Source organism: Prunus avium, chromosome 2, assembly GCF_965620075.1.
Source record: "Prunus avium chromosome 2, drPruAviu1.hap1.1, whole genome shotgun sequence".
Taxonomy (NCBI): Eukaryota; Viridiplantae; Streptophyta; class Magnoliopsida; order Rosales; family Rosaceae; genus Prunus; species Prunus avium.
The window spans coordinates 6,906,713-6,967,660 of record NC_142285.1 but is presented as its reverse complement, the minus strand read 5'-3'; the positions used below and the strand labels follow the sequence as shown (position 1 = coordinate 6,967,660).

Sequence of the window (60,948 nt, the reverse complement as noted above, 5' to 3'; positions counted from 1 at the left end):
TCAAAATATGATAGGTGTCTCGTATCAAGTTAGGTTATTTATTTATTTTTTATTTTTATATGTATCAGTTAGGTCAATGGATTCACCCTTACGTAAATAGGAATAAAGTATTTTTTCGGAGCTCGATATGGAGCACTCTAGGTTACCATATTCTCGGCTGATGGACTTGCTGCCTTCCAATAGATTCAAGCTTGATTGAATCAGTGGCTGTAATTTCTTGCTTTGACTGACATGAGTTTGCCTCATCATTTCGTACAACCTCAGCATTCTATATTTCAATTCTCATCCTGAGCATATATACATCACCTTTTGAGTCCTTAGGATTTCCAGAACAATAGAGAAATCTTGGTGGTGAGGCTTATCTTCAATGCGATGAGTGAAGTGGAGGATAAGGAGGAGGAGAAGTGGGTTGTCTAGATTGGAGGCTAAGGATGAATACTGATTTGTCAGAACTTTCTCTGAACGACTTGCTAGGTCCCACCATGTGACTAAATTTAATAGAAAATAAATCTTCACCTAAACAACTTGTCAGGTCCCCACCATGTGACCAATTTTGACAGAAAAGTAAATTTCGTCTAAACAACTTACGTCCACACCATGTGATCAATTTTGATAGAAAAGAAAACATATTTGACGTCTGAGACCATTGCTACACATTTTTAAAAGTTTGTACACTATAAAATTTAGCAATGTAATTCAAGTGCAATTCGAAGACTATTTCTACAATTTGCTCTTTCATTTTTTCCTTAGCAACTTAAGGGCTTGTTTGGCATCGGACTGTACTGACTAATTTCTGTCAGATAGTATTAATCTGTTTCGGAGAGTGCTTGATGCTTCATTGTGTAGGAGTTTAGTTGGAAGCTTGCTATACTTGATGGCTACAAGACCAGACATCATGTATGCTACTAGCTTTTTGTCAAGATATATGTATAAGCCAAGTCAAATTCATTATGAGATGGCTAAGAGAGTCCTAAGATATGTTCAAGGAACAATTGGCCATGGCATTATGGCAACGTGTATTTTTTGTTTTTGTTTCCTGTTTTTCGCAAATACACGTTCGGTGCATCGTTTTTCGTTTTCCCTCACAAAACATTTTCTGAAAACAAACCTAACTTTGTGAACAAAAGTTGAAAACGAAAAAAAATTGTTTTCAATGTTTTCTGAAGACACAAGAATGCATCCCATAACAACTCTAGCTCTCTCTCTTGACAACCGATAAACCCACCAACAGGAACAACACCCATCTTCTCCGACCCAAAATAACACAAATCTGTAAACTAAGAAAAAAAAAATACAGAGGAAGAAGAAAAGAAAAGAAAAATAGAGACAGGAAGAAGAACCACCACATACCCAGCTCAACCACAATCATCACCCAATCGAACGACCACATAACCAGCTCAACCACCATCACCACCCAATCAAACCACCATAACCATTAATTAGTGGAGAGAGAGAGAGAGAGAGAGAGAGAGAGAGAGAGAGAGAGAGAGAGAGAGAGAGAGAGAGAGAGATGGGTGGGTTTATGGGATTCATGCCATGGAAGGAAGGAGGAGTGGGTGCGGCCTGGGAAGGAAAGGAAAAAGAAAAGAGGAAGAAAAAGAGAAAAAAGAAACAGCCATGCGAAGGTAAAGAAGAAGAAAAGAGGAGGAAAGAGAGAAAAGGAGAAAAAGAAGTAAAAAAATAAAGGAGATAAGATAGTTTTTGGGCTTTAATTTTTTTTCATTGTTTATAATAATTTTAGCCTCTAAAAATATCAGAATTTAAAAAAAATAGAACTAAAATTAGCAAAAATACACCTGAAAAACAACTCACATATTATTATTCTCAAATTGTACTACCAGACACGTTTTCACTGTTTTTATTTTCTGAATTTGTTTTCCAATTAATCTACTAGACGCATTTTTGAATCTTGAAAATGCAAATTCGTTTTTTCGTTTTCATTCTCATAAAATATTCTTAGAAAACGTTACCGAACGGACCTTAAGATTTCACCCAAAAAAGCAAATTTTTGAAAAACGTTGAATACAAGCGGGGGCGGTGCTGTGCACAAGGAAAAATTAAAAGCAAACCTTACACATATGTTACCCATTCAGGTGGTCCCATATCTTCTCTCTTCTTCTCTTTTGGCTATTAGACACAGCATCAAGTTTCTCCCTCCTTTTTTTTTGGGTCAAATTCTCCATCTATTGGCTACATCTTCTATTATCTTGGGTGGGCAACTTGGCAACAACATCTTCTCCTCTTTTTTGTCAACAAGAAGTATTATATATCTTTAATAATAGTTTTAATTAGGGATGAATTATAATTTTGGGTTTTTGTTGAAATTAATTAGTGATTTGATTAGGGATGAATTATTCTAGGGCTTCGATTTGAGATTTTGTTAAAATTGAGTATTCTAGGGTTTAATTGTGGATGAATTATAATTTTTAGTTTGGTATTGTTGAGATGCTAGTATGAGAATTATTAAGAATCAACTTCGAAGCAACATATCTGAAGAATTTCTTGCTGATTGTATGATCCTCCACATTGAAAGAGAGTTTGCTAATAATATCGATAATGCATTAATAATTGAGGAATTTAAGAGTTTCAAGCCTCGTAGGGTTAAATTTTAGATCTAAATATTGTTGTTTTGTATTGCATTGCATTTACTTTTGGTTTTAGTTTTAGCTTTTGTATTTGTTGAACTTTTATTTATGGATAGAGATGCATTGAGGGTAAGGTTCATTATGTCCCCCCGACTAAGTGTATCTTTTTATATTTATTAATGAAATTCGCTCGTACCGTCGAACTTAGTATGTAAGTTTTGTCCAACCGGCTTTTGAATCCAAAAACCACCACTGAATGTAAGTGGGAGAGCTTACACTATATAAGGGGTATCTACGCCCCGATTTTCAAGCCAATTAATTCTGTGCTCACCATTTCAATGGCACCTACCCTTGAAGAACAACAAAAACTCACTGATGAGTGCACTGAACTGCCTCTTTCTCTCCCAAAAGAGAAAGGCTGGAGAACCCTTCACCTCTATCAGTTCCAAGGCTTTTGGTGCCAGTCAGCTGAGATCCAATCCATTATGTCTTTCCAAAAGCACTTCCAAGCTAATGACACTGACATAGTGGTGGCCAGCATTCCAAAATCAGGCACCACATGGCTGAAAGCCTTGGCTTTTGCTGTTTTGAACCGGCACCGTTTCGTTCCAAACTCAAAGAGCCATCCATTGCTCAACTCAAACCCTCATGATCTTGTGCCTTTCCTTGAGTACAAGCTCTATGCCAACAACCAGCTCCCTGATCTCACCAACATTTCTGAGCCAAGACTCTTTGGAACACACGTACCCTTTGCTTCATTGGGAAATTCCATAAAAAATTCTGACTCAAAGATTGTTTATATCTGCAGAAATCCACTTGACACATTTGTCTCCTCTTGGCATTTCCTTAACAAAGTGAAACCAGAATCTGGATCCCCAATCTCCATGGAGGAGGCCTTTGACATGTACTGCAAAGGCATTGTTGGGTTTGGTCCATTTTGGGATCACATGCTTGGGTATTGGGAGGAGAGCTTGCTGAGGCCTAACAAGGTGTTGTTCTTGAAGTATGAAGACATGAAGGAAGATGGTGCCTTTCAGTTGAAAAAACTGGCAAAGTTTTTGGGTTTCCCTTTTACTTTGGAGGAGGAGAGAGGTGGTGTGGTTGAAAAAATTGCAAAGCTTTGCTGTTTTGAGAACATGAAGAAACTGGAGGTTAATAAAATTGGGTCTTCTATTAAGAATTTTGAGAATAAAAACCTGTTTAGAAAAGCTGAGGTGGGAGACTGGGTGAACTATTTGTCACCAAAGATGGTGGAGAGGTTGTCCAAAGTCATTGAAGAAAGGTTGGGTGGTTCAGGTTTGGGATTCAAAGTGTTTCCATAGGGGCCTGCATGCAGTGGTTTTTGGATATTTGTCTGCTTCATTTTTCAGTGAAACCAAAAGGTGGATGCCAAATCTCTGTCTCAAAAAGAAGGGGATTGTGACCTCAAATCTTTTCATTTTTCAGTGAAATGTATGCAGTGCAAATCTTTTCATTTTAGTCCAAGACATGTTGTGTGCTTACCTTTCATATGCAATCATTATCATGCCATTATTGTGGCAAATAATCTAAACTTGAAAGAGATATAAAATTGTATTTAGTTGAGTTGATTTGGATTTGGATTTGGGTGATTATTATGTTCCTACTTACAACAAATAGATACGTAAATGCGGTGCTAACCATCGGTTTGGGCTGACAACAATGCCATCTCATGATCAAAAGCTTTCCCTTCTAGGCAGGGGCGGTCCTACGCCTAGGGCAAGGTAGGCTGCTGCCTACCCCAAAATTTTCAAAAATAAAAAATACCCATATAGAATAGGCCAACACATGTGAAACATACAAACCTATGCCCACCCAAAAAGCAACCCACATGTATGCATAACCTAAAATTGATCTCCTCTTTAATTACCTACCCCAAAATGTTAAGATTTTGTATATGACAACATTGAATCTAATATATTTTAAATAGGTTAGAAGTTATGTGTTTTAATCTATTCTAGAGTTTACTTAAGAATGAATTATAATTTGCTGACTTTGTTGAAATTAATTAGGTCTTTGATTTTTGGAATTTTGTTGAGATGTTTGATTTGATATTGGTATTGTTGAAATGTTTTGATTTGTTGTTGGTATGTTAATGTTTGATTAAAGGCATTGATGTTATTATGAGAATTTATTTGGATTTTTGTTGGGATGTTGGATTAAATAGGTTATCTTTTGTTATGCCGGATCACAATCCGAACCCTAAGAAAACAAAGAATTTGTTGTAAATTTTTTTAAAGAAAAAGAATAGTTTTTTCTTGCTAAACTTTAATTTATATATAGAGATGCATTTGAGGATAAGGCTCATTATATCCCCACTACTAGGTGTATATTTTTATGTTTATTAATGAGATTCACTCATAACCTTGAGTTTTTAATGTAAGTTTCGCCCAGTCGGATTTCAAATCCTGGATCCGCCACTGCTTCTAGGTCATCATTACAGGAACATTTTTGAAAAGGAACTATGGCAAAATATATTCTCACTGCACGCGGCAAAACTTGAAAAGAACACAATTAATAAAGCAGACAAAAAGTCATAGCACAAAATATGATCAGAGCATTTCAATGAAAGGGAGTAACCACTGACGCCATCACCCACCACACAGAACTCCATATGTATTCTTTCTGATTCGATACTTGAAAAATGAAAGAAAAAAAAAAAACAAGGTTGATGCAGCAAATCCCAAAGATTATGCCCCCAATCAGTAATTAATTAATTTCCCCAAGCAATATAATGTTTTTTTAAAATGAAAAACTGATCCACCACACCTAATCAACTCCGTACACAAAGTTACTCAGCCACCGACGCATAATAGACAGAAGAAAAAAAACTGTAGCCCAGTCGTGTGCAAATTTCCGCATCCAGCCTTACAATGGCAGGCTGTCTTTGTTGTGGAACTGAAGGGACCACGACCTGTGTGTGTTTCTCGGTACGTTTGTGGACCCAGATAATATCCACCGCAAATAACAAATGGTGCCAAGAAAGAAACCAGAAAGAGACCCACGGGTACCTCATACTATGTGCTGCATTCACCCAATGCATTAATATCCTTCCCTTGAACAAGATAAAGTTGGTGCACAATATCCTCCATCACTTGATCAATGCTTTTATTAGTATATACACTGCTAGAAAAAGGGGCAAAAGCCACAGTTGGCCTAGCCGCAGCAAATCAACAGTGGTCATTGGTGATACGGTTAATGTGCATTAGTTGCTTCTAATATATAACATATCTATATATATGTTTTTTATGTATTTATTTTGTTTACTTGTTGTAGCAAAAAAACAAAGAGAACAAATGTTTATTGTTATATGGATTTTATTTTTACTATTAAATTTCTTTTAAAAATAAGTTGGCACTTTGGTCACGGTTGTGGAATCTGTGTCTATATAGAATTTTTTTTTTAAAATTATTTTGATATAAAGAAAGAGTTGCAGCATGGATAAAAATAAAGTGAGATCCACTACTTATAGGCCACGGACACCCGTTGTCATGGCGGAAACTTAATGGTAACGCTAGCAACTGCCACAATTAGGTGTTCCGTGGCCAATCCGTAGCCAACACCCTTTGGCGGAAACTTAATGGTAACGCTAGCAACTAGGTGTTCTGTGGCCAATCCGTAGCCAACACCCTTTTAGCGGAAACTTAATGGTAACGCTAGCAACTACCACAATTAGGTGTTCTGTGGCCAATCCGTAGCCAACACCCTTTGATCACAAGTTGGTAGTGGCCAACATGAATACAAGTCATGGGCTTTCTGTGGCTTATAATAAATTTTTTTAGTAGTGATAAAAGGATTATATAGTAACACATGTTTTTATTGTTGGAGTAGCAACTCCACTTAATTACCCAAGCATGATGTTAATGATGTTGTGGTTTGGTGACGAACCTCGTGGTTGTGGAACCACTCCCCTTCTTCAATTCCTCAAAACTAGCTACCAATTGATTTATATCTTAACAACTAATATCTTTCTGTATGCTATAGTTTTATAAATTCCTTTTTAATTTTAAAAAAAATTGAACTTTTTTAAAACGGGTTTTCAAAAAATCAGACTCAAAATCTCCCTTTTTTTTTTTTTTTTTTTTTAATATTCAAATTTACATCCATCAAAATTTTCAATCAAAGAAAATCTTAACAACCCATATAAAAAACGTTGGCTCACGAAGAAGATGACCAATGACAGGCATAGGGTGGGGGAGATTAGGAGGTATAGGCCCATTGTCTAGATTTTTTGTTTGTTTGTTTGTTTTTTTCAAAAAGAGAGAGAAAAAAAAAAAACCATAATGATTGCTTTAACAATTGAGGGACAGAGAAAGATGTGGACGAGCTGGTGATGAGGGAGGAGAGGTTGAGAGAATAATGGCAACAAAGGCGTAGCAAAATTGAGTTGGGATGGGATAAGGAATTGGCAATGTGAAAATAATTTTAAAAGAGTTATAAAGTTGATGGAGTTTAATTGAATTTTATTGAGTTTGACTAAATTTTACAAACTCCACATAGATTTTGACTGAATTCGTGTATAGATTTTAACTAAGTTCGTTAGAATTTTATTATTGATTTTAATGGAGTTTATACGATGGCGGTGGTGGTAATGGCGATGACGGTGGCAATGGTGGTTTGTGGGGGAGGTAGTGGTGGAGGAGGTGGGGGTGGTAGTTGTGGTGGCGGTGGGAGTGAGGTGGTGGAGGAGGTGGGGGTGATAGTGATGGTGGTGGTTGTGGGAGTGAGGTGATGGAGGTGGCGGTGGTGGTGAAGGTGGTGGTGGTGGTGGTGGTGGTGGTGGTGGCGGTGATAGTGGCAGTGATGATGGTGATGCTGCCAGTGGATGTGGTAGTGGTGACAATAGGGCTGATAGTGGGGGTGGCGGTGGGGGTAAGGGTGGTGGCGGTGGTAGTGATGATGGTGATGGTGGTGGCGGTGGTGGTGGTGGTGGTGACGGTGGGGTGATGGTAGGGCTGGTAGTGGCGGCAGCGATGATGATTACTGTTGTGGTGGTGGTGGTGGCGGCGGCTATGGTGATAGTCATGATAAGATGGTGGTAGTAGAAGTGGTGAAATTATATCTTGAGAATAAAAATAATATATTTATCAAAATCTCTGGGGGGAATCAAAGATTTGTCATGGCCTAAAATTAGTCTATTATCAAATGAAATCCACCACTTTTTGTATTTCCTTTAAAATCAATGAGTTTTTTAATACACCCAAACTTTTATGAAGTATTTTAAAGTCGTGATTGAATACATCCAAATTTGAATGGAGTTTAAAAAGTCTGAATTGAATAGACTTCCATAAAATTGTGATTGAATACACCCAAACTTTTAAACTTCTTTAAAATCTTTTAAAATCTAAATTGAATACACCCCCTTAAGTTACATTTAGTTTTTAGGGTTTAGATAGGGATCACCATTTGGTCTGCGGCTCGCGGACCGAAGTGGGTAGTTTATGGCCCAATGGATTAAAGCCCAATCTAATTCAATGTTTAAGTCTGGTTTGCCTGATGAGCTAAAGTCTGGTTTGCCTGATGAGCTAAAGTCTGGTCCATTTTGACATTTAGGTCCAATCGACCCAATACTTAAGCTCAGTCAAACTGGCCCACTCTAAAAATAAGTAGTACTTGGGCCAAGGGTTCGAACCCTCAGCTCGGCCCCCAACTCGGCCCATCTAGGCCCCAGCCAGAAAAGAGTGAGTTATTTTGAAACAAAATGTTGATGCCTTTTAGTTATTTGTTGATGTCATGCTTAGCTAAATTGAGACAAATATTGATATGTGTACTTTAATTCGTCTTTGGCTTTGGATGAGGGAAAATAACTCGAAATTCAGCTCAAAGTTGGGAATTTAAGAGGAGAAATTGACAATTCCCTTGTTTGGCAACTTAAGCGCGTAATTTATTAAAAGACGCGCGAAAAAAAGCATGGAAATTAGAGCATCAAATCCCCAAGTTTAATTTCTACCAAAATAGGCATCATTTCACAATTTCCATAGTACCATTTACAAAATTCTGTCATTTACAAAATTCGACATACATAAATCCAAACACTGAAATCTTTAATTGTCAGAAATTAAAATAATATAGATCTAAATTCTCTCATTTTAGAATTCTATATAATTTTCAATTCCTTTATCCAAATGGAGGGTCAAGAAAATTTTTTGTTACACCAAGTGGATGGAATATTTGGATAAAGGACAATATTTTCAAGGGTTAACTTAGAGGTTAAGATAACATCTCAAGGATGTGCTAATATTGACTTAGGTCAAGACTCCTATAAATATTTGATCTTAAGTCATCAACTACTAGCTCTCTACAAATAACTCATCACAACAAATATCAAAATAATAACAATTTGTATCCTTATATAAATTCCACACACAGATTTCATAGGTTTACACTATTGAAGATTGCTTTACAAGTCCTACATACTGGTACCATCTCAGTTGTGATCCTGCTTGATTCGAACTACAATAGTTCAGTCTGAGTTGACAGCTCCTCAGCTTGAATAAAGGTTTTTCGATTTCAAATTACTTAGATGGCTTTGCTTTCATGTTACTTGTTTCTCCATAACAAGAACTGTTGTAGTAGTGATTTGGGCTAGTTTGTATGTATGCAACTAGTTTCATCTTGTTATTTTCCATTGTAATCACTTTTAGTTTTAATTCAACTCTTATTCTTATTGCACTAGATAAACATTGAAGTCTTTTATTCACTTAGTACATAAAAGAAACCAATTTGAGTCCGTTCTCCACGCATAGCACAGTGGCTTGGTTGGAAGTTGTTAACAGGTGAATTTGTACCTAACGGATTAAGACATAATCACACACATAACACAAGTGTTTGAGTGGTTCATCCATAATGGGGCTACATCCACTATACTTTATAGCTTTGTATTTGCATTTGAATATGGAGATTACATTGTACATGAGAGAGATATGGGGAGAGAGAGGCTTGAGAGCTCTAGTATAAGAGAAATAGAAAGCTTGGGAGAGCTTTGGACAACTCTTGGAGAAGTGAAGAAGTAGTAACCGATCGTCCTCTTGCTTGAAGGTGGCAAGCTCCTTTTTATAGTCCAAGTTGGAGTAGACAAGGTTGATTGATGGCTAGGACATTTGCATGGCTCCCCTTAATTTAGGGTCTTGGGCATTGAGAAGGCATAGGAGGGGGCATGGCTAGCTACTCCTTGTTTGGTGGGATGTGACGTATGACAAGCAAGGGTTATCCTTTAATTAATGGGATGTGATGTATGACAAGCAAGTGTTATCCCTTAATTAGTGGGATTTGAAAGGTGAGGTCAACAGTGTCAACATAAGTTAGATTTCTTAAGGTGCAAAGTTGTCAATCATTCATCTTGTAGTACTAATGGTGGCACACTCATAATTTATTCTTAGCCAATTTTTGAACATGGTGACATTTTTGGTAGGTAGTACATGTGTGGTTTTGGAAAAAAAAAAATTGGTGACCAGAGTCGTGAACTGCATGGCTTTCTGATAACAAAAAGAATGCTATATACTGCATAATTAAGTCGAATCCTTGAACTACCACTCGATCTTGTGCTTTAGAAAGATAGCCACCACTACAATTGTTGACAGCAATTCATTCTAACCTCAGGAACATGCCATATTCATTGCGAGTGTGCCACTATTAATGCTTTTGGAAGCCTCTTCGAATGTGTGATTGTGTAACTTGTGCACCATGTAATTAATCTAACCTCTAAGTCAACTTAGTGATGATGAGGTGATCACATGGCAACCAACAAGGGGCAAAATCAGCGCCTTATTGGAGGATTAATACACCTAACTCATTCAAGGCCCGACATTGCATATGATGTAAGTATTGTTAATTAGCCAATTCATGCATGCGCCTAGCATGAATAATAAGAGTGTTGTAGATCATATGTTAAAGTTTTTGAAATCAAAATCTAGTAAGGGGTTGATGTTTTCAACATGGACATCTATATGTTGTTGGGTATGAAGATGTAGATTTGGCCTAGGTCCATTATTGATGGACAGTCTAAATCAAGGTGTTTTACATTTTTTTTGGAGGTAATAACCTAATTACTTGGCATAGAAATATGTTGACAAAAGCACAAAATCGATGTATGCAGTGGCGGACCCACAGAGGCGCAAGGAGGTGCAAGGTGCAAGGTGCACCTCCTCTCGCCGGAAAATGCGTTGGAGATGGAGGAATTTGCCCCTTTGCTTGTGCCCACCAAGTGTTCGATTAAAAGCCTCAAAGAGGCTGTTTTGTTGCTGCTGTGTGAGACCCTGAATATTTACCTTAGATTGTTGAGCTCAATCTCACGATCACGTAGGAGAAAACGGTTCGTCAATTGGACCTCCACAACCAAAGTTATAGATTTTAGAAGATTTTGAAAAATGTTCACTTAAGTTGCAGACACAACCAGTCGAAGAAGAAGATGACTCGTGTTTGTAGTTAGAATCCTGTGCTTCTCAACTTGCATTCCTTTTTAATGTGGTCCACTATCAGGGCGCCATGTGTCAAATTTTAATTAGACCAAATTTAGAAATTCATTAAAAATTCATACGTGCTCCAAAAAATTCACCGAAAAATACCCCAAACTCATAATCACATCTACTTTTATCTTGTGACCTCCAAATCACATGTACTTTGGGTTAGATTAATTGGTATTGATTTTGATTAGATTAATGGATGATTTCATATGAATTTTGATAGACTAATTGTGTAATTGACATGCATTTTGTTCGTTTTTGATATTAATTTTGGTAAATAATTGTGTAACATGAATTTTGTGCATTTAATTTATATAGAAAATAGACTATAGCCGATTAGGCTTAGATGTAAAACTCTTATTTATTTTAATTATGAATAATATTAGTATTGTTTAAATTGTAAGGCTATTTGGTTATTATTATTATTTTTTCTGATGTTTTAGCCTTTTAACATTGCCCCTTTCCTGAAAAATTCATAGATCCGCCACTGGATGTATGGCACATGATATTTTTAAGTTATTGTGGATTAGAATTGTGTTAATAGAGTTGGGCTTTGAACCCAAAAAACTCATGCACTTACATTGTGATAACAAAGCGGCTATTGATATTGCTTATAATCCAGTTCAATATGATCAAACTAAACATGGTCAAGGGGAAAGACAGAAGTTGGAGGACAATATTATTCACTTGCCATATTTTAAGTCAGAAGATCATTAGTTAGAAAATTTCTTGAATATAAAGTTATCTCAAACCGAGTTTTTCATAGCTCACTTAGTACGCTGGGCATTTATGATACTTATGCACTAATTAACTTAAGGGACATGAGCTGTAATTAGGGGATTACTCCTAATTTGCTACTTAGTGTAGTTGACCAATTATTGTACAATTTGAACTTTATTTTCTTTCTTATTAAACCCTATATACCTCCTTCTATATATCTACATTTGTATGGATAGGCATGCATATTTTTTGACAACCTTCGATGAAAAAATGAAAAAAAAAACAAACAAACAAACAAAAAAATTATCAGCAGCTTTTAGAGTAGTGCGGTGGCACTCCCTTAATTTGTTTAGGAATGGTTTTCGGGTTGACTTCCCTGGACTGACTTGTTAAACCCCCCCAAAATCCACGGGCTCCTATGTTACTTGGTACTCTAATGGATTATTCAAAGTAAGATATTAAAAACGTGGTAGACACAATTAACAAAATCACACGCCAATTAATGATGAATTTTGGATATTGGATTGGAGCTGCAGAATAAACCGGGTTTTCTTACAATTGCGATCATTGATCATCCAAGATTGGTAAGTCTCTTTGTATATAAGATATCTTACAACACATGGTCTAGTTTATATATTTTTATACAGGCAATAATGAAAGAAGGGATTCGAATATAGGGCATCGGGTGCAAGTGTAATGGCTCTTAATTAACCACTTGAGCTACAAATCCCTTGCACACGTGATATAATTAAGTTACGAATTGAAAATTGCATCATACTTAATCAACAGCTCTGGTTCTAGATAGTTTGGCAAAAAAAAAAAATTAAGAAAATTATTATATGTTACAAAGATCGATAAGGAAAAAAAAAATGTTGTATGTCTTCTTTTTTTTTTTTTTTTTTTTTTCTGATGAAAACAAAAACAGAAGACATTGCATCTAAGAGCCAGAACGTTTTTCTGATTTCAGGGTTTCTTTACAAATGTAGGCCATTTCCATGCACAATTTTCTTTTCTTGGTACATTAATATTCAATTCAGCCCAATATAATTTTCTTTCCCCGCCACAATAATTAATTAACCCTTGCCTAGCTAAGACCTTAATTAGATCCTGACGAAGAACACACTGATCTCAAAAGAAAAAAAAAGTTTTTCTTTTGTTTGAAAGTTCCTCCCGTCGAGTGATCTCACCCAATTACACTTGGACAAGAGTGGGCTCTAGTTCAGTGCTAACTTCGTTTGTAGGCTTAGTGGTATAAATCAAATTTAGGTAAAGTAAATAGTAGTCTAGCCCTCTATTTAAGTCCAGCTCTCTGTGTAGAGAAGGCATAGGTGGGGGCATGGCTAGCTACTCATTGTTTGGTGGGATGTGACGTATGACAAGCAAGGGTTATCCTTTAATTGATGGGATGTGATGTATGACAAGCAAGTGTTATCCCTTAATTAGTGGGATTTGCTTAAGGGGAAAGGTGAGGTCAACAGTGTCAACATAAGTTAGATTTCTTAAGGTGCAAAGTCGTCAATCATTCATCTTGTAGTACTAATGGTGGCACACTGATAATTTATTCATAGCCAATTTTTGAACATATGGTGACATTTTTGGTATGTAGTACATGTGTGGTTTTGGAAAAAAAAAAATTGGTGACCAGAGTCTTGAACTGCATGGCTTTCTGATAACAAAAAGAACGCTATATACTGCATAATTAAGTCGAATCCTTGAACTACCACTCAATCTTGTGCTTTAGAAAGATAGCCACCACTACAATTGTTGACAGCACTTCATTCTAACTTCAGGAACTTGCCATACTCATTGCGAGTGTGCCACTATTAATGCTTTTGGAAGCCTCATCGAATGTGACTGTGTAACTTGTGCACCATGTAATTAATCTAACCTCTAAGTCAACTTAGTGATGAGGTGATCACATAGCAACCAACAGGGGGCAAAATCAGCGCCTTATTGGAGGATTAATCCACCTAACTCATTCAAGGCCCGACATTGCGTATGATGTAAGTGTTGTTCATTAGCCAATTCATGCACGCGCCTAGTGTGAATAATAAGAGTGTTGTAGATCATATGTTAAAAGTTTTTGAAGTCAAAACCTAGTAAGGGGTTGATGTTTTCAACATGGACATCTATATGTTGTTGGGTATGAATATGTAGATTTGACCTAGATCCATTATTGACGGACGGTCTAAATCAAGGTGTTTTACACTTTTTTGGAGCTAATAACTCAAATTCGATAGCACATGATATTTTTAAGTTATTGTGGATTAGAATTGTGTTAATAGAGTTGGGCTTTGAACCCAAGAAACTCATGCACTTACATTGTGATAACAAAGCGGCTATTGATATTGCTTATAATCCAGTTCAATATGATCAAACTAAACAAATGTTCAAGTGGAAAGATAGAAGTTGGAGGACAATATTATTCACTTGCCATATTTTAAGTAAGAAGATCATCAGTTAGAAAATTTCTTGAATATAAAGTTATCTCAAACCGAGTTTTCATAGCTCACTTAGCAAAAGTTGGGCATTTAGGATACTTATGCACTAATTAACTTAAGGGACATGAGCTGTAATTAGGGGATTACTCCTAATTTGCTACTTAGTGTAGTTGACCAATTATTGTACAATTTGAACTTTATTTTCTTTCTTATTAAACCCTATATACCTCCTTCTATATATCTACATTTTTATGGATAGGCATGCATATATTTCTCCTCCCCCCCGCCCCCCAAAAAAAAATCCACGGGCTCCTATGTTAACTTGGTGTTCTAATGGATTATTCAAAGTAAGATATTAAAAACGTGGTAGACACAATTAACAAAATCACACGCCAATTAATGATGTGGAATTTTGGATATTGGATTGGAGCTGCAGAATAAACCAGGTTTTCTTACAATTGCGATCATTGATAATCCAAGTTGGTAAATCTCTTATATATAAGATATCTTACAACACGTGGTGTAGTTTTTGTTTTTTTACCCAAGCGATAATGAAAAAGGGAATTCGAACATAGAGCATCAGTGCAAAAAGGGCTCTTAATTAACCAGTTGAGCTACAAACCCCTTGCACACGTGATATAATTAAGTTACGAATCGAAAGTTGCATTGTACTTAATCAACAGCTCTGGTTCTAGATAGTATTGGAAAAAAAAATTATGAAAATGATTACATGTTACAAAAATCGATAAGGAAAAAAAATGTTGTATGTCTTTTTTTTTCTCTGATGAAAACAAAAACAGAAGACATTGCAACTAAGAGCCAAAACGTTTTTCTGATTTCAGGGTTTCTTTACAAATGTAGACCATTTCCATGTACAATTTTCTTTTCTTGGTACATTAATATTCAATTCAGCCCAATATAATTTTCTTTCCCAGCCACAATAATTAATTAACCCTTGCCTAGCTAAGAACTTAATTAGATCCTGACGAAGAACACACTGAGCTCAGGCCCATTGTTCCCATCAGGATTCATCATGTAGTATGTCTCTGAGTCCCTTGACCCTACCACACGTTCGAACTGTGCTCGCATGTACATTAAATCACCATCTGGCAACTCTGTTTCATTTGGTAAAACCCCAGCTCCCATGGACACTGCATGTAAAACTTGCATCACACTCAGGTCATCCTCCGTCGCCTCTCTCCTCACTCCATACCCTGATTTCTTCCCATTGCAGTACAACGCCCATATCGGCTCGTCCACGATCTTCGTCTTATCCCCGGGCCTCTTTTCGCATTCTAGTGCTATCCGGACAAGCCCCATTCCCATATCTTGAAGGAGCTTTCCTGTTTGTATCCCGAGCTCAAGGACAAGGATGGGAAGGCATCTAGGGCTTTCCTGGATGACCAGGTTAATCCTAGCTTTTCGATACCCAAATAGGGTTCCTGTCATCCGCGTCCCCCCGTGGATGTGTGTGTGTCCTTCCCCCATGCGGCTCCCGTGGAGCGAAACGGGGATCTTGCATGAGGGCGATATGATTGGAAATGACCGGAAAACTGCACGAAAACGCCGGAAGAGTTTTGAAGGTTTTGATGGGCTTTTTTTGGATGATGGTTGGAGGGAGACAGGCGACGGTGTATGCACCGTCGGCGGCGTAGTTGGTTTGAGGTTTTGAGACGCGGTCGGTAGCGGTGGTGGCCGTGGCTGCGTTTGTGGTGCCGCCATATGAAAATTTGGTGGCAAAAGGAGGGTGGCTTAATTGCTGAGGCCGGCAACGCTTGTCAGGACTTCTTGGTGAGAGCTTGGTTGTGGGGATGAGGGTGTATATGAAGAGCAATCTAAGTTTGTGGTGCGCACGTTGGAACTGTTGACTAATTTAATGGGAATAAGGATATGAGAATGTTTTTTTCTCCCCTTGTTTATAGTGGCTTATGGTTAGGCTTTTAGTTTGGTGGTTTAGCTAAAGATAGATAATTATCTAGCTGTGGTCAGCTTTAGTTTTTTTTTTTTTTTTCCTTCTTCTCTTGAGTTAGCTTTAGCAACGAGCTTCTACATTATTCTAGAATATTTTCAAAGCTACTTAGCCTCACTTGAGGCTTTATTGTTGCCTTGCTTACCGGATGAGATGGCTAGAGGGACTTGAGATTGAGAGTTGTTATTTAACGACAGGTGGAAACTTTTGCCACTAGAAATGAAGTAGTAGGGCTAGAAATAAGCGAAGTATCAGTAACAGAATTAAACTGGTTGCAAAATTTCGGGATGAAAATAAATTAAGTACAGTTTAATTATAGGAAAATACTAGGCTTACCACATTTTTCATACCACATTCGTACCACCTCTCTAATAGAGGTGGAGCCCACTGTTGTGTAGATACAGCTGCACCAAAATGGATTCAGCTGCATCCTCAACTTGTGATACTCGCAAGTGCACGAACCGTTGGTAGTTTAGCGTATGTAAGTGCGAGGTCGATTCCACAGGGATTGGTGATTGAATGATCCAATTTAGTTTCCCTACACAAAACAGAAATGAAAAAGAAAGGAAATAAATACAATAAGGAAGAAAGAAAATAACTAACTCAAGCAGATAAGTTCCCAAGTTCAATTAGATTAACGGATTGATTCTAGCTAATGTATGATTAAGCCATGGTGTGTGGTCATAACCTTGTGTTCCTAATTCCCTAATTTGATCATTTGTTGTCTAACCTAAAATTAAGCATTAGGAACCCATTAAGCATAGAAGAACAATTTAAACAACCAAGCATGTATCTAATCCCTGTTGTCGAATGTCCATACATACTCTTCCTATTCATAGTTCAATTCGAATTAAAGCATGGTGTATACTCTTAATTCAAACCAAGATAGCTAACATGCAAGCCTTAATGGTGATCACTCATTCAAACTAGCATATTAACTTATAAGCATAATGAATAAGAACATGAACCATAATTGAAACTTGGAAACTAATCAAACTTGAGACTAAAGAAAAGAATTTACATAATGAAAAGTAAAGTGGAACTAAGAAAAACTTAAGGAAAATTTCAACACAAAAGATTTCATTACAACAATTGAAAACTAGAAAGAGAAACTAAGAGAATTTGAGGGAGAGAAGGGAAGGGAGCTCTAGAGAAGTGTTTGAGAGCTCCCCCCCTTGGGGTGTGTTTACAAGCTTAGAGAACCTCCCTATTTATAGGCCTAAGGAAGTGAAAAATCTGAATTCAATATGGCTAATGCATACAACACTTGTTTTATAAAATTTGAAATGGTTGATGCACTTGTATTAGAAAATTTGAATTGGTTGATGCACTTCACCAATAAATCCCACCAGCAGCCCTAGCTCATCTTCATGTCACCATGACCAAGCTTCCAACCAGCTCAATAGCTCATGCCTAGCTCACCATGACCAAGCTTCCAACCAGAAACAATAGCTCATCCTGAGGTCAGCATGACCAGCAACTTCAAGGGCTTACGAATTGGGCTTACCTTAAGCAAATTAAGACTTTAAGCACTCAAACGTGAAGTTCAGAATGTCTTCTTTCCAGCCATATATCATTTGGGCCAATCCAAGGTCGGAGGAGGAAGTTAAGGCCAAAACAAATTGCTAACTCATTTTGCGCGCTGATAAAATCCATCCTGAGCATGGCTCTGTGTTTGCTAGGTAACAGACTCCATGTTTATCCAATGGGGCTGAATTTTGGATATGTTATAGTACACACCCATTGGAACAACATTCATGAAGAATGTTGCCTCATCCGAGCTATGTAGGTTGCTGAAACAAAGCTTACAATATGACCTATGGAACTGGACTGGCAGGGGGCTGTAGCCAAAATGCGTTTGTCTTTAAGCTCTTCTTCCCTTCATCCAAATTAGGCCTTAACATGCTTGAATTGCATGAATTATGCTCTCTTGCTCTTTTGGCCTACAAAACACACAAAGGGAGGCAAATAACTCAAAATTATAAGAAACTAAGCAAAAGAAGTAAGTAAATTTGGGCATATATATGTATGAAATTATGAGCTTAACACACCCCCAAACTTAGATTTTGCTAGTCCTCGAGCAAAATAAAAGAAAAACAAAGATAAAAACAAAACAAGAAGTTAACTAAACCACTTTCGTAGGTAACTCGATTGCATTGAGCGTATGCAACAAGCCTTTAAACCTCTAGGCATCCCTAGTAGGAGGAGTTGTGTCTCCTGAGGGTTTAACAGATACGATACCCACAAACGTTTTTCTAACTCTACAAAACAAAATGGTTAGAAAACTTAATAGATTTGTTAGTCCTTAAGAAAAAAAACAAAAAAACAAAAAACAAAAAACAAAAAAAAACGTTAACCTTCCAACCAGACAGAAATTTTAAACTTCGTAGACATGGCTCAATAAGGAACAAAACAAACACTAAGGAAGTTCTAAACATTATTCAAGTGCTACCACAATCTCACTCAAATCATGCTCAAGGTGTGTGTGTGAAATAGCCATGAAGATACAACTCATGCTTCTCAAACAACGATATGAATTCCTGCAAGAATGAACACAAGTTTGCCAAGCTAAACCAAGATCAATAGGACTTTACTCATGGCTGTAATGTAATGGTTAGAAAAGGAATGGATATTGAAATACAAAGTCTAAGGAACAAAGTAGAGCATGTCACATAAACAAGATCATTGACATTTGAAATGTAAGGCACGTAAATTGAAAAGCTCACAACACCAGATTTTGCAATTGAATTACTTCACAATTTGATTTTGACATTTACACTCTTTGTATAATATTTGGCCCAATTTTGCGGCTCTTTACCCTAGATCACCTTGATTTCTCCTTATATCACCCTAGGGTCGTGACTACATTGGCCACACTTCTTTTCTCTTTTTCTTTTGATTTTTATAGCTCATTTATTGCCTTGAATACATTACAATCTCAAATACAATCATACTCTACATGTCCCCTAGATGGTAGGATATTTAATAGATGATAAGGTGATAGAAAGAAATGGTTAAGTGTTTGGGCACAAAAGGGTTTACAATGGAATATGTATTGTATGGGTTGATGGAGGAAAAAGAAAGAGGCTTAACAAAGATGGCCTAAATCATATCTTAGTTATAAACTTGACATTCCAGTGAATCACACAAGCAAAAATGCATACAATTGGGTAAGACATGCAAGAATTGTATAATCATGGCTAAAGTGCATAGAAAGCTCAAGCATAATTATGTGAGACTTAGCTAGCAAAAGAATAAGATTCAGACCTAACACAATGCTTATCAAATTCCTAAGAGCCATATTAGAAGTTAGACTCAAGATTTATCATTGGTGTGGGAAGGAAAACTGAAAATGACTCAAAGAAAAGAAACAGAAAAGAAAAACGAGATGTTTCAAATTGCTGTTTTGCTTAATTTCAACATATAATCTGTTTTGACATGTAACTTTCAAACCACTTGGTCAAATTTAACGTTCTTTATGTCGTTGGATTCAGCATGAAACAATGAAGAACACAACGCGGACCAAACTTTCAAAACAGTAGCAGAAAAAAAAAATATTGTAGCAATGAAGAAGCCTACGTTTTCAAACACAAACACAAAAACTAAAAACTTTCCAGCACCCCCAAACTTAAATGAAGCATTGTCCTCAATGTTAAAGCAAAGTAAAGATGATTGAGAACATGTAAATGATAAGGGGAAAAGTTAAGAAGAAGGTTTAGAAAGAAAAAAAAAAAGAATATATAAGCAACTCATGGATGACCAGTTAAGGGCCTCAGAAAACACAGCCAGGGGATCCGGGAAGGTTGGAGGGGTCGCAATGGTCCCGCTTAAAACCCAAACTTCTTAGACACCGAAGGTGTCGCCTAAAGAACTCCTAGACACTGTATTGACGGAAGTGCTCACTGGAGTTACCATAAGTCAGCTCATATGAAAAATCTTTTTAAATTTTTAAATTTTTTATTTTTTTAAATTTTTATAAAAAAAGAAACAGAAATTTAAAATAATAACAAGTAAAGAGAAAGGATTGAAATGCTCCCCCTTGAAGCGATTAGGTCGAGCGTGATGCACTTGGAGGTCGCGACTTCTCCCACTACTCCACACTTCCTATCTTTGAAGTTGCCATCTCTCTCCATTTTTATTGAGCTATTTACATTGCTAAAACAAACACACACAAAAACTTGAAACGGAATTAAAGGATTACGAAATATAAAAAAAAAAACTAAAAATGAAAAGGAAAAATCAACACACGTCCAATTCCATGCTTCAAAGCAACAAGCACCAATGGGTTGTGTAAGCTGGGACTTAAACCCAGTTCTCTTGCTTGTTGGGCAATTGTCCTTTTCTGTTGGACTACAAACACAACTTGTCCATTAACGTCATTAACTTTAAAACTTGAAATTGTCCAGTTAAGAAAAATAATAAAGTAGGAAAGCCAAATAGAATCAAACAATGTTACCGATCCCCGGCAACGGCGCCAAAAACTTGTTGTGTAGATACAGCTGCACCAAAATGGATTCAGCTGCATCCTCAACTTGTGATACTCGCAAGTGCACGAACCGTTGGTAGTTTAGCGTATGTAAGTGCGAGGTCGATTCCACAGGGATTGGTGATTGAATGATCCAATTTAGTTTCCCTACACAAAACAGAAATGAAAAAGAAAGGAAATAAATACAATAAGGAAGAAAGAAAATAACTAACTCAAGCAGATAAGTTCCCAAGTTCAATTAGATTAACGGATTGATTCTAGCTAATGTATGATTAAGCCATGGTGTGTGGTCATAACCTTGTGTTCCTAATTCCCTAATTTGATCATTTGTTGTCTAACCTAAAATTAAGCATTAGGAACCCATTAAGCATAGAAGAACAATTTAAACAACCAAGCATGTATCTAATCCCTGTTGTCGAATGTCCATACATACTCTTCCTATTCATAGTTCAATTCGAATTAAAGCATGGTGTATACTCTTAATTCAAACCAAGATAGCTAACATGCAAGCCTTAATGGTGATCACTCATTCAAACTAGCATATTAACTTATAAGCATAATGAATAAGAACATGAACCATAATTGAAACTTGGAAACTAATCAAACTTGAGACTAAAGAAAAGAATTTACATAATGAAAAGTAAAGTGGAACTAAGAAAAACTTAAGGAAAATTTCAACACAAAAGATTTCATTACAACAATTGAAAACTAGAAAGAGAAACTAAGAGAATTTGAGGGAGAGAAGGGAAGGGAGCTCTAGAGAAGTGTTTGAGAGCTCCCCCCCTTGGGGTGTGTTTACAAGCTTAGAGAACCTCCCTATTTATAGGCCTAAGGAAGTGAAAAATCTGAATTCAATATGGCTAATGCATACAACACTTGTTTTATAAAATTTGAAATGGTTGATGCACTTGTATTAGAAAATTTGAATTGGTTGATGCACTTCACCAATAAATCCCACCAGCAGCCCTAGCTCATCTTCATGTCACCATGACCAAGCTTCCAACCAGCTCAATAGCTCATGCCTAGCTCACCATGACCAAGCTTCCAACCAGAAACAATAGCTCATCCTGAGGTCAGCATGACCAGCAACTTCAAGGGCTTACGAATTGGGCTTACCTTAAGCAAATTAAGACTTTAAGCACTCAAACGTGAAGTTCAGAATGTCTTCTTTCCAGCCATATATCATTTGGGCCAATCCAAGGTCGGAGGAGGAAGTTAAGGCCAAAACAAATTGCTAACTCATTTTGCGCGCTGATAAAATCCATCCTGAGCATGGCTCTGTGTTTGCTAGGTAACAGACTCCATGTTTATCCAATGGGGCTGAATTTTGGATATGTTATAGTACACACCCATTGGAACAACATTCATGAAGAATGTTGCCTCATCCGAGCTATGTAGGTTGCTGAAACAAAGCTTACAATATGACCTATGGAACTGGACTGGCAGGGGGCTGTAGCCAAAATGCGTTTGTCTTTAAGCTCTTCTTCCCTTCATCCAAATTAGGCCTTAACATGCTTGAATTGCATGAATTATGCTCTCTTGCTCTTTTGGCCTACAAAACACACAAAGGGAGGCAAATAACTCAAAATTATAAGAAACTAAGCAAAAGAAGTAAGTAAATTTGGGCATATATATGTATGAAATTATGAGCTTAACACCCACCAATACAATGGGGCCCACCTCTATTAGAGAGGTGGTACGAATGTGGTATGAAAAATGTGGTAAGCCTAGCATTACCCTTAATTATAATGTAATCTGACTATAAAAATGTCTAAAAATTGTGTATGAGCTTGAAAAATACCTTATAATTTGGCGATTTATGTCGTTAATCCCGACCAATGATTTACCAATAACTCACATGTAAATAACTTACACTAGCATTTAAATATATAAATCTAATTCGAACGATTGTAAATCAAGTGGGAACTGGTTTGAGTAATGCAACATTGCACAATAAATTAATGCAAATTGTAAAACAAATGGTCAATACCATTGTTTTTTTCTCTTTAAATAAATTAAATGTAAGAGAAGAAGAAAAAACTTTGATTTTGACAAAACATGTACAATATTTCCCTTTATTTCTCCTTTAATTTTAAATTGTCACACAATTTATAAAAGTGACTTGAAAAATATTTCCAGCTAACCAGCCGTCCATGCCAGTTGACTTTTGATCTTGCAAATTGACTCTGAACATATTTTACTTAATTTTCTTTTTCATACGTTTAAATTATAAAATTATTTGGAATTTAAAAGATACATAGTGTGCTGAGATTGGAAGGAGTTCGTTTGTCTTTTTAGGTTTTTTCTTTTAATTCTTTCCTTTGAACTTGAAAATTGATTAATAATAATAATAAAATAGTACACAAAGATACCACATGAATCATGAAAATAACGGTACAATTCCAAACACTAACTAAACAAAGATACACAAAGTTAGGGTTGAAGCAAGTGTGTTTTCGTTTTTTCATGCAGTATAACTCGTTGATATGTTATAATAAGTAAATATTTATTGATATTATGCTTTAAAAGTGAGAAATACCAACTCTTGTCCTCCACCCAACTGTATTCTAGTATAATACAATAGTTTCTCGGAGGCTTACATCATACACATACACAAGGTTCCAAAGGGGAAAAATATGGGGGGTGAGATCAATGGCGGACTCATGAATTTTTATAGGGATAGGCTAAATTTTTTTATTTATTTATAGAAGATATATTATAAGCTTTTTTTTTCTTTTGAAATGCAAATAAAATTTTATAAATCAAACAAGGCCACATTACGAGCAAATATAAGACAAAGTACAAAATATAAATAAATATCAAATCAAACAGATTGTTCAACTACTTGAGAACCAAGTTGAGTAAGTTCCTCAAGAATTGAAGTATCAACATCAGATGTAGAAGGTGTATCCCTGTTATCGTTACCACTTTTTTTTTATAAATGAATAAATAGTTTTTCCTCTCTTTGCCAGTCTATTATCATCATGTGACATGATATCCTAACAAGAAATACTAGACATCAAAAATCATATATGCTAATTAATAATTCAAGTTGCAAAAATAAAACATATATGCTATTTCTTCTAGGCTCTGAAGGTTCAAATATGGTGTTTTGGGTGGCTAGAAGAAAAATTCTGATGTTTGCTTCTAATCAAATTTATATAGATTATGGATTGCATGTTTACTATTTCCTATATGCTTCAAGAGTGGGTTTATCTCTACACAGAGAGCTGGACTTATTTTAAATAGAGGGCTGGACTACTATTTACTTTACCTAAATTTGGTTTATACCACTAAACCTACGAACGAAGTCAGCACTGAGCTGGAGCCCACTCCTGTCCGAGTGTAATTGGGTGAGATCACTCGAGGGTAGGCAGGTAGTCTTAGTACTAACACAAAACGAACGAGGAACTTCAAACAAAAGAAAAACCTTTTTTTTTTCTTTTGAAATCAGGAAAGTCAATGTTTGAATTGAAGTAAGCAAATTCCATTATATAGAAACGAAAAGATAAAGGTGAAGAAAACGTCCTCTAATTGATTTTAGAATCATTTGTGCCCATGTCGACATGGGGGCCTGAAGTCAATGTCGACAAAATTCGAAGATGTCCTGCTTCCTATTTTGACTACAATTGTTAACTTATACGGCTATTTTAATAAAAGATATTTTTAACTGCAATGGTTCTTTAACATTAAATTTTGATGGGGGAAACTTGAGATCTCATGAGGAAAATTCTGATGCAGGGAACTTTACGAAACTATGCTAGATTTTAAAACCAAAATGGTACTTATTAAAAAAAAAAAAATCTTTCAAATATCAAGTTGTAAATGTGTATCTACCTCTCTCGTCAAGTGACACGTCTTCACACATCGAGTTTTATACAACTATGTATCTATCTCTCATGTAATTACAGATAGAGACACGCATGTAATTTACGATTAAAATAAATAATCCAAACAGATCACCGTACACTGGAGGAGGCATGTCAAGTCTTGAAACTATAAAATTATAACGTAGAAGCGCTAGCTTTCACTAAGGAAAGTGTAAGACAAGCTACATAATTAAATTCACTCATTCACATGTCGATCAAAACTGAGCTCAACGGATGCAGCAATCTTTCAACATTGCACACTAACTAGATGGGATTATATGTACAAGCAAAATAATTGAAGGCTCTAAAAGCAATATCTCCAAAAGTTCTTTGGCCACTGAAAATTTGCCATCAAGCCATTCTTTGAAGGGCCGTTTAGTACCCAGTTGTAGACTCGAACTCGGTCATCGGAGCCTTCCTCTTCCCACCGGCATTACATGCAGAGAAACCTTTGTGTATTTGATGATCTGTTTCGGCATGCATGCTTCTTTCACCAAGTATTGGAACTTCAGCATCATGTGGTACAAATGAGAGGAGATGTGAACGGAAGATTTGTGGCCGATAGGCGTTGTCAGTTTGCTGCCCAGTCACTCCACTGGCTTCTTGTTTGGGGTCTAACGGTGCTCCTCCAGAAAGAGGTTGCGCATTAAAGTCCATCTCATTGAACATGAGGTTTGCAATGGCTCTGTCAATGGTGTTTGTCTCTGATTCTGTTCCTTTATTGCTCCCTGGCCTGAATATGAAATTTATTTTTCTGATCAAGAGATCCTGAGTGCCAACAACAAGGACAAGTACGCAGCAGAAACATTAACAAACTAAACCGCAAGCCAGAGTAAGAAAACACATTGCCATTCATTGCCCAAACCAGTGCCTAACGCCCAGTTTGGTGTGGTCAATATTGGAACTACAAGCTAATGTAGGAATGCCCCAGGAGTACTTCAAAGCAATACAAGGGCAAAGATGAGAACTTCAAATTTGGAGAACAAGATACTCTTATAAGTATGTAAAGCATAAAAGAATCGTCTCCTGCCAAAAGTAACATCATAGCTACTCTTGCAATCAAAAAGTTCAGGGCTATCAGTTTTAGCTAACTTTACCACTGCCAGCAATGAAGGTTTCACCCAAAAAATCTACCACAAATTACCCTATCACCAATGTGAAACCAGTGGCTTTTAAATTGACAATCACAACTCAGCAATGCCATTTTTCATACATGATAACATGATGAGATTGTTAACATCAAATGGATTAAACTCCAAAGAGACCGAAGGTAAATGTAGCAAGTATCACAAATATACCTGATAGTCTCATCCTGAGCTGTCCATGAAGAGGGTTCTTCAATTTCACTCGCTTGGTCTCCATCTTGGCTCTGTGTAGCGAGATTTCCTTTTGAGTTGTTGGCAAGGCGGTATAAGGCATCGCGAAAGCAAATTCGTGTCTTTTCATTCAACTGATAATTCAACAACAGAGTAAGATTCCATAACCAATAATGAATGTGAAGGATATGTTTCACAACATGCGCTTTATTCTACTTTCAAGATCTAAGTTTACCTGTGTCATCACCATTTCCAGTTCATGCAATACTGATTCTTCAATTGATGTTTCCTCACCCAGAAGTCCATTCATGCTGCCTTGCTCAGGTGGGGCAAAGACGCTTTCTGCCTGTATCATAAAAAAGAAATACATAGATAAGATATAAGCTTGAAAGTCAAGAAGCTATAAGACATAAGAAGTCAAGGAAACTATTACTACAGCAATGCTACAGATGTTGGTAAATGAAAGTCAAGAAACTAGCACTACAAATCAACTTCAATAACAGACGCCAGCAACTTTCAGCAAGGGTCTCTGTTTGTTAAAAAAAAATTAGTAGGAGGAGAAAAACAAAGCCACTTTTCCTTTTCTTGCCTTGCAAAAGAGTCCAGACATAGAGAGCAGTGATAAGTAATTTAAGTATATGACGACCATACACATCCCTCTGCAAATGGAAAAGTATTTTTCATTTAAATCAAGTAAAAGTTTTTCTTCAAAATAAAAGAAGGAAACGATACTGAGGGCCCGGTTTTTAACATTCTGTTTTTCTTTTCACTTGAACACAGAGTAGAGAGAAAGTTAAAAGAGTGACTAGAGAAGAGAAGAAGAGGGGAAGTACATAAAAGAGCTTTAAGAAGTTTAAAATTAATGAAGATAAAAGTTTAAAATTTTAATTGACAAAATCTTGATATTTGCAGAATGCTAATGGATACGGTGACATGATAACTTAGAAAAAACCTATAACTCATAGAAACCATTTTTTGAAATGACCATGGCAAGATGAATTGCCTGTTAAAGCAAAAATGGTCGGCTTTCAGGTACAACAAACTTCTCAGCAATACGCAAGTAATAGCTATTTAGATACCTATCTTCAACATATACATACAATCACACTGCTGGTAACCCAAGCATGTCAGAAGACAGCTGTCCCAGGCGAAGAATTAGGCAAGCTACCATGCCCTCTGGCCAATTTCAAACTTAATGCAAATAAAATCTCACCTTTACTGATGGGCAAGCTTTTTTCTCTGAGTTGCATTGAATATACTGTGAAGTAGTGGCATGCCCTTTCTCTGAACCCGCTGCTGGTGAAAACGCATGATTTTTAAGATACTTTGAGCTTCCTGCACTATGTGCACTGCTCGAGAAACTTTGTGACTCCAAACTCATGCTTGTCGAGATATTATCAGTGGGCAACATGCCATTGGAATCAGGACAAAAATAGAATGACTTGTGTATATTTTCTGCCCCAGGAAGATCATCAAGTAAGGAACTCCTGCATTAAGGAAAAGCCAGAAGATGAGAAACCAAACACAAGTAAAAATAAGGTGACATTTGATTAAAGTAAAGCACATAGAATTTAGGCATATTGGAAATCATATGGATATTGAATGGCTCTATTGCATCACCAGTAATAAAATTTTGATCTTTTAAAATAGGACCAAAAACAAAATAGGATATTACAAAGAATGGGGGTATAGAATCAGTTTGTTATTATGCTTTTCAACTGTTGACTATCATGCAGCCGATGCCATCTTCTGTAATGGCACCAACCCCAAGATAACCTAGTGCAGAATATGACATGAAAACACAATGGAGCAATTCAATTTCCATTGGATTCCCTATGATGCCACAATTGATCTTAACAAATTAAGGCAGTTAAGAAACTACATGGTTTCCTACAGGCATTAAATCAAGTATCTTAATCCCAGAGGTTACGCTTGTACAAGAAAATGTCATCCATCTGTTCGAGTCCTGCTAGGTCTTCAAGCTGATTATTGGTTCGATTTAATGAATGTGTGGTCTGCTGAAGAGAGTCCTCGGAAAATCCTTCACATACACTTGAACTGCTAGATGGATCTTTTTCATTAACAGAAGTTTCCATCTCCAAGTCATCAAATAAACTGCTACCGTTATAGTTGAGCTCTTTAGTGAATTGTGGATATATAGAAAAGCATTTATTAGTGGGCTGAAAGCATTCGGAAGCACTGATTCCCCATTTCGACCAACTGTCCGGAGATGGAAGCCTGTCCGATCCTCCATCATTTGGAACAACAACGTCATCAATGCCACTCCCGTAATACCACTCCATGATACTTGTTCTGAAATAAGAAACACGAAATGTTATAAACAAGCATAAAATGAGTAATTATGACAACAGGCAATTCTGATATTTACAGATTTTGAGAACTTATGGATATTAGGACTGGTCATCAAGAAATCAGAAGAAGCAAAATAAAGGGAAAAAGTCCTATATTCCCCCTTCATGGTGGTTCTCCTAGTCATATACTTCAAGTCTTGTACGATTACTTAATCTACACAGGAATTTTCCATTTGCAGTTATTTTAAATAACAAAGCAACAAAATTACCTACAAAACCTCTGTTTTGTTAACTCCTACATCCTCAGTTTTCTTGGTAATCAAACAGAGACCTAGATGTGTTGATTACTGCGCTCTAGTAGTGGAATATTTCAAGAAGTAGACCCTACTTGTAAAACTAAAAGTTGTTTTTTGGGATAGATTACTTCCGAGATTAGTTCAGCAACTTCTAAAAGAAGAAGATGATGATGATTATGGTGATAAAAAATCTAACCAAATTAACAAAAGTTCAAAATTTGTTCCAGATCTGGTAACTACAAAAAAGGTAAACTAGAAGCAGGACAAAAAAAACTCCAATCATTTTATTTGGTATGGAAGGATTTGATTATAAAACCATTCAACTTCTCTAATCTCTTTGATTTCAAATACTGACTAAATCTAAAATATTCTCCAATTCCGTTTAAAAGTTTGAATTTCATTTCTTTTCGTACACATCCACAGCATCTGGAGACACAACTTTATCAAACTAAGAAATATTCAGCATACAAGCAACTGTATCATCAAACATACAAGAACAGCTGTGAATAACAAGGTCAACCAAGACATCAAAAACCAGAAATTCTAATAAAGACCAAGACTTTACACAACTAAGAGAAGAACCATGTTCTCCATCAGCCATCTGAACACATACATATACTAAATAAGCAAAACTGATGAAAGAACATTACCTTGTGATGGATTATTTGAGAAAATGAAGACGACCCAGTTGCTGATTCAGAGAAGTAAGTCAGCCCAGATGAAGAAATGCAATATAGAAAGCTAAAATCTTTGATGGGTTTTGTTCAAGTTGAAGTTGGAGTCTTTGAGATACCCAGTGTGTTTCAGCTGGACAACATATGAGGCGGCCTTAGTTTTTGGGTGGTCAGGTTTTTTTTATAATTTATTGCTTTAAGAAAATTATTCCAAATAAAGCAACTTGTAGATAGAGAACAAGATAGAAATAGAGCTACAGTGGCAGAGAGAGAGAGGAAAGAGCTAGTTGCTGTGATTTCTTGTGGCTGAGAATGGGAGAGTGAGATTAGTGGTTGAGGAGGGCTCCATCAAAAACTGCATTCTCATTGAGCCAGGTGTCCGAATCTGGTCCCACAACAGAGAAATCAGATTTATTACTTGGTGGAAAATTGCGCTCGGGATGCCGTGACCATCTAATATTTCATTTCCACAAATACCCCTGTATTATTTAATTAATTTGGCCCATCGCAGGGTCACACAGGAAGCGAGGTACGTGGTCTAATTGGTCTTTTCCCACGTCAAGTGCTGTAAAGGCATTCACGTTCGTGGGTCCCGCATAGATTTCCACGCCATATACGTGGCTGCATATGCTTGGGCTCGCTTGACACGTGGCTTAATATGCTTGGAGTTGAGTGACACGTGGCTTCAACGGAGAGAACCGAAGGAGTTGCAAGTTGTGTGGTCAAAAAAAGGTGTAGCTTGGTTTTATTTGCGGGGAATTGGGATAAGATGTAGTCGGATACAGACTACGAGACGATTTAGGGCCACAAGATTCCTGGTACCAAGATAGCTCTAAATTACACAGTTAAAATTTAAATTAAATAGGGGAGAAATTTTGGAAATGCCTTCTCTTTTCTTTTGGGCCAATTTCTGGAAGGATTTAATCCATAATAATTATTGTTTTTAAAATTATTGATTTAAGATAACATTTATCATTAGAGACAAATTATTATTGACGTGTATATAAAAAAAATTTATCAACATTCCAAAAAAAAAAAAAAGTTTCGGTACACATGTCAAATAGTAATTGGTCTGTACGAAGAAATGTTTCGTACATGTATGACTTTTCTTAAGATCTCTTTTATCTTCTCTCTCATTTTCCTAATTCTTCTCTTCCCTGTCTTAATTTCGGACTACGTCTTTATGCTTCAACTACTAACACTGCTATGAAGCACCAATATATGTTTCAAGTGTAACATTAATCTAGTACAAACAAAGGTCATTTTTTCAGTTTTCTTTTCTTCTCCAAGTTGTTTTTTTAAAGCACCGATTATATATTTGCATCTAGATCCCTTGTCCCTATTTTTTGGGCTGCATTATGATGGTTGCATTGTTCCTTTTTTACTATGTTTCTAATTCTACTTACTAAACAAAAACAACAGTCATTTAACACGTCTCTAATATTACAAAGGACTTGTAACTAGTGGTTAAGAGTAGTTATCATATACTTGAGATTATGTGACCTCTTTCCTAGTGTCGCTTGTACTTTTTTTTTATTTATAAAAAGTTATTAGATCTAGGTCCAAAATAATTATATGTCATTGGGTTGAGTTCACGCGTATTTTGTTTTAAATGTAGGTCCTTTGACTTTTATTACTTTTTTTGTTATGTCGATTTTGTCCTTTGAGGTAAATAAGGAAAACACATTGAAAATCTAAATTTAATTCATTATTTCCTTGTAATTGAATTTCAGAATTTGAATTTTGAATTATTTCCTTCATAATATTTACCTAATATATGGATAAAATACAATTTAATCAATGAAGGTAAAGACCCACATATTATATTTCAAGCACCCACATGAAATTATGTACCTGACATACGAGTAAATAGTGTTATTATTAGCAACAACAAAAACTTAATGATAAATCATGCTACTTATAATTCAGGAACATAAATTAGAAGACTACCTATACGCCAGATACAAAAATAGACAAATAAAAGTGTATGCTACCTGTAAAAAAAAATGTACATAAAATACTACTATACATTATCGAAAATATGTTAAAATTGTTACTTATAACTCATGTACATAAACTAAAACACCTATGATACACCAAGCCGAGAACATAGAACATACATACGTTACTTTACCCACACAATGGGGTAAACTTAGGTACCTACAACAAATGTCATAAGCATAAAAAAATAAAAATTATATAAAAAATTAGATCAAGAAAGAAAATATGATATACCTATTCTGATGAAAAATAAGAAAACCCAACAGAGAGAATTTTTTTTAGTATTAGTACAACCCAAATTAACCCACATAATGAAAAAGGATTGAGTTCAAGAAAATAACAAAATTCAACCTAACGAAAAATAAAAAAATAAAAAAGAATAATGAGATAATAGTAAAAAATTGCCCCTTGTGGCTGATGGTCTTTGTGCCTAATTTATTAATACAATTATCGCTTTTCTCTCAAACAAATATGTAAGTTGCAAGAGTGAAACAAATATAGTGAGACATCAATTGTTGCGGAAAGCACTGAATTAAAGTTGATTAGAAAATTTCACTCTTGCAAAATTCAATAAATATAATTTTTTTTTTAAAGTTGATTAGAAAATTTCTAAATTCAATAAATAGACATGTAATTAAAAGCAAATTGAATCTGATAATTAATGTCCTATAATTAATAAAGGGATATGATTTCCTCACTCCCATTTTCTCCACTTACACTCCCTTTCGCTTTTTAATACTTTTTAATCAATTTTGTTCCTTCTCTTTCCTATTCTACGCTTACCCTACATTAATTTCTTTTTACTTCACTTTTATATTAGTTCTTTTTCTTTATACTTAATTATCCAACTTGCACTCCATTTTTAGTTTTTTTTTTTCCTTTAATTGAGTAAGAAATTAAGTTTTTTTTCCCTTTAATACTGAAAATGGAGTGTAAGTTATAAAATTAAGTATAAAGAAAAAGAAATAATATAAAAGTGAAGTAAAAAAGAAATTAATATAGGGTAAGGGTAGAATAGGAAAGAGAAAGAACAAAATTGATTAAAAAGTATTAAAAAGCAAAAGAGAGTGTAAGTGGAGAAAAGAGGAGTGGGGAAATCAGCTCCCATAATAAATTACCCGTTTTAGACTTCAGGGACATAATAGGAACAAAATATACACAAATATAACTCAGCACATTAGAAAAGGAATGTTACAAGGCATGATAGTGAAAGGACTTGAAGCATCTCCATTTGGATATGCCCCAAGCCTTCATCCCGTAGTTAGCTTGGTTTAAAGCGATGTTATACGTGGCAACTCAATCATCGGAAGATCTCTTCTGTATGGCATCTGTATGCCCATTATTCCAGATGTTGTCAAACACTCCACAAGTGTGAAAAACCATTTCAATGGCAAAGTACCTAGACCATCCTTGCTGGTACCATGCCAATCCTGCGGTCCAGCTTTTCTTGCAACAATGTTGGGCTTACGAGAACCCTGAGTCGATATTTAGAGAAGCGTTCGAAATATTTTTCATGCAGGATAACGTGGAAGCGTTGTATGGGATGCGCATTGCAGCAACGGCAAGCCATATGGAAGCGGCATATCTAGTTGGACTACTTGGCATGTCCGAAATTGGTCAGTCAAAAGAGGATGCATTACAATTTTTGTGTTCTTTGAATCAACGTAACAGCATTGATATGAAAGGAACCAGGGATGCTTTGAGACGAAGATTAAGCCGAGTTTTGTCTGTTTCAAGACATATCGTAGATATGTTTTACTATGGAAAGATTAAGTTCAATCACTGCAGCGCTTGTAACAACAACGAATGGTGTTTGGTTATTGAAGGCTGGCCTACTGAAGCAAAGATAAATCCTACCTTCTGGACTTGTTGCAATCAATGCAAATGGCACCGTGAGATTGTTTTTTGGTTCAAGGTGATGTATGTGTATGTTGTACCAGGGAATCCATACCATTATAATTAGTTGTAGTATGTTTTTTTTATGGTTTTTATGTAAGAAGTTATATTTCCTTTCCTTGGTTGGTTGATGATTGTGTGGATGTGGGATTGATTTAGTTGTTTAGAAACTTAGATTGGAATAATGGATTTTTATGGGTTATACCTGAATTTGCATGATTTCAGGATTTGAAAGAGAAGAAAAAAGTGATTTGGGCATGTTAGTAAGAACTTATTAGGTTTTGGCAATTTGTCAAAAAAAAAAAAGGATTTTGGCTGAAACTAAATATGATTTGGGCTTTTTTTGGCTGAAAATAAATATGATCTGGGCTTTTGAAAAATTGTAGCATTGGACTCCATCGAAATACAAAATCGACCCAAGAACCGAGGTCCATTGCAATTTGGCCCACTTGCGGGTTTCAACTTAGACCCGACCTAACCCGAGAACTGAGGCCTTCATCTATTTAGTCCACAGGTCGACCAAAATTTGACCCGATCCGAATCGTGCCCAGGCTTATTAACTTCAATTTAAGAGTCGAGAAAAAAGAAAAAAACTTCAATTTAAGAGAGATATGCGTGCTTACTTAGAGTTTATTTTAAAGTGCGGCTTTGCAACCAGTGAGGCGTTGGATGTTCTTTTGTGTCTTTGACACCTGCATGTTGAGCAATAATTTGATCTTTTTGGGATTGGCTTTGATGCTCCTTTAGCTAAACATGAAGTTGAGGAACTTGTCAAAAGATACGCCGAAGGCGCACTTCGTAGGATTGGGACGCATTTTATATTTCTTTAAAATGCCGAACATGAATGAAAAGTTACGGAGGTGATGATCGGTCTTCTTACTCTTGAGTAGCATGTCTTCAATATATACTTCCATGATATGACCAATGTGTTTGGCAAAAATTTGGTTGACCAACAGTTGGTAAGTGGTGCTAACATTTTTTAGATATATGTATATATTATCAACAGTACTTCCAACTTCAAAGAAAGCTCATGGTTTTCATTTTTCAAAGCCTCAATCTCCATATGCAAAAGAAATGTTATAGCCCTTGAAAAGAAGATAGATAGTTCTTCACGATAAATGAAAATAACCTTCGTTTGAGAGTTTATATACAAGCTTTTGTATCCTAACTCTGAAGAAACAAAGTAGGTAGTCAACACTATGTGAACGAATGTCAACTTTCAACTTCTCATTCATCTTCATGTACATTGGGTATAATAGTGATTCCGACAATAAAACGCACAAAAGAATCCTAATTTTTTGTGTAATTGATAGTCATAAATGGGAGAGCATTGGGAAATTGCTTGAAAATTGTTTGATTGATTGGGGACGTGAGAAGATACTCACATACGGCTGCCAATAGTAAGGCAATTGATTATGTGAGTAAGAAAATAAATGAGTGGAAAGATTCGAAAAGTGTGTTAGGAGGAGTTCACATGCATATAAGGTGTACTGCTCATATAATCAACTTGATAGTTAAGGAGGATTTGAAGAGATTAAAAAGCTCAATTGTGGCAATCCGTAATGTGGTCAAGTTTGTGAGGTCATCACCTTCTCGGTTGAGTTACTTCAAAATGTGTGTTTAGACGGAAAAAATAAAGTGCAAGGGGTTAGTGGTGATGAATGTGCCCACTAGGTGGAACTCCACTTATTTGATGCTTGATGCGGCATTGAAATTTTGAAAAGCTTTTGATAGGATGAGGATGGGGGATGATCCCGATTCTTCATATTCAACGTACTTCAAGGAAGAGGAAAGAGAGGAAGAGAGAAATGAAGGCATTGAAGGAAATGGGAAAGGAATGGAAAGTCTAAGTCTAATAAGAGGGTGGGTCCACCTAGTGATGAAGATTGGGAAAAAGCCGTGACATTTGTGATGTTTTTGAAGACCTTCTATGATGTTACTTTGAAAATTTCAGCTTCTTTGCATCTAACATCACATTCAACCTTCCATTACTTGCTTGCCATAGATGGGGAGATTAGGGAGTTGTATAGATATGATGTTTCAATTCCTATTGAAGAACAAACATCAATGGACACGCTTTTAAATGATATGGTAGCATCAATGAAGAAGAAATATGATAAATATTGGGGTTAACTTCATAAAGTGAACCCATTCTTGATGATAGGAGTTGTGATTGACCCCCAATTCAAGCTTCGCAATTTGAAGCACGTCTTTGATGAAATATTTGAAAATGATGTTACTTGTGATAGATTGGTGGCTCAAAAGACAAATGAGGTGAAACAACTTCTTTTGAATATGTATGAAGTGTATAAGCCTAGTAGTAACAATATAGGTGCTACTAGTACTACAAATGAGAGTGGTGATAGTATTAACAATGAAACAGAGCCTTCTTTGATTTTTGGAGGTCGTAAATGAAAACCTCTTCTTACTCGTACCTTCTCACTAATACCTCCTCTGTCATACCTCTTCTCACTCATAGTTCTCAGTCATACCCCTTCACTCATAACCCTAAACTTCTTAGTCAAGTCTCTCTCATCTCTGCCTAAATCGAATTATATCCTTCTTTTCTATGTGTGGATGGGTGGGTCACAATCTGGACACCTGTACTGTCAAGATTGTGGTACCTTTTACCCGAAAAACTAATATAATATTTCACTATCAAATATTAATCTGAAAATTAAGGGGACACTGCTTTAAATATATTATTTTAATTATATTTCATTAAGATAACTAGTTAGATAAGAATCCATCATCATTGGTTCCATTTTAATAACCTTATCAGGGTTAGTTTGGTGTGGGAAAATGAAAAAGTATATGATGGGACCTTCTGTGACTGGTGAGTAATCCATCAAATTTGTATAAATGAATATGATGGTGGGATCCAAATTAGGCTATGCAAATAGGTTATTAATTGACTTTTGTCTTGTCCGACTCTCTTTGCATTTCGATGACAACTTCCCTTCTCTTCTCTTTAGTTTTACGGTGTTGGGTTCAGTTTCTTTAAAAATGGTCAACTTGGAAAAACCCCAAGTGGAAACACCTTTTGAAAACACTACAAACAGAGGCTAAAATAAAACCAAAATCCTTTATGTTTTCATTTCTCCTCTGTTCAACTCCTCAAATCGTCCAATTCCAAAAACATTTCAATGAATTCAAAATATTTCACTACACTCGGAGGAAAGCGAAGGAAGCATCTCCATTTGGATATGCCTCAAGCCTTCATCATGTAGTTAGCTTGGTTTAAAGTGATGTTATATGTGGCAACTCAATCATCGGAAGATCTCTTCTGTATGGCATCTGTGTGCCCATTATTCCAGACATTGTCAAACACTCCACAAGTGTGGAAAATCATTCAATGGCAAAGTACCTAGACCATCCTAGCTGGTACCATTCAAATCCTGCGGTCCAGCTTTTCTTGCAACAATGCTGGGCTTGCGAGAACCCTGAGTCGATATTTAGAGAAGCGTTCGAAGTGTTTTTCATGCAGGGTAACGTGGAAGCGTTGTATGGGATGCGCATTGCAGCCACGGCAAGCCATATGGAAGTGGCATATCTAGTTGGACTACTTGGCATGTCCGAAATTGGTCAGTCAAAAGAAGATGCATTACAATTTTTGTGTTCTTTGAATCAACGTAACAACATTGATATGAAAGCAACCAGGGATGTTTTGGGCATGTTAGTAAGAACTTATTAGGTTTTGGCAATTTGACCACAAAAAAAAAGGGTTTTGGCTTAAACTAAATATGATTTGGGCTTTTTTTAACTGCAAATAAATATGATCTGGGCTTTTGAAAAATTGTAGCATTGGGCTCTATTAAAATACAAAATCGACCCGAGAACCGAGGTCCATTGGGGTTTGGCCCACTTGCGGGTTTCAACTTAGACCCGACCTAACCCGAGAACCGAGGCCTTCATCTATTTAGCCCACACATCGACCAAAATTTGACTCGACCCGAACCATGCCCAGGCTTATTAACTTCAATTTAAAAGTCGAGAAAAAAGAAAAAACTTCAATTTAAGAGAGATATGCGTGCTTACTTAGAGTTTATTTTAAAGTGCGGCTTTGCATCCAGTGAGGCGTTGGATGTTCTTTTGTGTCTTTGGCAACTGCATGTTGAGCAATAGTTTGATCTTTTTGGGATTGGCTTCGATGCCCCTTTAGCTGAGCATGAAGTTGAGGAACTTGTCAGAAGATACGCCGAAGGCGCACTTCGTAGGATTGGGACGCATTTTATATTTCTTTAAAATGCCGAACATGAATGAAAAGTTACGGAGGTGATGATCGGTCTTCTTACTCTTGAGTAGCATGTCTTCAATATATACTTCCATGATATGACCAATGTGTTTGGCAAAAATTTGGTTGACCAACAGTTGGTAAGTGGTGCTAACATTTTTTAGATATATGTATATATTATCAACAGTACTTCCAACTTCAAAGAAAGCTCATGGTTTTCATTTTTCAAAGCCTCAATCTCCATATGTAAAGAAATGTTATAGCCCTTGAAAAGAAGATAGATAGTTCTTCACGATAAATGAAAATAACCTTCGTTTGGGAGTTTATATACAAGCTTTTGTATCCTAACTCTGAAGAAACAAAGTAGGTAGTCAACACTATGTAATTGACATTTTGAACCGATGTCCAAGTATCGGTTGTATGGCATATTCTATGTGAACAAATGTCAACTTTCAACTTCTCCTTCATTTTCATGTACATTGGGTATAATAGTCATTCCGACAATAAAATGCACAAAAGAATCCTATTTTTTTGTGTAATTAATAGTCATAAATGGGAGAGCATTGGGAAATTGCTTGAAAATTGTTTGATTGATTGAGGATATGAGAAGATACTCACATGCGGCTGCCAATAATAAGACAATTGATTATGTGAGTAAGAAAATAAATGGGTGGAAAGATTCGAATAGTGTGTTATGAGGAGTTCACATGCATATAAGGTGTACTGCTCATATAATTAACTTGATAGTTAAGGAGGGTTTGAAGAGATTAGAAAGCTCAATTGTGGCAATCCGTAATGTGGTCAAGTTTGTGAGGTCCTCACCTTCTCATTTGAGTTACTTCAAAATGTGTGTTGAGACGGAAAAAATAAAGTGTAAGGGGTTGGTGGTGATGGATGTGCCCACTAGGTGGAACTCCACTTATTTGATGCTTGATGCGGCATTGAAATTTTGAAAAGCTTTTGATAGGATGCGGATGGGGGATGATCCCGATTCTTCATACTCAACGTACTTCAAGGAAGAGGAAAGAGAGGAAGAGAGAAATGAAGGCATTGAAGGAAATGGGAAAGGAAGGGAAAGTCTAAGTCTAATAAGAGGGTGGGTCCACCTAGTGATGAAGATTGGGAAAAAGTCGTGACATTTATGATGTTTTTGAAGACCTTCTATGATGTTACTTTGAAAATTTCAGCTTCTTTGCATCTAACATCACATTCAACCTTCCATTACTTGCTTGCCATAGATGGGGAGATTAGGGAGTTGTATAGATATGATGTTTCAATTCCTATTGAAGAACAAACATCAATGGACACGCTTTGAAATGATATGGCAGCATCAACGAAGAAGAAATATGATAAATATTGGGGGTTAACTTCATAAAGTGAACCCATTCTTGATGATAGGAGTTGTGATTGACCCCCAATTCAAGCTTCGCAATTTGAAGCACGTCTTTGATGAAATATTTGAAAATGATCCTACTTGTGATAGATTGGTGGCTCAAAAGACAAATGAGGTGAAACAACTTCTTTTGAATATGTATGAAGTGTATAAGCCTAGTAGTAACAATATGGGTGCTACTAGTACTACCAATGAGAGTGGTGGTAGTACTAACAATGAAACCGAGTCTTCTTTGATTTTTAGAGGTCGTAAATGAAAACCTCTTCTGACTCGTACCTCCTCAGTCATACCTCTTCTCACTCATAGTTCTCAGTCATACCCTTTCACTCATAACCCTAAACTTCTCAGTCAGGTCTCTCTAATCTCTGGCCAAATCGAATTATATCCTTCTTTTCTGTGTGTGGGTGAGTGGGTCACGATCTGGACACCTGTACCGTCAAGATTGTGGCACCTTTTACCCGAAAAATTAATATAATATTTCACTACCAAATATTAATCTGAAAATTGAGGGGACACTGCTTTAAATATAGTATTTTAATTATATTTAATTAAGGTAACTAGTTAGATAAGAATCCATCATCATTGGTTCCATTTTAATAACCTTATCAGGGTTAGTTTGGTGTGGGAAAATGAAAAAGTATATGATGGGACCTTGTGTGACTGCTGAGTAATCCATCAAATTTGTATCAATGAATGTGATGGTGGGATCCAAATTAGGCTATGCAAATAGGTTATTAATTGACTTTTGTACTGTTCGACTATCTTTGCATTTCGATGACGACTTCCCTTCTCTTCTCTTTAGTTTTACGGTGTTGGGTTCAGTTTCTTTAAAAAGGGTCAACTTGGAAAAACCTCAAGTGGAGACACCTTTTGAAAACACTACAAACAGAGGCTAAAATAAAACCAAAATCCTTTATGTTTTCATTTCTCCTCTGTTCAACTCCTCAAATCGTCCAATTCCAAAAACATTTCAATGAATTTGAAACATTTCACTACACTCGGAGTAAAGCGAAGGAAGCATCCCCATTTGGATATGCCCCAAGCCTTCATCCTGTAGTTAGCTTGGTTTAAAGTGATGTTATACGTGGCAACTCAATCATCGGAAGATCTCTTCTGTATGGCATCTGTGTGCCCATTATTCCAAACATTGTCAAACACTCCAAAAGTGTGGAAAACCATTTCAATGGCAAAGTACCTAGACCATCCTAGCTGGTACCATGCCAATCCTGCGGTCCAACTTTTCTTGCAACAATGCTGGGCTTGCGAGAACCCTGAGTCGATATTTAGAGAAGCGTTCGAGGTGTTTTTCATGCAGGGTAACGTGGAAGCGTTGTATGGGATGCGCATTGCAGCCCCGGCAAGCCATATGGAAGCGGCATATCTAGTTGGACTACTTGACATGTTCGAAATTGGTCAGTCAAAAGAGGATGCATTACAATTTTTGTGTTCTTTGAATCAATGTAACAACATTGATATGAAAGGAACCAGGGATGCTTTGGGCATATTAGTAAGAACTTATTAGGTTTTGGCAATTTGACCAAAAAAAAAAAAGGGTTTTGGCTGAAACTAAATATGATTTGGGCCTTTTTTGGCTGAAAATAAATATGATCTGGGCTTTTGAAAAATTGTAGCATTGGGCTCTATCGACCCGAGAACCATGGTCCATTGGGATTTGGCCTACTTGCGGGTTTCAATTTAAACCCGACCTAACCCGAGAACCGAGGCCTTCATCTATTTAGCCCACAGGTCGACCAAAATTTGACTTGACTCAAACTGTGCCTAAGCTTATTAACTTCAATTTAAGAGTCGAGAAAAAAGAAAAAACTTCAATCTAAGAGAGATATTCGTGTTTACTTAGAGTTTATTTTAAAGTGCGGCTTTGCAACCAGTGAGGCGTTGGATGTTCTTTTTTGTCTTTGGCACCTGTATGTTGAGCAATAAGTTGATCTTTCTGGGATTGGATTCGATGCCCTTTTAGCTAAGCATGAAGTTGAGGAACTTGTCAGAAGATACGCCGAAGGCTCACTTCGTAGGATTGGGACGCATCTTATATTTTTTTAAAATGCAGAACATGAATGAAAAGTTACGGAGGTGATGATCGGTCTTCTTACTCTTGAGTAGCATGTCTTCAATATATACTTCCATAGTATGACCAATGTATTTGGCAAAAATTTGGTTAACCAACCGTTGGTAAGTGGCGCTAACATTTTTTAGATATATTTATATAAATATGTAATATACATATATATAGGGTGCTGATTTTCCCAATTCCCTTTTGTCCACTTACACTTCCTTTTGTTTTTTTTTCACTATAATATACAAGGAAGTGTAAGTGGACAGAAGACGATTGAGAACATAGAAATTTCCAAGAAATGGAGTGTAAGTGGACAAAAGAGGAGTGAGAAAATCAGCTCCCTATATATATAATATGACAATCCCGCAGGCCAAACAGAACCCGGTGATGAATCGTCTTCCGATGAGTTCGAAGACTTGGCAAGTACCATCTCATCAGATGAGATTGAATGGATTATACCAAACCTACCTCCGTCATTGTCGCACGAACTGTTTAAGATGGCCGCAGCTGGGTGAATTGTGGTGCTACCATCATATATATATATATACTTTGAAAAAAAAAAAAATTCTAGTCATAGTCCAAGCATACACCAAACACAGAATAAGTGCTATCCAACTTAGACCAATCCAAGACAGTCCCTAAGGCGATACCCAGCCATAGGCCATATGTAGCTCTCAAAACATGCAAAACTCATAGCCAGCAATGCGCCAAAAGAAAATTTGGTCACATTTAGCCCTTTAGTCCTCTAACCAGGCCAAATGTAGCCCATCTATAGCTTAGGGCAAATTTTTATGTAGGCCCAGCGCATGTGTTGCCCCACAAAAGGAAGCATCCCACGTGGGCATGATCAGGGGAACATCTGAAGCAATTTCCCCTCACCCTTTGTTCGATGTTTTTTCCTTTTTGAAATTGAAAACAACCTATAGTTTTACAATGGCTAGAAATTTTTAGAAGGCATAAAAGTTGGAATTTTTTGTTGTGGAAAAAGTTTTTCTAAAAGTTTTCACAAGAAGGGCCAAAGGATCTGAATTCCATTTTTAATTGAGTCATGTGCACGATGTAAGAGATGAGATTATGTTATTTATTGTACTCAAGCTGACGATGACATTAGCACCACCGTCGATCTCCTTCATGCCCCCTTCACTCTCGACAATCACGGACTCCTCTTACGCTTAGGTATTTGAGATGTTTGGGCTCCTAGAAAACACCAAAAAAATATGGGAAATCAAGGACGGATCTATATATAGACTGGAGCGGGCTCTAGCCTAGTGCAAGATTTAAAAATACTAGAATTTGGTGCAAATTTTACAATGTTGTCCCTACTCCCATAAATATTAGCCTACCCCTCTTTGCCTCATGCTGTCTCTTTTTTTTTTGTTTTTTAATTTTATAAATCAATCAAATTTTGTTGCTTTTTTGTCTTTTACCCTAACGACTCCTCTTCGTCATTTTCTTTTCTATTTCTTTTCTCTTATGTCGTTTTTCTCTTCTTTTTTTTTGTTTTTATCTGCATCAATTTTCTTTTGTTTATTCTTCTTTGTATTCAGCTTATTTTCTCCAACTTCCTAACTGTAGCGCAATATAATGCTTATCATGTTGATCAGGAAGGGGAGAGAGAACGAGAAGTGGCTTCTTCTAGATTTTTTTTTGGTTTTTTTAATAAAAAATATGTTATTTTATTATTTATTTTTGGTTTAAAAATATTTTAAAAGATATTATGTTTGTTTTTTTTTAATTACTTGGAGCCCCCAAATTCAAGGAAAGGGTTTTCGATCGAAATGGTCCCCCAACTATTGCTCCAGTATCATTTTGGTCTACCAACTAAAATTTTCATTTCAATAGTCCTAGAACTTTTCGTTTGATATCAAAACAGTCTTACTGTCAAAGTCTATCCATCATTCTATTAACTTGAGGGGCAAAACTGTCTTTTCCTTGCCCCTCTAAATTTACGGATCTTAGAGCACTTCCAACAGTTAGCCCTTTGCCATGGCAAGGGGGGATTATGGCAGCTACTATTCACATGAATAGTGGCTGCCCTTGCAAAAAGCAATGCGTTTCCAACAGTTGTCATGGCAAAGGGCAAACACTATTCATTTTTTTGTTTTTTTTTCACAATTTTGTTTACCTAAACAATTAATTTGGACAATATTTTCGGATAAGATTTTTGCGTTCGTACTTGTCAATATTTATTATAAAATTCATATCTCATAATCGGATAAAATTTTCGGATAAGATTTTCAGTTTCAAAATTTAGATAAATTTCAAAATTCAAAATTTAGATAAATTTCATATGAATTTCAAATTTCAAATAAATTTCATCTGAATTTCAAATTTCAGATAAGATTTTCACCCTCTAAAATTATGTCACGTGCCATCTCTATTGGCCTAAATTTTTCTATAAAACTAGAGGCTCAGCTCATACGTCTCACACCAGATCTTCTCTATATTTTCATTTCTCAGATTTTAGAATTCATACTCCATTCTCAATGGCAGACATGAACGATGTCTTGGAGAGGCAAGAGAGAGAAACTAGAGAAAAAAGGCGTAGACGAGCTGCAGGCAAAAGGGTGCAGAGAGAACTAGATCAGCAAATTGTCACAGCAGTGGCTTTACTTAATGAAGAAAACTAGAGCCGCCGTGGTTCAAGAGAAGGTCGTGGCCCGAATGTTGACAAACATAGATATTCTAGGGGTAAGAATCTTCTGGAAGATTATTTTATCCCAACTTCTCTGTACTCTAATGTTCATTTTCGAGCGCGATATAGAATGCAACCCCATTTGTTCAATAAAGTCTTGCATGATATTTGCAATTATGATGAATACTTTGTTCAAAAGAAAATTTGTGCTGGAAATTTGAGACTTCTTCTCGAGCAAAAGTTCACAGCTGTTATACGAATGTTGGCGTACGGATCATCTGCTCATCATGTGGATGAGATTGCCCAGATGGGGAAGTCCACTGCTTTGAAGAGCTTGGTGAGATTTTGTGATGCAGTCAAAACTCTGTACACTAGGGACTACTTGCGCAGACCTACACCTAGGTACCTGCAACAACTTCTACAAAAAGCCGAAGCTCGAGGATTTCCAGGAATGGTTGGTAGCATCGACTGCATGCACTGGCAGTGGAAGAATTGCCCAACTGCTTGGCAAGGAGATTATGGGAATCGAAAAGGGCAAAAAAGTATCATCCTTGAAGCCGTTGCAGGATTTGATACATGGGTTTGGCATGCTTTCTTCGAAGTTGCCGAATCTCAAAACGACTTGAACGTCTTGGGTCAATCCCTAGTGTTCAATGATGTTTTGAGAGGTGAAGCCCCGAATGTCACCTATGAAATCAACAATACCATCTACCAGAATGGTTATTATCTAGCTGACGGCATCTACCCTAGGTGGACCACATTTATGAAATCAATTCCGCATCCGCGATCCCATAAGCAAAAATTATTTGCTATCCATCAAGAGGGGTACATAAAAGATGTGGAGACGTGGTTTGGTATCTTCCAAGCCCGGTGGGCTATTATTAGGGGTGCGGCACGTCTGTTTGATGAGGAGGTGCTGAGGAGCATAATGATGACATGCATCATCCTCCATAACATGATTGTGGAGGATGAGTATGATTACAAGTCTGCAGACGTGTACGAACTGGATCCAATGAACACGGCCTTGACAAGAATTTATGAAAAACCCATGGGGCCAAATGGAGAATCAATGCAGCATGAACCGTTGCTTAGGGATGGTCGTGTAATGGGCCGTATGATTGATCGATATACCGAGATGCAATCGTCTTATATTCATGAACGGCGTCAAGTTGACTTGATGAAGCATTTATGGGCGGTGAAAGGCAATGACGGCGAATGAAGTGAAGTGAAGAAGTTTATTTTTATTTATTATGTTTATGTTTTATTTTTAGTTATGCTTTGTTTTTTTAATACTTTGGTTGTGGTTTGTTTATTTTTAATGCTTTGGATGTGGTTTGTTTTTTATATATGGAATGTGTTGAATAAAAAGGTATTTTATTGAATGCTTTCTTTATTCACTCAAATAAAACCAATACTACTAATGAAATAAAATACATGAATTACAACTACTTTTGAAAACAAAACATTGAAATACAATGAAATAAAAGGAAAACAAACTAACTTAATGGTTTTCATCATTTAACCAATCCGTGTTGCTAGGTCCATCATCATGAAAAAGTCTTCGTTTCATAACATCCCTTCGTTCTAGCTTCCAAAATTGTTTTGTTTCAGGGGACATATGGCTTGTATCCATGGCCATGGTTTCCTGATCCGTCTTCTCAATGTTTTGTTTGCGTACATACTCCCTTTCTTTTGCATATTCCACTTGAAATGCCCTCTCATATTCTTGGGTTTTCTTGTCTATTTCAAGTCTCATGGTGCTTTGCCTTGCAATTTCCTCCAAAAATTTAGATGTATTACTAGTAGAATTACTCCCTCTCTTTGCCTTCGCCGCCTTTCTCCCAATAGGCCTCGGCTCCCTTTGGATGGGTGAGTCTTGACTCATCGGGGAATCTATAGGAGAATTCGATTATGGTGAATCATAGAGTGGTGTCTCGTTCAACACCACAGTTGGACCCGTTGGGATAATTCAGAATCTTGGACAATTCTTCACCACCTCCCAACATTGGTTATAGTTGAAATTTTTTTTGCCTTGCCTAATAGCACCATACCACATTTGTGCTTGCAAAATCTATATTAAAAAATATATATTGGAAATGCAAGAAACTTAAAAAAATATTGGCAATGCAACAAATATGAACAAAATAATGGAAATGCAAGAAATATTAAAAAATGATTGGAAAATCAAGACATATTAACAAAATATTGGAAATGCAAGAAACATTTAAATAAATATTGGAAATACAAGAAATATTAACAAAATATAGAAATTGCAAGAAACATTTTAAAAAAAAACTTACTAGGACATTAAAATTAATAAAACGAAAATTACAAATAATTTACCTCATTGGTAAGATTTTCCCCTCTCCTACGGTTGTCCATCGCTTTTGCCAAAGCATCTCTCCATTTCCCCAATTCTTTATTGAGAATTTTCCACCTACTAGATAATGTCATTTCCGTACGGGTCGAACCCGATCTTTCACAAAATTCTTGATGAATTTTTTTCCACATATGCATAAATTTCATCTCATTGCCCGAGACGGAATAATGACTAATTTGGACCCAACACTCACACAACAAAACATCTTCCATGGTGCTCCATGCCCCAATACCGTCGGTAGAAGAAGCCATAAGATGATAAATAAAAATACAATTTGGAAGTGAATAAAATGTTGAGTAAAAAGTGAATAATAGTAGAAGTAGAAGAAAATGTATGAGGATTTGGTGTTGAAAGTGAAGAGTTTTGGTAGGTATTTATAGAAAAAAATTTCAGAAGTTTTGGGTTTTTTTTTTTTTTTTTTTTTCATTTCTATTTTTTTCATTTTTTTTATTGCACAACAATTGACTTTCGTTGGATTGGAGGAAAAATTCTGATCGAAGAGCCCAAAACGCGACACATGGCAGAGAGCCGTTGGTGGCACTGAAGTGGCACGTTCAAATTTTTTTTTACGTTGGTTGTGCAATGCACGCGCTAGCGTTAAAAAAATTCGAATGCCAGGGCTGACGTCAGCTCCAAACTGCGGGCTGGAGCTCAGGCTAGCCCAGGTTGCTAGGTCCCACCATCTGCCCGAGCCTAGTTTTGTTGCTGGAAACACATTTTTGGGCCCCCCCCAAGTCCTCCCCTTGGTCCCCTTACAAAGAAGGGACTGTGTGAAGTGGGTTTCGGGAAATACTCGAGCTTTTCGACATTGCCGAAATCTTCAGTGATGGTGCCAGTGAAGTTGTTGCTACTGAGGTCAATATAAGTCAAATTGGGTAAGAACGCAAAACCCGTCAAAATCAACTCATTGATTTGATTGTGTTGGATTCGAAAGTGCAAGAAGGAAGTGCAGTTGGCTAAGGTGCTTGGGAAGGGGTTGTGAACCTATTTGAGAAGAGTAGGAGCTTGACGAACTTGTTGACTTTGCAGAGGTTTGGAGGGATTGGACCGCCGTGAAGATTGGAGGAGACATCGACCCTCACAAGCTTCTCACTGAAGCCTAAGCTTTGGGGAAGGACATCTGAAAATGAATTATTCCAAAGAAGCAAATTTTCCAAGTTGGGTAGCCTTTTGATTTGGTATGGGATTTGACCAACCAGAAAGTTGTTCATTAACATAGCAATTACTAGAGGGATTGAACCGGTGAGCTGATTATTTGACAAACCAAGTGATTTGAGACCATGTGAAAGCTTGAGACTTTGCGGGATTGTGCCTGAAAATCGATTCTTGAAGAGCAACAATTAATGTGTCTAGCATTATGGTTAAGTTGACGAAAAACAAACTCATATTACCCAAACTCCGATATCCCACAATCACCACCAAACTTCCTACCCTCTATACAGTCCAAATCCACGGCAACCACCACCCAAAAGGTACAAAAATGAAAACCCATGAATGGGGGTGTTTTTCTCCCTCTCCCCATCTTTTTATCTCTCTTCGTCTCTTCCTCTCTCTCTCTCCCCCCGTCTCTGTACACCAACCCATATATGAATTTGGGGTGTTGGGTATGGCTTATATTTGAATCAAATTGGCTTGATTTTCAGGGCTCCTATGAGGCTTGAAGTTGCTACTCTGTGCGAGAGATCGAGGGGGTGGGAAATGGGGGCTTAGTTGAGGATGGGGTTGTGATGAGGGGGGGGGTGTGTTATTACTTTTTTAAATTTCTGGTTTTTTTTTAAACTTTTGTTTTAAGTTTATAATATTTTTAAATTGTATTTTTATATTCTTTTAGACAAAAAGTCCAATTTACCACTAAAATTTGAGCATGTGTGATCCATGTGATTCAATTTAACAGAAAATTGGACGATGGATCATTTTGATATGAAGTGAAGAGTTGGAGTACGATTGAAACAAGAAATTTAGTTGATACCAAAATGATACTGTAGGGAACCTTATTTCAGTCAAAAACCCTCAAAAAAAATATTAGTCCATCCGTGATAAAATTCCTAGAATGTCCTTGTGTGAAATTACAATAAGGGACCGCATAATTACCAACCGTTTGAGCTGTTCGAGCTATTTGCTTCTGGTTGTCAAAATTACCAACTTTCAGGAGAGGGACCGCATAATTTAGCAAACATGAGAATGGGGTTTGCGCCATTTTGCTGAGTGTTTGAAGCACTTGCTCTGTCTGTTCAATTATGGGAAGAGAGAGAGAGAGAGAGAGAGAGAGTGAGTGAGAGAGAGAGAAACAAAACTAGAAAAAGAAGAGGGACGGCATTTTATTATAGCCGTGTCTGTTGATGAGTCTTTCTTCACTTCCATCTCAGTACCGTTCCTTGTTCACCACACTCATCCAATACAGTCGTCAAAAGGACCTCCAAAAGGGCAAAGCTCTCCACGCTCAGATCATCAAAACCGGTCCCTCCTCCTGCGTCTACATTGCCAACAGCCTCGTCAACCTCTATGCCAAATGCGGAGACTTGCCCAAAGCCAAGCTCGTCTTCGAGGCCATACCCGACAAGGACGTCGTCTCATGGAACTCCCTCATCAATGGCTACTCTCAGCAAGGACAAAACGGCTCCTCCCTTGTCATGGAGCTTTTTCAACGCATGCGGGCTGAGAACGCCTTCCCAAATGCGCACACTTTTGCTGGAGTTTTCACCGCAGCTTCGTATGCGTCCCCGGACGTCTTTGCGGGCCGGCAAGCTCATGTACTTGCAATCAAAGCTGACAGCTTTTATGATGTGTTTGTCGGGAGTTCTCTGCTCAATATGTATTGTAAAGCGGGTCTTGTATTGGATGCTCGTAAGGTATTTGATAGAATGCTTGAGAGGAATTCGGTTTCGTGGGCTACTATGATATCTGGGTATGCTGTGCAACGGCTGGCGGGAGATGCACTGGCTCTTTTTGGATTGATGCGGCATAGAAATGAGGTGAAGGAAGAGGTGAATGAATTTGTTTTGACCGGTGTTCTTAGTGCCTTAGCTCTTCCTGAGTTTGTTGGTACTGGTATGCAAATTCATTGTCTTGCAGTGAAAAATGGGTTGATATCTTTCGTTTCTGTTGAAAATGCGCTTGTATCCATGTATGCAAAATGTGGGAGCTTAGATGATGCACTTAGAACTTTCAAAATGTCTGGTGATAAGAATTCTATCACATGGTCTGCCATGATAACTGGTTTTGCACAAAGTGGGGATTCTCAAAAGGCTTTGGACTTGTTTTCACATATGCATTTTTCTGGGGTTATGCCAAGTGAGTTTACATTTGTTGGAGTCATCAATGCTTGTAGCGACATCGGTGCTCTTGAAGAAGGAAAGCAAGTGCATAGCTATTCATTAAAGTTGGGCTTCGAATTCCAAATATATATAATGACAGCTTTGGTTGACATGTATGCCAAATGTGGTAATGTTAGTGATGCTCGTAAGGGGTTTGATTATTTAAGAGAACCTGATATTGTTCTTTGGACTTCTATGATTGGAGGGTATGTGCAAAATGGAGAGAATGAAGCTGCTTTGACTTTGTATTGCATAATGCAGAGCGAAGGAATGATGCCCAATGAACTAACTATGGCTAGTGTCCTAAAGGCATGTTCGAGTCTAAGTGCTTTTGAACAAGGAAGGCAAATCCACGCACGTACCATCAAGTATGGATTCAGTCTTGAAGTTCCAATTGGAAGTGCTCTTTCAACCATGTATGCAAAGTGTGGGAATTTGGAAGATGGGAATCTGGTGTTTAGGAGGATGCCAATGCGGGATACAGTATCTTGGAATGCAATGATATCTGGGCTTTCACAAAATGGGAGGGGTACAGAGGCTCTAGAGCTCTTTGAGGAGATGCGATTGGAGGGCGCAAAGCCGGACTACATCACATTTGTGAATGTTCTCTCTGCTTGCAGCCATATGGGATTAGTCGAGAGGGGGTGGATTTATTTCAACCTGATGTCTAATGAATTTGGCATAGGCCCAAGGGTGGACCATTATGCTTGCATGGTTGATGTATTGAGCCGTGCTGGGAAGTTAGATGAAGCCAAAGAGTTTATAGAATCAGCCACTGTTGATCTTGGTATGTGTTTATGGCGTATTCTATTAAGTGCTTGTCGGAACTATCATAATTACGAATTGGGAGCCTATGTTGGAGAGAAGTTAATGGAGTTAGGCTCACAAGAATCATCAGCTTATGTGTTGTTGTCAAGCATATATACTGCCTTGGGCAGGAGTAAAGATGTTGAGCGGGTAAGGAGTCTGATGAAATTTAGAGGGGTGAGCAAAGAGCCTGGGTGTAGCTGGATTGAGTTGAAGAGTCAGGTTCATGTATTTGTTGTTGGTGATGAGATGCATCCACAAATTGAAAATATACGTCATGAGATCCGAAGGCTAATTAAGCATATGAAGGATAAAGATTACCAACCGTCCTCTACCATTTTTTGAAGTTCATGATAAGTTATTCAGCAGGTACCTGCATCAACATTCCACTATTCTTCAGCAATTTTTGTTTGACTCTTTTACCTGGAAATTAATAAGAGGGGAAAAAAAAAGTAGCCATCTCTTTATTGATTTTTGGCTTTTTAAACTCTTAAACAACAGAATTAGACCAAAACACAAGAAGTTTCATTACAGGTTGCAACCAAAACTGATTCTTCTTACGTCTGTTGACCTGTGATGGAGTATCAAAGTAATTTAATGACACTGAAATTTTCTTTTTTGCATTGTTGTTGCAAAATGGGTATACGAAGAGACCTGTGTAGACCTAGATCATTATTGGTTCAATTGTTTTTGTTTTATTATGTGACGTCTAAGTGACTTAGAAGTTCAAGTGATAGTACAGAATGATGAATCATGTGCCTCATTTTCAGAAGTTCCAAACCTGGGAGCTATTATGATTTTAGTCTTAGAATCCTAGCCTTCTTTTCATAGGAAGAGTATCTTTCTTTTCTTTCTTCTTTTTTCTATAAAGAGACAAATATTGAAAATAGTGGAAGAGAACAAAATAGTGAAAGAAGGCTCCATGATATGCCATCTATACAATAAGGCATTGTTTCGTTGCTGGGTCAATTAAGGTGGACAAGTGTCTCATATCCAATGTTTGATAATAACAGCTGATCCTTGCAATTCCAATGATCCTAGCTTCATTCTCTGCGCCTCCTCTCTTGATTTTCACTTCTTCTCTACACCTCCAGATCTCTCTTCTTTCTCCTCCAACAGGTATAGAGTACTCTCATTTTTATTTTATTTTATTTTTTTGCTCTTTTTTTTTTTTTTTTTTGGGTGAGGTCTCTGCGTTTTGGAAAACTTTTCTTGTGTATTTTGCTTGTTTTTATTTATGTTTATTTATTTATTTTGGATAATGATGAGGTTGAATTTGGTCGTAGAAAGTGAATTGGGGAAAGTTGTGGCTTCTTTTTTGGATATATCATGTTCCAGGGTATTTCTTCATTCTTTGTTCCTTTCTTTTTCATTCATTTTCCATTGTTGACCTGACTCATTGGATCTATAATGCTAATGAATTTGCACATAAATGTCTGGCTATAAGTATTTAAACATCTAGTTATTGGTGTAATTTTGCAACAAAAAAACGTGTATGGCCTGCAGCTCGATCTGTATATAGATAATGGTACATGAATTTTTTTTCTTCCCATCATGAATGAATAATAGTTTAGTTTCTCTCTACTTGCTACTATGATTGTGTACCTTGATCACCTGATTTTGTTGTGATCTGCGAGGTGTAATTTCTTACAGTTTGCAGGGTGATCAGTTGGGTTTTGTAGTTATTCAGTTGTATACTTTCAACAATTTGGAGTAGAAATGAATAAATTTGTAGCCATTAGCTTCACTGATCTGCTGCCGCCAGCGTTTAAGCTTTTAGCTGACCCCTTTAAAATTGTCTCACTATTATGCCATCTCTATTTATAGCTTTGGTATATAGTTTTGATTTGATATGATTTTAAACCAACTTTACCAGGGAAGGGACTCAAAAAGACCATTTGTTGGGTTTCAACTTTCAAGAATTCAGATTTTTGGAGCTTCTTTGTCCTGCTGCTCTTGCTCTGCAATTAATACCTTTTTGTGTTAAATATAACTTCATCAAATGACTTAAAATGTTCATAACTTAATCAATTACAATTACCTATACAAGCAAAATAAGCATGAAACAAACTAGATTGGATTTGATTGGATTCTCAAAATCCGCCATTCGACCCAATCATGTATGTTTTGGAATTAGGGATCCAATCCAATCTACCAAATTATCAAAACCAATTAAAATTGAATTGGATTGGATATGACAGCTTAGGTGGATTGAATTGCATCTTGCACACCCTTATACATACAACAATAAGTAGATATTGTGGTTGTGGAGGAGTAAATGATGTCATAGTGAAGTTTATATTCTCCGTTTATAAATTATGCACTCTTCAGTAGGGATGGGTGCGTTCCGATTTGGTCCAAATTTTTCCCTCGAATTGAAATCGAAACCGAAACTTATACACGATTTGATTCTGTTTAATGTTCATATGAAGTGTTTAGAAGAACCAAACTAGACCTATGTGGTTCCGGTTTGATTCGGTTGATTTCCAGTTTGGAAAGATAAAAATATGAAGATGTGAAGAAAATAGAAATAAGAAGAAGAAAAAAAATAGGAAGAAGAGAAAAAGAGGTAGAAGAGATAAAGAGGAAGAAAAATAGAAAGAAATAAGTGGAATAGAGATAAAGATGGAAGCGCAACAAAAACGGGTATGGTTCACCAAAAAGGGCTTTGACTTGTATCCCAAAGGTCTCAGGCTCAAACCCCCATGGTATCTTGGTTTTGTGTGTGTGTGAGAAACCCCCCTCTCCTCTAGTTTAAACTATCGCTTGTACTAAAAAAAATAGTTCACTAAAAAGAAAAAGAAAAAGAAATTGGGCTAGAGTTGCTATTTAGTTTGTTAGGCTAAAATATTTAGATATTACTCGGAGTTACTAATGTGATTTGAATATTAATTAGACTTACAAACACTTTTGGATATAAATAGTAAGTAAACTTAACATAATCGGTTTGGTTCGGTTTAGACAAAGAACCGGAATGGTAACTGATCCAAAGCGGTCCGATTCGGTTTTTGAGCCTAGTTGACTTTTTTGTCAACACAGTTTTTTCGAATTTTTTGGTCAATCCTTTTATAAAATAGAAAAGAGTATGAGAGTACTGCAGAATATTGAAATAGAATTGTATTTGCTCATGTAGTATTACACTGATAGAACTTTCTCTCAAATTTCTCTATTCTCACTAACTTTTAGTTTCTCAATTTCTCTTCCAATCGTTGTGGTTCAAAAGCCTGAAGTTGCCTCAATTTATAGATGGAGGGTATAAGCCTCACAGCAACAACATTTACTCTACAACCACAATATTTACTTATTGTTGTATGTAAATATTGAGTGAGCCAAGAAGTCTTCAACTCTCCGTAAAACTTGGTGTTTCACTTTCAACATTGTCTTTCACTTTCAACATGTAGGCCATCCACCATTTAAAAAACATTAACTGAACAAGTAGAAAAATTACATAATAAAATAGATAGACTTTTAGTTTAATGAAAGATTCTAGAACTAAACCAAGGTGGTTGGTGTGAGTGGTTCGGCACTCTCATTCCTTAAGAGAGGTCAGGGGTTCGATCCCTGCTCTCGTACGGAGTCACTACTTTGGCCAACACTTTACCCCTTACGGGCCGACCCAATGTGAGTGGGGATTAGTCTGGGTTGTGGTTAAGGCTTAAAGGTGCCACCCATAGTTGGGGCCCATCCAGGACCACCTCATGGTTCAGACAAAAAAAAAAGATTCTAGAACTAATAGTAAATATATCAAGGCATTACAAGAAGTAAACTACATAACGAACCAATAGGCCTTACAGATTTTACAATATCTGTAGTAAGTAGCAATATCCTTATAAGACAAAACAATTTAACTATCCAAATTAATTTTAAACCTAGCAGAAAAGATAGATTAATTAGAAGAAGAAAAAAACAGAAATCATTCAAGTAGTGTACAATACTTCTTCCACACTACCTAAATGATTAAATAATATTTTAGAAAACTTAACTTTAGGAAATAATCCGCATATAAGAAAAAGTAAAATAAACCAATTTGATAATAGTAAATGAAACTCTTTAGGAGAAAAGGAAAAGAAATAATACCCTAGTGAACAAGAAGAACAAGAATTTCTTTGAAAAGGTTTTGAAAAATCCCAGAAAATAAATATAATTTATATCAATTAGGAAGATTCGAAAATAAACATAGTATTATAAGTAGTATTAGTCAACATGAAGTAATTTGTATAGATAAACACTCTTAATTTATTAAGTAACACATCAATAGAACAACTTTAAAAAGTACAATATAAACAAATCCATTTAGAAACTATTATAATAGGAATAGCAGGACTCACAAGAGCACAAGCAAGAACTAAAGCATTAGTATACACGTATGATGATAGATAACCATTAACAAGCATCTATAGCTACAACAAAAGTAGATCTTAGTACAAACCTAGTAGTCATAGGATGTATTCCCAATTATGTCACCGTCAAGTCTGTTGAAAACTCTGTTAAAAATGTTGACGCGGCACCAATAGGACCCACTATTTTGCTAAACTAAGTGCCATGTGTGAAATAAAAAAATTAAAAATAAAAATTATCTTTTAAAAAACCTAATTTAACTATTAAAAATAAAAATAAAAATAAAAATAATACTTTAAAACCAAAATCCCCAATTCCCCTCCTCCAACCCCATTATCCCTTCCCAGTCGCCATTAAAGGAATTGTAATTCTCAAATACGGAAAGAATAGTTTGTACAAGCTTTATATTAAATTACAATGATGAGCTGTCAAATACAGCTGTATAAGATTAGTTACAGATGGCTAACTAACTAACAAACGATTTACTGCCTTTAGCCCCCCTCAAGCTGAAGGGAGGAGAACGCACTGTGAGCTTGGTGCGAAGAAGAGAATGTCTGGCAGCAGATAAAGGTTTGGTAAAGATATCAGCAAGCTGATGTTCAGAGGAAACAAATTTAATAGACAAGAACCTTTGTTGAACCAACTCCCTTGTAAAGTGATAATCAACCTCCACATGTTTGGTCCGGGCACTAAACACTGGATTAGAAGCAAGATGAATGGCAGATTGATTGTCACACCAGAGAAATGGAAGAGAAGGTAACTGAAAACCAATGTCTTTGAATAACTTGGACAAATAGAGCAACTCAGCAGCAGTCATAGCCAGACCACGATACTCAGCTTCAGTAGAACTGCGAGACACTGTCGGATGTTTCTTAGCTGACCAGGAAATTAAATTTGAACCAAGAAAGATACACCACCCACTGGTAGACCTCCGATCAATAGGACAACCAGCCCAATTAGCATCCGTGAAGGCTTGCAAACCAAGAGAACCCTTAGTAAACCAGACCCCCATGTCAATAGTGCCTTTGAGATAACGAAGAATTCGTTTAACAGCACCCAAGTGATTTGAACGAGGCTGATGCAAGTGCTGACAAACAAGATTAACAGCATAGGATAAGTCAGGTCTAGTCCAAGTAAGATACTGAAGGGCACCCACAGTAGAGCGATAGAAAGTAACATCTTCAAGAATATCCCCAGAATTATCCAACTTGGAAGAACCAAGGGGAGTAGAACAAGAAGCAGCCCCAAGAAAATCTGTCTTCTTGAGAAGATCACAAGCATATTTAGTTTGAGAAAGAAATAGACCTTGGGCAGATCGTGTGACCTCCAAGCCAAGGAAATAGTGTAAGGGACCAAGATCCTTAACTGGGAATTTGGCACTGAGATGAGAAATAAGAGAGGTACAAGCTGTGTTGCAGTTTCCAGTGACCAAAATATCATCAACATAGTCCAAAACAAGAACAAGAGAAGCACCACTTGACTTAATGAAAAGAGAAGAATCTGCCTGAGAAGATCGAAACCCCAGAGAAACCAAGGCTTTGAACAATTCATCATACCACGCCCTAGGGGCCTGTTTTAAGCCATACAAAGATCTATTGAGCTGACAAACAAAATGAGGCCTAGTAGGATCAGCAAAACCAGGGGGCTGAGACATAAAAACATTTTCCTTCAAAAAACCATGAAGGAAAGCATTACTCACATCTAATTGATTTAAGAACCAATCATATTGGACTGCCAGAGAAAGAAGAAGTCTGATCGTAGTAGGTTTAGCCACAGGGCTGAAAGTTTCATGAAAATCCAAGCCTTCTCGCTGATGATACCCCTTAGCAACCAAACGAGCCTTGAATTTGTCAACAGTACCATCAGGTTTAAACTTAGTGCGAAAAACCCACTTAGAACCAACTAAATTCTGAGATGGAGATGGAGGGACCAAAGTCCAGGTTTTGGTTTGGTCCAAAGCAGCAAGTTCACTCTTCATGGCCTCAACCCACACTGAATGTTTAGCAGCTTGTTTATAGGTAGTGGGAGTGGGAGGAAGAAGGGCAGCAGAATGTAAAGAAGAAGGCAAGGGATGTTTAGTGGCTGTAAGAGCTTTAGGTTTAAAAATACCATGTTTTGATCGAGTGATCATAGGATGAGTGTTTTGAACAGGGATAGAAGAAGAAGGAACAGATAATGAAGATTGAGAAGGGGGAGAAACAGAGGGCACAGAAGAGGGAGGAGGTGAGGAGGATAAGGACAATAAAGGAGACTGTGAAGGAGAAGAAGTGACCACAGGAAAAGTGAGAGGAATGATAGGAAAATGTGAAGAAATAGAATCAGAAGAGGAAGAAGAAACAGTAGCATGAAAAGGGAAAATAGATTCATGAAAAGTAACATGTCTAGATACATAAAGGCGATTTGTAACAGGATCAAGACAACGATACCCAGAATGATTAAGACTGTAACCCAGAAACACACAAGATAAACTCTTGGGATGTAATTTGGATGGACTATAAGGTTTTAACCAAGGAAAACATTGGCAACCAAAAATTTTAAGGGAATGATAATTGGGTTTGGAGTGAAATAGGAGTTCAAAAGGAGAGAGGTGAGAGGAGGTAAAAGGTAGGCGGTTGATAAGGTAGAGGGCAGTGAGAAAGGCATCAACCCAAAACTGAAAAGGAACTTTAGAAGCAGCTAACAAAGTTCTAGCCAATTCAACTATGTGCCTGTGTTTTCGCTCTGCAGCACCATTCTGCTCTGGAGTGTGAGGGCAACTTAATTGATGAACAATGCCCTCTTGATTAAGAAACTGCTGAAAATTAGAACTTAAGAATTCCCCACCAGAATCACTCCTGAGTATCTTGATTTTAGAGTCCAACAGGTTTTCCATTTTAGCCTTAAAAGTCTTGAAAATACCAAAAACATCAGATTTGAACTTCATGGGATAAATCCAAGCATACTTGGTAAAATCATCCAAGAAAAGAACATAATATTTATTTCCTGAAACAGAATGTACAGGACTCGGACCCCAGACATCACTATGTAACAATTCCAAAGGCTTGGTAGTCTTAGAGCCTGAACCATGAAATGGAAGTTTGGATGCCTTTCCTAGCTTACAAGCAGAACAGAGTACATTTGTAGCAAATGAACCAGATAAAGGTAGGTTATTAAGACTCATGACTTGCCTAAAAACAGAAGCATGAGGATGACCTAATCTCTGATGCCAAGTGAGCAAATCACATTTATTTACCATAAAGGAAGAAGCAGAGCAACTGGTCTTGGCAGCAACAGAGTCAACACCAGCAGTCAACTTGTACATACCCTCCTTAAGTGGACTGCGGTAAAGCATCCTCTGTGTAACCAGATCCTTAATGACAAATTCAGAAGGATAGAGAGTTAGAGAACATTCATTATCCTCTAAGAACTTCTGAACCGATAGTAAATTCTGAGTAATATGAGGAACATGTAAAATATTCCGAAGAGAAAAATCAGCAGAAGGAGTAGTAATAACAGAAGAACCAATATGCGATATAGGTAAGCAGTTACCATCTCCAACTTGCAAAGAATCAAGACCCGAGTAAGGAACAGAATTTTGAAGATGACTGTTATCAGCAGTAACATGAGCGGTAGCCCCAGTGTCCATAATCCAAGAGGCAGAAGGAGGCTGGGACTGTGGATTGACATAATAGCCTGAGTACTGAGACGAGGACTGTGAAGAGGAAGTCTGATTGAGAAGACGACCTAGCTTCCTGCAAGTGGCAGCGCCATGACCACGCTTGTTACAGAATTGACAAATAATAACTCCATGAGAGGAGTGGGAAGCATCAGAAGAAAATGGAGAAGAATGTGAGTTGGATGAAGATCCGCCATGAAAAAATTGAGACGGTGCACGAGAAGAGGATCCAAAAGAAGAATTTTGCGTCCAAGAAACAGGAGGTGTTGGAAGCAATCCACGAGAGCCCGAATTCATAGGGCGAGACTGAAATTGGGCCTGAAATTGAGCTTGACCAAAGGAGGATTGGCCCTGACCAGGACCTCTGTGCCTAGAATGTACATGAGATCCACGACCTCTGTGTTGTGGAAAAGCAGCATAAGCATGAAACGGTTCATGAGTGACTGGCAGAGAAGAACGAGTCTTGCGATGTAGGATCGCAGCTTCACGAACAAGCAAGAAACCATGAAGCTCATCAGAAGACACTAGGTCACTGCGAGTTTCAATAGAGGTCACAAAAGAATCATACTCTTCAGGAAGACCAGCCAGGATGTAAGCAACAAGATCAGAATCAGTGAGAGGTTGGCCAGCCGCGCCCAAGCCAGCAGCAATTTCCTTCATCTGCTGCAAATATGTGACCATAGACAGATCACCTTTAGTGAGGGTTTGAAGACGCGAGCGCAATTGATGAATGCTAGCACGAGAAACACCGGCGAAGCGTTTCTCAAGAAGTTCCCAGAGAGCACGCGAGGTCTCAATGCCCACAGTATGAGAGAGAAGATCAGAAGATAACGTGGAGATAATCCAAATCATCAGGCTTTGATCTTTATCATACCAAAGATCAAAGGCTGGATTCTCAATGGTGGAACCAGTAGAATCAAGAATTGTGCGAGGAGGAGGAGGCTCAGCACCAGTAACGAGACCGAGCATCTTGAATTTGCGAAGAATTGGGAGAAAAAGATTCTTCCAGAGCAAATAGTTGTTTGCCTGAAGTTTGATCGGAATCATGCCGGAAATATTCTGAACAGTAACAGTAGTGAAAGCTGGAAGTGAGGACGGTGCAGCAGGAGAAAGAACAGGACCACCAGCAAGCGGTGGCGTTTGACCTGAAGAAGCATCAGAAGCCGCCATGGAAGCAGAGAGGAAGAAGAAAAATTAGGGTTTGAGAAAGGAGAAAATAGCAGAAGAAAGATTGCGGAAGAGAGGATCGAATGGCTTTGATACCATAAAGGAATTGTAATTCTCAAATACTAAAAGAATAGTTTGTACAAGCTTTATATTAAATTACAATGATGAGCTGTCAAATACAGCTGTATAAGATTAGTTACAGATGGCTAACTAACTAACAAACGATTTACTGCCTTTAGCCATCACCACAACCACAACCACCCCCGACTGCTCCTCTCTCTTCCTCTCTCTTAGACCCAAAACCACAACCCTCATCTCCTAACCCAAATCATCATCACCCTTCTCTTTTTTTCACTACGTATAACTCATCCTTTGTTAGATAAGACAAGTTTCTAGCCAGGAGAAATTGCTCCACATCTACTAGCTGAAGGGAATATTGTGGGAATGGTGTTGTTTAGAGATTTCTAAAAACTTTACAACCAAACTTTGAGAGTATAAATCACATAGCATGCAATATCTAATATGAAATCAAAGTAAGAGCGGAAGCATTAAATAAACTAGGGATTCATGCAAGTCTCATTTGGTCCCAATCTTTATAAGTCTATGAAAGTGTGCACCAAAGACTCTCTAAATCCTATTTGAGAGAAAGATAAGATGTTTATACCCTTGGAGCGAATCTTGAAACCAAGAATGGTGTTCAAGTAGAGGGAGTAGTCCCTTTGTTGTTGGCTCTCTCTTTGATGTTGATTCTCCACCTTGTAGCTCTCCAAATAGGGACAAAGATATGTACCTCCCCAAAGCTCTTCACCAAGGATTGAATGGGATGAGAGAATGAGTAGACATCAAATGAAGAGTGGTGCTAGCACCATCACTTGATGTGATAGATTCAAGAGGTTAGGGAGAGAGAGCTTGATGTTTTCTCTCTTCCAATTTCACCAACTTGAAAAACCCTAGGATGATAGGATTCCATAGCTACACACTTATAGGATAAAAAATATCACAAGAGTGACAAAAATGCCCCCAAGCCCTAGTGTGTCATCTTTTGCTATCTTGGTCCAACACATTAATCCTATAATGTGTCACATATGTGCTTAAGTCCATATGGTCAAATCCCTTTTGAATTTCCAAGTCATATGGGACCTTTAATTAAAGTTTCATAACTTTAATTGAATAATTCAATTAATCTAATCAATTTAATTACTCTAGTGACTTAACTAATTTAAGCACTCACTTGTCTAACGAGTGTTGGTCCCGATCATCCTTAGTTGACCGTGTCAAGTGTCGAGTCAACCGTTTGACCTTTGACCTTTGACCTTTGACGTTTGACGTTTGATGTTTGACTTTCACATTGACTTTGAGCAAGTAACAAAATCATTCATTTTCTTCATAATTTCCCAATCGATTCCTTTTCAGTGTGCGATCTTATAGGTTCTAATTAGCGAGGCAGTGGGTATGAATGATTCACTCTGAATCAAGTGTGAATTGTATCCCTCCATACAATTCTCCCTGTTGGCGAAGGCTAATTGTAATTAGTCCTTACAGGGCTTCCACAAGTCATGAGTGACACCTAGCAGTATGTCATGGCTACCCAAGCTAAAAAGAATTCATTTAGAGAACCTAATCATTTTGTGATTACAATGCAATTTGATCCTTCTCTAATTCAATACTCTATGTCATATTCTCGGGATATGGTAAACTTGTGTCAAAATCCCTAATATGACATCTCTTGATTATATGATTCAATTTGATGAAATTGCAAACGTTCTTGTTTCAATTTCCATCCAATACTTTGGCCAAAGATTTACGAATCATATCCTTTGGGCATTCTCTCTTCTTACTAAGAGTAGAGATTCCTTGTTATACATTCACCTGTCTCTGCGTACATGCTGAGAATCCTAAGGAACAC

At 37.0% G+C, this 60,948-nt stretch overlaps 5 protein-coding genes, 1 non-coding gene and 2 pseudogenes across 6 annotated transcripts; 5 read left to right on the top strand and 3 right to left on the bottom strand.

Annotated features, from left to right (window-relative positions):
- The first annotated feature begins 2,897 nt into the window (after positions 1-2,897).
- LOC110772387 (cytosolic sulfotransferase 15) lies at positions 2,898-4,134 on the top strand. Its single transcript, XM_021976823.2, has one exon. The coding sequence runs from the start codon at positions 2,924-2,926 to the stop codon at positions 3,905-3,907; it is 984 nt and encodes a 327-aa protein (XP_021832515.1). The 5' UTR covers positions 2,898-2,923; the 3' UTR covers positions 3,908-4,134.
- An 11,017-nt stretch (positions 4,135-15,151) lies between these two features.
- Positions 15,152-16,066, bottom strand: LOC110772393 (MIZU-KUSSEI-like protein (Protein of unknown function, DUF617)). The gene has a single exon (XM_088249580.1). It carries the CDS (start codon positions 15,946-15,948, stop codon positions 15,202-15,204), a length of 747 nt encoding a protein of 248 aa, XP_088105706.1. The 5' UTR covers positions 15,949-16,066; the 3' UTR covers positions 15,152-15,201.
- Positions 16,067-24,601: 8,535 nt separating this feature from the next.
- On the bottom strand, positions 24,602-29,383 carry LOC110772384 (protein LNK3). Its single transcript, XM_021976821.2, has 6 exons — positions 29,125-29,383; positions 27,805-28,179; positions 27,080-27,353; positions 26,102-26,212; positions 25,849-26,000; positions 24,602-25,283 (listed from the first exon to the last, which is right to left on the bottom strand). Exons 2-6 carry the CDS (start codon positions 28,167-28,169, stop codon positions 24,926-24,928), a joined length of 1,260 nt encoding a protein of 419 aa, XP_021832513.2. The 5' UTR covers positions 28,170-28,179; positions 29,125-29,383; the 3' UTR covers positions 24,602-24,925.
- Positions 29,384-32,536: 3,153 nt separating this feature from the next.
- On the top strand, positions 32,537-33,112 carry LOC148296369 (uncharacterized). The gene has a single exon (XM_088248499.1). It carries the CDS (start codon positions 32,537-32,539, stop codon positions 33,110-33,112), a length of 576 nt encoding a protein of 191 aa, XP_088104625.1.
- A 1,142-nt stretch (positions 33,113-34,254) lies between these two features.
- On the top strand, positions 34,255-35,460 carry LOC148296368 (zinc finger BED domain-containing protein RICESLEEPER 2-like; annotated as a pseudogene).
- Positions 35,461-37,721: 2,261 nt separating this feature from the next.
- Positions 37,722-38,928, top strand: LOC148296367 (zinc finger BED domain-containing protein RICESLEEPER 2-like; annotated as a pseudogene).
- Positions 38,929-47,863: 8,935 nt separating this feature from the next.
- LOC110748615 (Tetratricopeptide repeat (TPR)-like superfamily protein) lies at positions 47,864-51,633 on the top strand. Its single transcript, XM_021948573.2, has one exon. It carries the CDS (start codon positions 48,101-48,103, stop codon positions 50,225-50,227), a length of 2,127 nt encoding a protein of 708 aa, XP_021804265.2. The 5' UTR covers positions 47,864-48,100; the 3' UTR covers positions 50,228-51,633.
- A 6,724-nt stretch (positions 51,634-58,357) lies between these two features.
- Positions 58,358-58,496, bottom strand: LOC148296366 (small nucleolar RNA Z247). Its single transcript, XR_015834239.1, has one exon. It is a non-coding gene; the product is annotated as a small nucleolar RNA Z247 (small nucleolar RNA).
- Positions 58,497-60,948: the final 2,452 nt, after the last annotated feature.

Coding starts and splice junctions, on each gene's coding strand:
- LOC110772387 (XM_021976823.2), top strand. CDS start 2,924: ATGGCACCTACCCTTGAAGAACAACAAAAACTCACTGATGAGTGCACT.
- LOC110772393 (XM_088249580.1), bottom strand. CDS start 15,948: ATGGCGGCACCACAAACGCAGCCACGGCCACCACCGCTACCGACCGCG.
- LOC110772384 (XM_021976821.2), bottom strand. CDS start 28,169: ATGGAGTGGTATTACGGGAGTGGCATTGATGACGTTGTTGTTCCAAAT. Junction 26,213..27,079: donor AAGCTTGCCCATCAGTAAAG/GTGAGATTTTAT, acceptor TTTATGATACAG/GCAGAAAGCGTCTTTGCCCC. Junction 26,001..26,101: donor TGGAAATGGTGATGACACAG/GTAAACTTAGAT, acceptor TTGAATTATCAG/TTGAATGAAAAGACACGAAT.
- LOC148296369 (XM_088248499.1), top strand. CDS start 32,537: ATGGCAAAGTACCTAGACCATCCTTGCTGGTACCATGCCAATCCTGCG.
- LOC110748615 (XM_021948573.2), top strand. CDS start 48,101: ATGAGTCTTTCTTCACTTCCATCTCAGTACCGTTCCTTGTTCACCACA.